Here is a 72,089-nt window from a genome sequence, read left to right as displayed (position 1 = left end):
ATAAGTGCTATATTGCCAATTCAAAGGCACCACATCATAAACTAAGTCCTAAGTAATTAACAAATATTTATATTTGGACTATCTTATGATTGATTTTCATATCATAGATTTCTTAAATTGCTAACACACTATAATTAATGAAAATTATTTGCAAATATTTACAACATGAGACTCTTTGGTTTTGATGTGAAATGTGGAATAATAGAATCGACATTGACCGGGCAGCCAGCCAATGCCATTCTGGACCTGCTTCTCCCACTAAATTGCATAAACTTTCACACGTGACTTGGTTTCTGGGCTTTTCTAGTCTAGAAAATGGGTCAGTGGACTAGATCATGTTGTTTGTTCTTTCCTTCTCTAAAAACTATGATTTCTATGTGTTCCAAAATGGTAGCAAGGTATCATGTGTATTTCTGGTCTCCTCACATATGCAAGCCATTGCAGCCTGGGTAAGAATTCTTCCTGCAAATATAACATTATATTCCTACTTCTAGATGTGAACAATGACAGACTTAGAGCTGTCACACTGTCACTGAAGTAGGCCCAGCTTTCACTTTCAACTGGGACCTAGTGTCAGACTTCTACCAAGTAATGAACAAAGCAACAAAACCAACAGTAATTCTAACTCTGCCATGTATGACCATCATCATCCTTAAGACATAGGCACAGAGCTTGAAAAAAGGGTTTGGACACGAACGCCTTCCATATACTAGATAAAGTTAATTTCCAATTTTGGTATCTTCAACTTGGGTAGAATAAGCGAAAAAAAAAAGAAAAACAGACAAATAAGTATCGAATTTATCCAGGATTCAAATCTGATTTTAAAATCTAATACTTAAGTTTCATCAAGAAGATACATTTTTAAAGTATCAGGACCAGGGAATAGTCTGAAAGCACCATAGATCACAAAGACAGTAACAAATAAATGACAAAATAATTAGAGCCGACATTGCATTACACATATTGTGTCTGGCCCTGTTATAAGCATTTCACGTATGTTAGCTCATTTAATTCATTTAATCTTCCCAATGAAACTATGAGGAAGGTACTATTATTATCCATATTTTACAGATGATGAAATAAGTAACAGAGTTTCAGTAACACGCTCAGGATCATACAGCTGATAAGAAGCAAAAAATCGGTTTTCAAATTCAAACAGCCTGGGTCTGAAATCTGGACACTTAATCATTTACTACACTGCTCCTGCATGACTATTGAGAAGAAAGAAAAGAACAACAATACAACAAACAACCTGGGTAGGCAGATTTAAAGAGACATTGCTGTGCATACCACTCTAGTCAGTGTACAACTCTTGCTCCAAACTGCTCCCATTTCCCCCAGCTCCTTGCCAACAAATGTTCAAGGAATCATAAACTGTTCCAAAGAAGTATAAAAGGGGATCCCTGCTGTCAAGTGGTGCCGATAACAGAGACATAGGAGGGCAAGCTCTTGCCGGGGAGCAGTAGATACAGGCCTGCACGGAAGAGGAAGGAATGCATAAAGTGCAGAAAAGTGAGGGAAGAGTACAAACGTCCTCCTTACTGTCCCTGAGATGGTGCTTGAAAACCTCAAATTTGTCACTTCTTTGAGTCAAGGCACTATATAAAAATACAAATATTATACAGGGATGCTATTACATTAAATTATCATTGGGGATTTATCAGCTTATTTATGTTGATTGTTTTCCTCACCTGTCATATTAGCAGACCTGCTGCTTCCATGGAAGACCAACACAGATGAGGCTTCATAGACAGAGGCCCACATAAACACATGCATACCTGGCAGGAATGTGAAAGGAAGAGAGGCAAAATGGGCTAAAAGTGATTATGGCTTTTATGATTTCATACAGTATGCTTCTTCATTAATAATCAGGGAAAGACTCTGGGAATGAAATGATTGTGCAGTGCTACATTAGATTTGCTGATTCGAAAGAAAACAAAACAGTTAACATTTCTCTCCATTATTTCTTCTCCCTAAAGGGAAAATAAAATTTCCCAATTCACGGAAGAGCAAAATCTTCGCCGTTTCTTTTTTCTCCTCCTTCAGTAAAACACATTTTGGATATCTAGGACCCTTTATGACATATTCCAAAAAGCATCACTGATCTTCTTGGCTACACTGTCACCGCAATTTCTGGGACTTAATGCCTTGTAGAGGCTCCCTGGATGCCTAATGAACTGTTTTAGAAATCTGTCCTGCTTTGTTTTCCATTTGCTGGTTTCTTCTACCATGTCCAAAGTTACTTAGTCTGACTTCCAGAAAGCAGATGGATGAAGTCTCTGAGAACAAAGGCTCCTTGGCTAAGTAAATAACTTGGGAGGTTATTGTGCTTTGCATCAACAAACTGCTTTGCCCACAAACTGCTTTTGTGGGGTCATTTCTACATTTCCCATGTGTATTACTAAATGTGTGAATTTTAGGAAGAGTAGGAACTGAAATAGTGCCTGTAGAAATAATTATTTGGAAAAAAACATGTTTCTAGGTTTCAAATGCAACTCTTCTGGTTAGAACTTCAGTTTTAACAAAATTAAAAAGAATTCTGTACATAGACATGTCTCTATATATGTATGTGTGTATACGTGTGTATATATACATATACACACGTATACACACATATATATATTATATTGGCTTTTACATTATTTGTTACATTGCATTTTATTTGTCCCTTAATTTTATTTAAGATAAATATTATTATAAATGCTAATTGTTTTCTTTCTTTTATTTTAATATTGACAAGTAAGTATTTTGTTTAAAATTAGGGCTACAATTTGAATATCTTTCCCCTTATCTAAAGGATGGACAAGAGAATGTTACTCCTGAGTAGAATACATGTAGAAAGGTAATACTGGTAAGCTTTTTAAAAAAAGTTATTTTCTTGGAAGCAGAATAAAATGATATCTGAGTCTACTATTCAAATTCTATATTTTCTTCCTTTTTAGTTCATAAGTGAAATATTCTTTCTCAAGGACCTTCAAATTAATGAACATATCTTTTGCCATTGATATAATAGATCATTAGCCATCTGTGGAAGAAATTGAAGGAGTTGCCTGCAAATGTGTGACTGAAAAATCAGTTATGGGTGAGGTTATATGATAAAATAGTTCTACTTAGATTTGTGATGCTGACCATATGCCCGTTCTCCATATCAGAGTACTGAACTATGGAAGGAGTCCCAGAGAGCTAGGAACCAGCTTACCAAGTGAATCAGACAACTATCTATATAGCCTAAAGTGCATGACTCATTTATAAAGCTTGATGTGAGAACATGTCTTAGACTAGACTTTTCTAAAATTTTTGCTAAAACTGTGAGAAGAATTATGTCTGAAAAACAGATTTTTTTCACCCTCCAGCCGGTTCTTTGGAGAATCAGAGACCTGCCTCACACCTCTATCAGAAACAGACCAATATGACGGAAATCAGTTCAAAAATAATTTTGTCAAATGAGTAATTCACCGAAAATAAATTGACAATTTTTTGGTAGTGTTTTACCATGATCTTGTTAAAGCCAATCAAGAGCAAGCCCCTTAGAGGGCAAACTCTTGCCTTTAACCCACCACACAATCACTGCTACATTATGCTTGAAGAAGAATCCAGAAATGTACTGTCAGAGAATGACACAGTGTGTGCTTTTCCCCCACAATTATTTCACTAAAATCCTATTCTGCAGAGCATCTAGGAAAACTATTATGATGAGGAACACACTTAGGGAGAAGATAACCTAGCACATGGGAAAAAGAAACCCCCAAAGGCAGAAATTAGCAGAGCACTTCAAATACTACCTAAGGAAATGGTGAACTGGCACTCAAACTCCGCACACTACACTTTTGGGAAGATAGTCCTTTTTGAGTCATTCGATTATCTCCTATGATTCTGACTCTCTGCTTACAGAGCAGTCATCTATTATAGTTTGGCTTCTAGTGCAGATTTGCCTGCAAGGAGAGAACACACTGGCTCGGCCAACAAACCACTACAACCCTGTGCTTTGACTTCACTGGAACTTCCAGTTCTTCCAATCCCTCAATCTTTTTCTTTCTTTGCTTTGCTCATCATCCAACTTAGATTCCACGAATGGTTCCAGAATTTTGGTTTGCTACTTGCCAGCATTCTAAACTCCCTTGTTTTATTTCTTGTTATTCATAGGATGAAATCATAGCTCTGTATGAATTTTAACTATGTTTCTATGATTGCACCCAAACTGCTGAATTCTGGTGGAGAATGTCTCAAAATAATTGCTTATTTATGGTTACTAACCTCATATAGGACTTCAATACTGCCTAGAAAACACTATATTTTCTCATTGCAATCAGTCTCCAATACTCCACAGTGACTTTTTCAAATCTTCTCTATTGCTGTCAGATCTCCAAAGCCCTTACCTCCTCTTGCTTTCTCTCCAAAGAGAAAACGGAGGCATCCAGAGGAAAGGTTCTCATCTTCCCACCAGGATGCATACAAGTCTACCTATAATTTGTATGAATCTTTTCTTTCTTCCCTTTTATTACAATGAAGAATGGAACTGGCTCCCACTTGAGGCCAACCCAATAGCCATGCCTTGGATCACTATCCTCACCTTTTCAGACAACTTATACTACTAATTGTCATTGCCCTTTACATGCACATTTACCTTTCCACGACCGCCTTCTCATTAGCTTAAAAAAAGCTCACATTGCTTCAATAAAACACACACACATGCACTGCACTCATTCCAGAAACCTCTGCTTGCTCCACAGCAGTCATTCTATCTATCTCCTCTTCTCCTCATCCAAACTTTTCTAAAAATTTCTCTGTATTCAGTGTGGTTTTTCTTTAATTGTCTTTAGTTGTATCTGGTGCTTCTTTGATCAGGGTTAATTAAAACTAGATTTTTAATTTCTTCTTTTCTTTTAAATGTCTTCTTGAGTCACCTTTGATAATTTGTATTTTCTTAGAGTTATCAATTTAACCTCAGATGTCCAAATAGATCTATATAAATCTGTAGAATTGATTTCTTGTAACTTTTTTGTATCTTATCAATAGCTTTAGCTAAGACTCCTTTCTCTTTCATAATATTGTTTATCCTTTTTTTTCTTTATTGTTTGATTATTGATTCAAAGATTTGTCTAATTCACTGATGTTTTCAAAGAACTACTTTTTGATTTATTAATAAGTTTAAAATTTTTTTAATCTAGGTTTAGTTGATTTACACCCTTGTGCTAGTTTGTATCTGTTAATTCCATAAGGATTCATTAATAAGTTCTTATGTTCATATTTGTATTGATTAATTTCTGCTACCATCTTTACTAATTATTTTATTCTACCAACTTGAATTTTACTTTGCTGTTTATTCTTTGGCTTCATTGCTTCATTTTATCTTTTCTTTTTAAGCAAATGTATTTAGAGCTATAAATGTCCCACTTTGTACCATCTTATCCACTTTCCATTGGTTTCATAGTATTACATTTTCATTGTCATTTATTTATAAATAATCTCTAATTTTGGTTTTGACTTTTGCTTTAAACAAAAGTTATGTAAGAGTGTATGTTTAGCTCTCCGTATACAAAAATCTATATTTTTATAAAAATATAATTCTTGTTTCTAAAACGTATTCTGAGAGAGGTTCATGTATATCTGTGTTTTTTGTTGGTACCCATTTTCTAAAAGGTCTACCTAAAAGTGTTCACTAAAGCCAACTAAACCAAAGTATCAATAAATACACATTACTTAATGAAGACTCATATGATACTTCTTCACATGAGTTTTTCTCATAATTGTGTCTACAATATTTTTAACTGAGCTGTTTCACTTATTTCAAACTTTCTATATTTGATTGTTTTAATTTACTTAACAAATGAGTACTTTTTAAGCAAATGAAATATTACACAAAAAAGAAAACCTGATCATATTAGTTCCCTTCCATTATTCCCACCTCCTAACTTAATAAATGTTAAATTTATGGTGTGTGTATTTCCACAGTTTTGTCCTGGATTATCATAAGCAACTATTTATCTACCTTAAAGTAAGGAGAAGGTGGCTATATATTTCTGGAAGAGAGGATTTTGTATGTAATAATAAGTCATTATAAAGATAGGTCTCTGTTAATTTATAGGATCTATGAGGTAACTGCAAAATTCACCTCCTAAGTCTTTTCTCTTTAAATATATATATATATATATATATATATATATATATTTAATGAAGAAAGAAGCAAAAAGTTTCCTAGACATTTTTCTTAGGTCCTAGATTTAAAACGCACCCATGTCATGTCCCTGGGAAATGATATCTTGGAAACATTTTTTAAGTGTATGCTATGAACTAAATGTTTTTGTCTCCCCTCCAAATTCATATGTTCAGATCCTAATACCCAACGTGATGGTATTTGAAGGTGGAGCCTTTGGGAGGTAATTAAGTCACAAGAGTGAAGCCCTCATGAATGGGATTAGTGCTCATACAAGAAAATACACTGGAGATAATCTCTTTCTTGGCCATGTGAAGTTACAGTAAGGAAGTAGTCATCTGCTAACCAAGAAGAGGGCTTATGGGATCTTCTGACCTCTTGATCTTGGACTCCCCAGCCTCTAGAACTGTGGGAAATAAATGTTTGTTTTTTAAGCCACCCTCTATGATATGATATTTTATTATAGGAGCCCAAACTGGCTAACAGTGTACCATTCAGTTCTCTCTCTCTCTCTCCAATTCACATATATAAATAATCTGGAGATTATATTACACAGCTATAATAATCCAGACAGTGTGGTATTGGCTAAAGAATAGATAAATATATCAGTGGAACAGAATAGAGAGCCCAGAAATAGATCCACATAAATATAAACTCATCTTTGACAAAGGAGCAAAGGCAATACAATGGAACAAAGATAGTCTTTTCAACAAATAGTGCTGCTAAACTAGACAACTACATGCAAAACCAAAATGAATCTAGACACATACCTTACACCCTTTACAAAATTAGCTCAAATTTGATCATAAACCTAAATGTAAAACACAAGTATATCAGACTCTTAAAAGATAACATAGGAAAAAACATAGATGACCTTGGATATGGCAATGACTTTTTAGACTTTAGATACCAAAGGCATAATGTAAGAAAGAAGTAACTGATAAGCTGGACTTCATTTAAATTAAAAACTGCTCTGTGAAAAACAATCTCAAAACAATGAGAAGAAAAGGCACAGATGGGAGAAAATATTTACTAAAGACACCTAAGATAAAGGATTAGTATCCAAAGAATTTTTTTAAATTCAGCAATAAGTAAACAAGCAATCCAAATAAAAAATGGGCCAGAGACCTGAACAGACATTTCACCAAAATATACTTCATATCACATGTCATCAGGAAAATGCAAATCAAAACAATGAGATACCACTACATCCCTACTAGAATGGCCAAAATCTGGAACACTGACAGCTCCAAATACTAGTGAGAATGTGGAGCAATAGGAACTTTCATTCATTGCTGATGGGAATGCAAAATAGTACAGCCACTTTGGAAGACTGTTTGACCACTTTCACAGACTAAACATACTCTTACCATATAATCCAGCAATGTGCTTTTGGTATTTACCCAAATGAGTTGAAAACTTATGTCCACAAAAAAACCTGCACATGGATGTGTATAACAGCTTTATTCATAATTGTCAAAATTGAGAGCAACCAAGATGACCTTCAGTAGGTGAATGGATATATAAACTCTGTTACATTCAGACAATGTAATACTATTCATTTCTAAAAAGAAATGAGCTACCAAGCCATGAAAATACATGGAGGAATCTTAAGAGCATACCTAAAAATACAGTACTGTGTGATTCCAATTATATGACATTCTGGAAAAGGCAAAAATATGGAGACAGTAAAAAAGGGCAGTGGTTGCCTGGGGTTGGGGTTAGGGGGAGAGATGAATAAGAAGAGCACAGAGGATTTTCAGGGCAGTGAAATTACTCTATATGATATTATAGTGATAGGTATGTGTCGTTATATATTTGTCCAAACCCATAGAATATACAACATCAAAAGTCAACAGTAGGGCTTCCCTGGTGGCGCAGTGGTTGAGGGTCCGCCTGCCGATGCAGGGGACACGGGTTCGTGCCCCGGTCTGGGAGGATCCCACATGCCGTGGAGCGGCTAGGCCCGTGAGCCATGGTCCCTGAGCCTGCGCGTCCAGAGCCTGTGCTCCGCAACGGGAGAGGCCACAACAGTGAGAGGCCCGCGTACCGAAAAAATCCAAAAAAAACAAAAAAAGTCAACAGTAATGTTAACTATGGACTTTGGGTGATTATGATTTGTCAATGTAGGTTCATCAGTTGTAATTAATGTACCACTCTGTAAGTACAACGGGAGAGGCCATGCATGTGTGGGGGTAAGGGGTATGTAGGAAATCTCCGTGTCGTTCTCTCAATTTTGCTGTGACCATTGCACTGCTCCAAAAAAATGTTTTAATAAAAAAATCTGGAGATTAAAAAAGAAAGCATACCTAAATGAGTTAGTTAAATTCAACCTAGAGAGATGATGCCCATTTGTGAGATGGGGTCCTTGGATTATCATGCCCCAAACCTAAGCTCCTCTGAATGCCTTGTAGTTCTATATTTTTGAAATCAAGAGTATGAAAAGAACCTAAAAATCTGCCTATTTTTAACTGTTCTTTTCACTTTTTGGGGAGAACATCATTTAAAAATGAGAGAATAAAAAATACAAAGAGGGCTTCCCTGGTGGCGCAGTGGTTGAGAGTCCGCCTGCCGATGCAGGGGACACGGGTTCGTGCCCCGGTCCGGGAAGATCCCACATGCCGCGGAGCGGCTGGGCCCTGTGAGCCATGGCCGCTGAGCCTGCGCGTCCGGAGCCTGTGCTCCGCAACGGGAAAGGCCACAACAGTGAGAGGCCCGCATACAGCAAAAATAAAATAAAATAAATTAAAATAAAATAAATACAAAGAAAAAAAGAGAAACAATTTCAACTATTGTGCAATGACATTTATCACACTTCGATATGCTCTACTTGCATCTGGCTTACAGTTCACATTATTTAGTGTCTAAATTTCCTATTTGTGCAAACAGTTCTGTGAACCTAAATAAGTCAGTTATGCAGCTTCCTCCACCTGTCAGAAAGGTAAAACTTAGGAAGGTCAGAATTATTTTACCTCTAAATTGAGGAATGTCTACATCAAAGAAACCTTTGAGTGACCTTAGCTGTGCTCTGGTTACTAGCTAGTCCCAATTTAGCATGAGGACATGTATCATTTTCAGGAAAAAACTTCAAAGAAAATAGGGTTCTGGATGCCTATGATGGATGCTAAGTGATGAAATCCCAACTCTGATGCTAATTATTTGATTTGAAGTTATGACACACATTATACAACCTGATTTTTAAGAGGTTTTGATGAATAAAAGCAATACAGCAATAAGATCTCAATAAAAAAGCCACATTTGCAAGTGTATTATACACACTTTCTAACACCCAAGCACTGAGGTTTTTAACAGTATTTCTATTTTTCGCAATAGAAAAATAAAATAAACAACTTAAAACAATTGTGAAAGGACAATATGGGACCATATAAATAAATTTTGCAGCTAAATAACAGACTACTAGGCAGCCATGAAACTGGATATATGGATTAATATTTATGTTTATTGCCATGAGAAACTATCATGTCATATTGAGTATTAAATCAGATTACAAAATATGTGTGCATGATGATTCCATTTGGTTGTGTGATATGTGTGTATATATGTACCTACGTATGCATATATATGTATATTTAACAACATACATGCATACATATATACAAACAGGTTTGAGTCTCTCTTTTCAGATTCCTTCCTCACATTACCTTGTAGGTCAGAAGTATTTTCTTCCTCTTTCATCTAGTTTATAGATGTGTACGGCCAAAATGTTTTTACCAGGCAGAGTTTCTGATGTTTTCCTGGGGCAGGGTTTCTGACAGCTGTTTTGCCCCCTCAGTGGCTCCAATTTTCATCAGACAGGCCCAACACAATCCCATTTTTCTCTGGCTTGATTCTAGCTTCTGACACAGACTCTCACCCTTGGGACCTGCAAACTCTTTCTCTTCCCTTTGTTCCTTTAGCCTAAGATTGGTGATGACTTCATCTGCTTGCCATATTGTTTCCAGTTTGGCCTTGGGGTTCATCCATCACCAGTGGAAGCAATATTCAACTCCTCTGGTTTTATTTCCTAAGGGTTCCTATGTGGCTGTTGGGCCTTGCCTAGTGGATACACACCCTCACACACACAGACACACAGAGAAACAGTGTTGAAACATCTACTGGCTTCCAGGCAATCTTATGCCAGAACCCACTCTCTTGAGCCTCATGCTAAATTTCTCCCTTAATTGAATTTACCCTCACCTGGAATGTTTAAATAAATTTGGCTTACGTGGCTTTGTACACACTCTGGGAAGACTAGTGTGCTCCCTGAGTTTTCTGCTTATTTCTAGAATCTAATAGTCCTGTGGCTTATTCCTTCAAGCTTCTGTTTTCACTGGACTTGATCTCATTTATCTTCCTGTTATTATTTATACAGAGCTGTTTAGTTTCTTTGTCTCTTTTCTTGAGATCATGCCTTCTGGGCCTCCCCTTTCTCATTCAAAGTGGCCTATTATGGCATTTTACTAAATAAAGACAGTTCCTTTCCTAAAAAAAATCTCTTATAATGCTTATAAATAAAATATAAAACAATTATTTTCTCATAAAATAACAAAAAAAATGAATTGCTATTTTACAACAATTTCTCACTCTTCTACAGGGACTATTTCTGATTGATGAGATTATGGATGGCCTTCTTTATGGCAATTTAAAATTATTTTTATAATGAGCACAAAATACCTGTGTGATTAAAATAACTCTGCCAACCACAATAACTGTTTGCGTTTTTCCAAGAAATAAACTAGCTATGAGTTTAGAATATGTAAACTAAATCCACCACTACCTCAAACTTGAGATATATTTTTCAAGCAAATGTGTAAATGATTTAACACATAGACTTTAAGATTAAATGCTTAATAAGAGGGGGGGAGAGGGCACTTTACTCATTTTCACACAGAAAGAGATGATAATTGTTATAGAATAATTTCTTAGTTTCTGCAGAATTGCATTTTGTCACAGGCTTTGCCTTAAATTGGTGCTTAATTTTTAATAGTAGTATAAAGTGATAAGAAAAGTGAAGAACAGAAAAACTGTTGTGAATGTATTATTCAGGATATAATTCATTATTCACTCCTACAATTCTCCAAGAAACTGAGAATCCTTTGTTGCAATTATATAAACTATTACTTACAGTAAACAGACCATTGAAAGTAGCTTAAATATATATAGGGCTCAGAGATTTCATCTTAATGGGATTCATCGTAATGAGATTTGACCTGTATAGAGCTCTCTGCAAGACAAGTACTTAGAGGAACACAAAGAGAATGTAGAGAATGAATAATATTGAATCTCACCCAGTTTAGTGAGACCCATGTCAAAAGAACCTATCCTAAGTATCAAAATACTTTATCAAGAACAAAGGGGCCTCTGAAGAAAAAGGGAGAAAAGAAAAGAGAAGATATGTAGCTAGATGCTAACTTTAAATGTTCCCTTCAATTCACAGCTCTTAGTTAACAAGCATTGTTGAACATCTAGGTGACAGGCAATATACAAGATACCAGACTACCCAGAGATGAGAGTAAGAGTTCTTCCTTTCAGAGAACTCTCACACTAGAGGAAAGGAAAGGCACATACTCGTAATACAACACCCTGCGGCAAGTGGCTTATGCAGGTACTAAGTGTGTTGTAGGAGCCCTGGAAATTGCAGGGGGGAATGGAGAGCTAACCCTATCTGGGGCTTAACGACAGGACAGAGACTCTCTTTTTGACCAAACTTTAGTTAGGCTCCTCTGAGCCCCCTTCTCCATTAACCTTGACCTTGGCTCTATCTGGTTGTTGGTTTGACCAGGCCAGTCTTAGGAAAGAATCTTGCTAAGCCACAGCCCTATGCTTGATACCTGATCAAGTTCCTCATCTCCCACCTTTGATGTCTAAGTCCTTGACCCGTCTTCAGCAAGAATCCTATTAGGTCAGTTTAGCAAATGTCTCCCTGCCCTTGAAGCCCCCTTTTATTAGTAATTGTCTATCCACTGATCCCCCCTGCCCATCCCGCTCATTAGCTGTAATCTCCACTTGTCCTTGTTGGATTCAGAGTTGAGCCTAATCTCTCTCTCCTATTGCAATACCTCTCTTGCAATAGTCTTGAATAAAGCCTTACCATTTTAGCACGTGTTAGGATATTTTTTTCTTTAATAGAAGGCCTTGCGGAAGGGGTTACAATAGACCTAAACAATAAAGGACAAGGAAGATGAGAGGAGGGAAGAAAGCAGTGAAGAACACTCTTTACTCCTTCCTCTTCTTCACCGGCCGAGGAAAGGAATTTGCAAGAGCAGACTGCTTTGAGAATCGGATATGTTTGGAGCAGCATGGATTTGGCGTGATCGGAGAATAAGATGCAACTGACCTGGTGCTGTGAGATGAGGCGGGAGATGGCCTGGGACTGCGCTTGCAGGAAGAACCTTGTATAACCAACCAAGAAATTTGTATTTACACTAAATAACATTTTAATTTTACTCAGGGAAGGATTTTAAGCATAAATGTGGCACTGTTGGATTTTCATTTTAGAAAGATCATGTGGCAGCTGAGTCGAGCATGAATTGAGAGATGTGTGATTAGTGGGCTGCATGCCTAACTAAGGAAGCTCAGAGATCATTGAGTAGTGGGGCTCTCAGTGAAGATCAGAGGGCAGAGGATATGAGTGGCACTGGACTGATTTATCTAGACACCTACAAGGGATAGGATTCCATTGCCATGGGTGTTGAAGTAATGAGTAAAAAGGCTGGGGTGATTCCTCGGTTTCCCTGATTGGGGTGACTGTAAGGGTGTTGGCTCATTTCTTGAAATAGAATATACGAGAGGAGGGAGGAGGCTTGAGGAAAAGATGATGATTTCACTTTTTTCCTTAAATCACATTATGAGAAATTTAGAGAATGGAAATTGCTAAATGGCTATTCAGTCTTTGGAATTAGCTGTGTAAGACCAAATTACAGTAATTCATAACTATAATCATTCTAAATCCATTTGATTTTAATATGTTTCAAATATTTTTACTGTATAATTTACAAGAAAATTGTTCTATATTAAAATGGTCATTTTCTCTAATTGCATATTACCAAATCAGGATAGACTATGAAACAGAAATTTGTTTGAGTAAATTTGCAAGGCAGGATGAGCTACAATTGCTGAAGTAGCTTATTGCTGAGCAATTCTGTGTAGAATAGGTCAGAAGATACCAAGGATGTTTTATTTCTGATGGCTAATTTTAATTTATTTATACTGAGAAACACAGTGAAGTTAAATTATCATTAATAGAGGGTTTTTCTCTCTCTCCCTCTCTCTTTCTGTCTCTCATTGATGTATTAAGTCATTCATAGACTTGAGCTCATTCAAAAGAATGTTCTTAACTTTTGACAAAGACAATTTTAACTAGAAAGCAGAGCATTAAAGAATTTCCCAAAGGAAAATTTACTTAAATATAGGTAGAAAATACATGTTGGAATGATAAGATTTACTAAGCTATTTAGCTTTTATATGCTCCTCACAAAAAGACAATTCAAACAACACTGAATAGAACATGTGCACATTCACACTGCCATCTTATAAAGCTAGGTACACAATACCTTCTTATCCCTCAAACACACTTGGCAACACAAGGCATATACCTGTTTTATGATGAACATGTCAGATTGTAGATATGTTCAGGTGGCAAAATCATTCACTAGATAAATATACTGCTAGCGACACCAGCCTTCAGAGAAGAGGTCTATATAAATATGCAAATAGAAAACATCAGTAAATAGTAGTTGTACGAATTGTGCCAAGCATAAATGGGAAGGGACTAAATGTGTGAAGGTAAATTACCACACTCACATTATAAGTTCCTGATATTAATCTACCATTACAAGGAATGTTATGTTGGTCTTAATTTTACCCAGGAAAATGGATAACTGGGGGAAAAAGTCTTTGGGCTACTACGCAATGTCACTTTGGATAAAAGAACATATTTATTACTAAGTCAGTGGTACAGGATCATCATAATAACAGCTTGGATTTCCTAGAATGTTGCAAAACAGCAATAGGAATGATTTTTTTTCCCAGCAGTAGTGAAAAGTGTAGATGATTCTAAGAACTTAACTGTGTTCTAAAAAATAATTTCAGATGGCTTTCTTCCTTTTTTTTTTTTTTTTTTTGGCTGTAGGTTGAAGTGGTTTAGCTCCTTCCATCTGATAAAACTGAGGATATTCCTGTTCATTTTCAGATATGAAAACAAAAAAAACAAAACTTTGTGCCATAAATATGTATCATAGAATAACAGATGCTCAGGAACCTCAGAAGATATCCTAATATCCAACTAATATTGAATTTGATAGAATATACATTTCCTTTTAGTCCTTAACAAGATGACATATGATCTATTTGGGGATAAAGTTTAGCCTACTTTTCTGGGGTTTTCTCCTGGAAATCTAGTAGATTGGATTAGGTTCAATACTTTCTTTGAAAGACTACAGGATGACAGATTATTTCTAGCTTTTTCAACTAATGTAATCATGAAAAAGATATGCCGTAGCACAGGACTGAGAAGAGTCAGTTGGTACAGGAAGTAATCTCGGCATTTACTAATATGCTCAGCCAGGAACATAATTGCTCAAATAACCTTGAAAAGGGATGAAAGTATTGCAGTGGTGCTTACCCTGATTTCAATTACTCTGGTTTAAATAGAATGAAATAGGGCTCTAACTCTGTTAATTAACAAGCCTATCCACAGGTGATCTCGAAATGCTGCATGTATAACTCCCATTAATGCAGAAAATGTACATGCCTAGAAATGGCAAGTCTGTATATTAAACCCAATTATGCAGTTTATGAGAGAATTGACGTTCTTTTATTTTTCCACAAGAAAATTATAGTGGAGGGTGAAGGGAGAACGAGGAAGGAATGGGGCAGAGAGGATGTTGCATATATTAATGAATAATGATCTGGAGGCAGAACTTTTCTTTTTCTTTTTTTTTTTTCCGGTACGCGGGCCTCTCACTGTTGTGGCCTCTCCCGTTGCGGAGCACAGGCTCCGGACGCTCAGGCTCCGGACGCTCAGGCTCAGCGGACATGGCTCACGAGCCCAGCCGCTCCGCGGCATGTGGGATCTTCCCGGACCGGGGCACGAACCCGTGTCCCCTGCATTGGCAGGCGGACTCTCAACCACTGTGCCACCAGGGAAGCCCCAGAACTTTTCTTGAATTAGTTCATTTTTAAGGAGAAAAAAGTAATTGTCCTGCTGGGTACATTTTTCAGCAGGGATGCCTGACTGGCTTGTTTTTTATCTGACCATGATGTGGTTTCAGTTAGCAGTAGCACTCATTGTACCAGAGTAGCAGTCATTGTACCAGAAAATACAAATCTAAAGAAGTCGAAAGATACTTGAGCCGGATGCAGGTGTTGTCTAAGCGCGTGATGCTTTAACTTCTCCCTGGCTAACCATCCTCGTCCGCAAGTCTCTTCAGGTTTTGAGAGTTCGAGGCAAGTATCTTATCGCATCTATACTACAACCTTTAAAACTTCTTTTTTTCTCTTATTTTACTTGCCTTAACTCTGCTTTGGGTGAAGTCAAGAGAGGATTTCTACTTTATATCAATAATACAAGTGTGGATGTTTTCAGCGTTAGAGAAATTATAACACATGTAATATAACTCAAATCCACCACTGATAAATTTTAAATAAAATATTTCCAAATATGAAGGAAGACTAAGTTTGAAAGAAGAGATTTATGGGGCAACTGGTCTCCTAAGAAATGTGAAGAAATATAACAAACAAACAAAAATCCAGAAGAATGGTAGGGACTGTTTTCAGTGTTAGTGTGACCTTCCTGAGATGTTCCAAATCAATGACTAGGAAAACTCTGACATGAAAGAACCCCTAACTGAAACAGAAGCTCAGCTTGCTGGTGTCTTTCAAGATTCCTGGTGGCTTTTATTGCTTGGACTTGCAAGGGCCAGTAGCCCAGGGGTATATGATTTCCTCCTGAGTGTTCTATCGCTATTAGGATATTGTCTGCCACCAGGTATGCACTTGTAACTTGCTTATAACCTTCAGATCCAAAAGGTTTTCCAAATGTCATGTGAGATTAATTAAATCAAAGAGAAAAATCACAATTTTCTTATCAAGTTAAGCATTGAAAAGATTTTTGTTAAAACAATGAAGTATGGATTATAAAAACGTATTTCACAGTATAGAACATGATTTAAATAAATGCAAATACCTATAACAAAATTATTAACCTGTTACCATACTGTAACTCATGGGTCAGCAATCCATGGCTCATGGGCCAAATCCGGTCCTCCCTACTGGAACACAGTCATACCATGCACTTCTGTATTGTCTGTCTGCTTTCTTGCTAGAACGGCAGAGTTTAGGAGTTTTGATAACCACTGCATGGCCCACAAAGCCTAAATAATTTTATCCAGTTCTTTACGGAAAAAGTTCGTCAACACTAGTGTGATTTAATCTCCCTTTAGAGAAAAGTAGAATGCTTCCATTAATTTTTCCTGAATCATTATGCCTCTAGTTAAAAAAAAAAATTTTCTTTCAAGGATATACCTCCAACTTTCATACAGGCAGGTATGAAGCAAAGTGCCAAACGAAAGCTGAGCACAGCTATAAGCAAATAACTATTAGCAGTGCCACAGTTGATAAGAAAGCTGTAGATAATTGGAAACCAAAACAAACTATAAATCAGAGGCTTCAGAGAAACAGGAAACAAGACTTCTGGGTAATTCTCAGGGTTTTTTCTTCATCGGAAATGTGGCATTGCCTTAAAATTCCTCTTATCTGTGAATCAAGAGGTGAACCAAGATATATTCACAGGTATTTAGCAACAGATATTCATAAGCTGAGGGCTTTCAACTGAATAAATTCTTACCTTGACATGTTGTAAAGATGATAAATTTTCTTTAAAATGTCAAGCAATGGTTAAAACAAAACATAACCGTTAATGAGACCGTGCAGTTGGAACAGAAAACTATCTCTATTCAAGCGATTGACATTTAAGTAATTGTAGATATACAGACAGATATTCTGTGCATCATTACAATACAAATCAGTCTGGGACTTGCACCCAAGTATGCAAAAATAGGAGAAGAATCAGTAACAGGGAAACCAAAGGACAAGATATCAATCCAGAACGAATAAGAATAGGAAAGTGTCCTGATAGCTATTAGCAAGAAACTATAATCATTAATATGGAGTTACCAGAAAATTATACCCATATATCAGTTGTGAGTGAGAAAAAAAAGCATATGTGTGTATGTATATATATATATATATATGTATACCATTCAGAATATTGTATAGTTTATTTTCTACTGTTGACATTTTCAACTAATCTTTTTAACTTTTATAGAAATTCTCAATTAAAAATTTGGTGAAGTTATTTTAATGTTAAGGTAAGGTATAAATAAGGTAGGCTAGCTTCCATTTACAGATTATACAAGTAACAAAGCTATTATTCTGACAAAATGAATAAGAATAATTCTACTTATTACTCATACCCCTCATGGATTCAATCTTTATATTTAAGGTATTTATTGAACATCTACTGTATGTCAGGCTTTTGATGCTTTTGATTCAGCAGTGAGCAAAACAAAAATTCATGCCCTCATGGGCTGAACCATCTGGTCCAGGAGACAGACAACCAATGGCCAAACATGGCTATTCTACTTTCAAATGTATGTCCTAATCTAACCTCTTCTCACCACCTCTGCCACTACTATCCGAGTTATATCACCATCATCTCTGTCTGATTAATTTCATTAATTTCCTGATCACTCTCCCTGCTTTTGCCCTCATCCCCAAGTTTTATTCTCCACATTAGAACTAAAATAATTCTGTGAAAACCTACTTCAGGCTTCCCTGGTGGCGCAGTGGTTGAGAGTCCACCTGTCAATGCAGGGGACGTGGGTTCGTGCCCTGGTCCGGGAAGATCCCACATGCCACGGAGCAGCTGGGCCCGTGAGCCATGGCTGTTGAGACTGTGCGTCCGGAGCCTATGCTCTGCAACGGGAGAGGCCACAACAGTGAGAGGCCCGCGTACCGGAAAAAAAACAACAGCAACAACAACAAAACCCTACTTCACATAGTGCATCTTCTCTCCTGAAAGCCCTCCAATTGTCTTCCATTTCATAAGAATAAAATGAAAAGTCCTACTGTCACCTCCCAGTGTGTACCCTCGACCCTCTCTCCCATCTCATCCCCTACAGCTCTTCTCACTTACTCTACACCAGACCCATGGGCTTCTTGACTTGCTCCGTGAAAACTTCAGGCATAAGGAAACACCTGACTCAGGAACATCGAACTTGCAGCTCCCACACCACATGTTCTTTCCCAGAAATCAACATGCCTTACTTCCTCCCTTCATTCCTATTTCTGTCCAAATGCCACTATATCAGATAGAACATGCCCCATCAAAAATAATGCCTCATCCATCATGAGGATGCACTTCGTCAGCTTCATTGCTGGTCTTCATTTATACATTAATTGTTCATTTGATTAGACGTTGCAACACCTCTCCCCTACATTTGTTTGTTTTTTGTTATGTCTGCTTCTCTTATGATCCTTTGTTCTAACCATTGCTTAACATTTTAAATGAGATTTATTATTTTTACAGTTTGCTAAGGTAGGAATTTATTCAGTTGAAGCCACTTGACTTGTGATCATCTGTCTCTGTTTTGCTGGTTCTTCTTTATGTTTGTTTCTCTTATCATCTTTCTTATTGTAAAATATCTGCCCATTTTCTCTCTTTTACTTTTCCTGGATCCAGATGCTTTTTATATATCCCAAATATTAACTACATTGGTCAGTAAATGTCTTCATGACTTGGTTTTGACTTTTCTACAATGTGTTGTCTGAACTCACTGAAATAATTGAAACAATAAAGTGGAAGATCTTAAAATCTTTATAAAATAGATTTTATAATTTTTTATGTACAGTTGATTAAATAAGGAATAATTAATTTTGAAGGCTTTTTCTGATGACTCTCAGAATTATTTTTAGTAATTCACATTTTTAAATGCCTACCTATACTCTATCAAAATTATTGGAAGCTAAATATGGACATATTTTTGTTTTCTCATTTTTTAATAAACTCAGATATAATACATACCCCATATTAAGAAATACATATATAGATATAGATTTGGATGTATAAACTAAGGAAGAGGAACTACAGAATTCCTCCAAATTTATCAAATATAATGTAAGTAAATGAGCACTATTTAACATTACCATCAGATTTTTCAGGTTTGGGACTATAGGATTAACATACACAAACTTTCATCCTGTCTATATGCTTATTTTAACTTTCAGATATGAACCCTTAGTTAAAGTAAAACCAGTACAAACTCTCTTGTTTTTTGTTTTTTTTTCTACTGAATCAGTTACATTAACATTTTATTCATTACTATTTTTACATTCAGAAAATGTACGTCTTTACTCAACAATAATCCTGTAAAGTTCGTTTGCCTACTGTAAACTAAGTTTAAAATATGGGGTTATATGTATATGTATAGCTGATTCACTTTGTTATAAAGCAGAAACTAACACACCATTGTAAAGCAATTAGGCTCCAATAAAGATGTTAAAAAAAAAAAGAAGAAGAATACTTGGGACTTCCCTGGTGGCACAGTGGTTAAAAATCCACCTGCCAGGGCAGGGAACATGGGTTTGATCCCTGGTCCAGGAAGATCCCACATGCTGTGAAGCAACTAAGCCCATGCGACACAACTACTCAGCCCACACGCCACAACTACTGAGCCTGTGCGCCTAGAGCCTGTGCTCCACAACAAGAGAAGACACCGCAATGAGAAGCCCATGCACCACAACGAAGAGTAGCCCCCGCTTGCCGCAACTAGAGAAAGCCCGCACACAACAATGAAAACCCAATGCAGCCAAAAATTAAAACACGAAAGAAAGAAAACAGAATAAAACCAAGTTCACTTCTCTGACTGAGCTAGTATTGTTAAACTATCAATGAAAAACAAGCTAGATTAAAAATTACAATGATTGTAAAAATAAACAGGTTAAACATTCTGTCTCATCCCTGTTTCTGCAGCCTCTCACTTTCTATAGCAACACATACAACTCTGGGCTCACCTATTCTAAAACAAAACAAACATACAAAAAAACAAGCCAATAAACTTCCTTCTTTTTCTGAAAGGAGAAATGTGGGACTGGGAGACATTAAAAATTTTGACAATATCACAAGGATTTTTTTTGTTTTGTTTTGTTTTGTTTTGTTTTTTGCGGTACACGGGCCTGTCACTGTTGTGGCCTCTTCCGTTGCAGAGCACAGGCTCCGGACGCACAGGCTCAGCGGTCATGGCTCACGGGCCCAGCCGCTCCACGGCATGTGGGATCTTCCCGGACCAGGGCACGAACCCGCATCCCCTGCATTGGCAGGCGGACTCTCAACCACTGGGCCACCAGGGAAACACCACAAGGATTTTTGATTGGGGCAAAGTCGGGGCCAGAATCCTCTCTCTGATGTTGACTTCAGGCAAAGGCCTTCAGAGGCTGTACCCTCCAGGTCAAGAGTGCAAACTCAGGAAGCATAATAATCTAGGTTTAATCCTGGCTATTCTCTACTAGGTATTAATTTACTTAATCTCTTTAAACTATGTAGCCTCATCTGGAAGTGAATATTGTAAAAATTGAACTTACTACCCAGGGTTATCACACAGACTAATGAATGTAAAGCACTTGCCAGTAGTACCTGGCATTTGATAAATGTTCAATAAATATTAAGTATCGCTATTAGTCCCCATTCTATATTGTTACTTTGCCCTCTTGTTTGAATCTTTAAGGAGTGCACAGTTCTTCCTTTTGTTTCCCTTGCAAAGAAAACCTATGTGTACCCTGAAATCTTTTTACACTCACTGTAATGGGGAGACTTCATCCTCTCCCTGCAATAATGCTAGCTGGTATCAGGACTCTGCCTGTCTTCTACATTTTTGCTCAATCAATATTCTTTAAATACTGTCTCTACCATGCTGGTCCTCTGGTCTCAAATCTTCGGTGGTACCATCTGTATCACCACAATAAAACTAAATTTCTCAGCCTGGCTTTCAAACTGCCCATACTCAGAACTAATCACTTCTTGGTTTGCAGCATTCAAGCTCTCATCACTGACCTTGTCCCTAACCCGTTCCCTCATAGCTCATGATGGCAGCGTGGTTAGTGGTTTAGCATGCCATCTCTGGAATCAGGTTGTTGAGTTCAAATCTTGGTTTGCCCAATGTCTTCAATACAGAGATTCCTCAATCTCACTAAACCTGAGATTCCTTCTGTGTAAAATGAAGCTAGTAATAGTAAAAATATGTTCCACTGGGACTAGATAAGATAAAGTGTGGGACCTGAACCATAGTAAGCATTCAGTGAACACTAGCACATCTGATGGGTGGTGCATCTTACCTTCTCTTTGATGGATGAGGAGTTGCTTCTTATGGATGAGTAAAGAAAGTGGTTTCTTGAGATGTAAGCTACTCCTGATGAAGACGCTGTGAAGATTGTTGAAATGACAACAGAAGATTTAGAATATTGCATAAATTTAGTTGACAAAGTAGAGGCAGGGTATGAAAGGACTGACTCCAATTTTGAAAAGTTTTGTGGATAAAATGTTACAAACAGCACTGCATGTTACAGAGAAATCATTCATAAAAGGAAGAGTCAATCAATGCAGCAAACTTCTTTGTCCCCTTGTTTTAAGAAATTGCCATGCCCCCCCAACCTGCATCAATCACCACCTTGATTAGTCAGTATCCATCAACATTGAGGCAAGACCCTCCACTAGCATAAAGATTGTGACTTGCTGAAGGCTCAGATGATGGTTAGCATTTTTAAGCAATAAAGTATCATTAATTAAGGCTTATACATTATTTTTTATAGATATGGTTGTATTACACACTTAATAGATTACAGAATAGTGTAGACATAACTTTTACATTCACTGGGAAACCAAAAAAATAATGTGACTCGCTTAATTGTGATATTTGCTTTATTGTGGTGGTCTGGAACTGAACCTGCAAAAATATGTCTGAGGAATGCCTATAGTAAAAAAATATATACGCTATTGCCCAAAAACCATTGCAAAAATATCCAATGTAAAATCAGATATGAACCATCCATATGTATATGTGTGGCAACTTTTAGCCTGGGAGATAGATATATATGTAATAAATACACATGTGTATACAATATACAACATGTATGTTACATATATTTTATTAAATACGTGCAATATATTTGTAAAAGATAGTTGTTTAAGTAAATTTAAAATAAAATTTTAAGAACCCGTACAGGAAACTATTGTAAAAAAAGGTCATATTTATTTGGGGCTTAGATTGATTTTCTTATTGTCTGCACTTAAATTGAGGTTTCTTAACATTTACCTTGCAGTGGAACCTATTCATCTGAGATAGATCACTTGATATGAGGAACAGAAGTTTATCAGATATTAGTAGTATTAAATTATCTTTCTTAGTAAAGGGAATAAATCAGTTTCAGGAAAATTTGGGGGAGGAATATGGTGTTTGTAACTCAGTTTCCTCCACCCCACCCCACCCCACACACACATACCTGTGTATCAACCAGCCATTGAATATGGACTGCTCCCAGGGAGGAAGCATGGCCTAGGACAAGGAGCTCTCGTCAACTGAGGGAAAGAGCACTCATCTGAGAGAAGTCAGCCTCCAAAATCCCCAGCACGTGAAGTGATAAGAGCCTAGGTCCTGAGGGGTGGAGTGTATCTGGGAGACACACCACAGCATCCACTGCTGGCCTTGCCAGGTGACTTTCTGAGAGGTAGACCTCTAAATTCTCTATCTTCTTCCATACTTTCATCAACATTCTGTTGTATGCTTCTCCTTCCACGACTCAGCTACCATTGCCCCTACCTTCCCTCCACAAACTTCTCAATATCCTTGAGACTCCCCACAGAAAATTCTGCCTCTTTCCTTGGTTTAACCAAAACCTAACCCAACTCTTAGATGTGGCTTTTTTTCTCTACCAACAACCACTTATTTTCCTTCATCCAGCCAGAACGTGTTAATTCAGATGGATTAACATTCTCCTCCATCCTCACTGCCAAAACTTTTCTTCTGTATCCCTTTGAAACTCATAATAACTGGATATTTTATCTTCTACTTTTCCTCCTTTCTACCAACTAATTATGTCCTTGTCATTGTCTCACATTTTTCAAAGATGCTGGCCCTGCTTCACAGTATAATTTTATACCCTGCATCTTGGCACCATCTAGGGTGACATCACACTCACATGAACAACTTGTGAAACACCCTAGTATCATTATACTCAGAAAGCATGGTCCACAGTCCAGCAACACTGCCATGACCTGAGAGCTTTGTAGAAATTCAGAAATTCAGACCACTGCAGAATTGATTTTAAAGAGCAAGAAGGCATATGAAGAAAAGGGTATTTTAGTCAGTGAGAAAAAATATGACAGTTTCTCCAACAGGAAAATAGAATGAAAGTCTTAAGCTGTAAGTTGGGGCTGAGAAATCAGAGGAAAAGGAGGTCAGAGTGGATGATGGTTCAGTAAAGGTAGGTTGAGGTCAAATCATGGTCACACAATTCATGAGAAAGAGTGTGGATATTCATATGTTGATTTTTCAGGTAGTAGTGGTATGACTAAATCCGATAAAAATTAGAATAAATTAATATAAGAAGCAACAAAGATTTAGAAAATAACTTAGGAGACCATTATGGCAGAGAGAAACCAAAAGTCTACATTCTCTGGATAAATGGGAGAATCTAGTTCACACTGCTACACTGTGAGCTACAGAATCACTGTGGCAAGTACTCCAAAATATAAATTCCAGAGCCCAGTTTCCAAGATTGTTATTCAGGATATCTGGGATGATGCCAGAATGTTCTTTTTATTTTGGGGGGCATTTCCGCAGTGAATACTTCCTGGTTCAACCCCTGCATGTAGGCGTAGTAGTTGGCAGGTCTTGCTGTTAACACTAATGTTCTCCATCGAAGGACACCTCTTTTTCCAGTTTTATAGAGAGGAGGTGTACTACCTTTATTTCAACCTAGAATGGTCCTAAAGAAACAGAAGCAATTTTAGAGAGTTAGTCTGCCATCTAATATACAAAATATAGGTATATGTTCTTTATTCAGTTTTAATCAGGTTACTACCTGGAATCCCTAAAAACTGGCTGACCAAATTGGCTACAAAAGACTTCAGACATCTCTAGGATGAAGTCTCCATAATTAAAATTAAAAGATAAGCAAAAGTCTGGGAGAAACTTTACTACACTGCATAAAAGAAGCAAAGGCTCTCATTATAAAGAATTTCTAGGGGACTTCCCTGGTGGTTCAGTGTTTAAGAATTCACCTGCCAATGCAGGGGACACGGGTTCAAGCCCTGGTCTGGGAAGATCCCACATGTCACGGAGCAACTAAGCCCGCGAGCCACAACTACTGATCCAACGTACCACAGCTACTGAAGTCTGCATGCCTAGAGCCCTTGCTCCGCAACAAGAGAAGGCACCACAATGAGAAGCCCGTGCACCACAGCAAAGAGTAGCCACCGTTAGCCCCATCTAGAGATAGCCCACGCGCAGCAACAAGGACCCAACACAGCCTAAATAAATAAATTTATTTAAAAAAATAAAATAAAGAATTTCTGGGAATCATAAAGAAAAAGATCCAAACAGGGATGGCAAAGGATCTGAACAGACAAGTCACAGGAAACAATACAAATGGCCAATGTAGGTAAGACTTGTTCTATCTCAGGAATAATCAAAAAAGGCAAACGAGGAATCAATGTGACATTTTTGTTTAGGTTCTTGGCAAAACTTCTTTTTTTTAATGATGATAAACGGTGATTGAGAGTGTGTGAAAATGGTACTCTAGTGGTATCCAACTTGTGGGAATATAAATTGTTTTTTATCCTTTTAAGAATAATATGGTAACATCTATAAATTTAAAATTCTCATACCTTTTGGCTTGGCAATTCCAATGTAATCTAGCCTGCAAAAGTACTAGTATTATGACCAAAGATTTCTGAGAATGTCAGTTTTAGTATTATTTATAATACTAAAAAAATTGGAAATAACCTAATTATATATCAATAGAATAATAACAAAATACAGTAAACCATGAAATGTTTTCCAGTATTTCAAAGGATGAGGTGAACGTATAGGTCCTAATAAAGAACGATCTCTTTGGTATATTAAATGAAAAAAAAATCAGTTCACACAATAATACATATAGTATGATTGAACTTACTATTTTTAAAAATTTATATGGTTGCTTGTATGCATATATGCATGAAAAAATATTTTACAAAGTCTGGATGGATATAATACAACTGTGACTACTTCTGGGGAAGGGAATAATTTGCCGAAGTGGGAGTTTGTGGAAAATTTCATAATTTAATCTGTATAGCACTGCATTATATAATTTTTTTTACAATATAAACATATCCTTGTATAATTGAAAAAAATAAACAATATATATTAAATTCTTCCTAATATTGGAGAAAAACTATCAAGTTAAAGAACTCTCAAAGGAAAAACAAAGCTCACCTTGACTATCACTGAACTGCCCTGCTATGCTTATCTTTGATTGAATCCTTAATACTACATTAAAAAAATTAAAATATAACTATGATTAAATAAAGGGTTTAGAATGGGGCTATTTCAAAATGTAAATTTGGGTAAAAGTTAGTTTGCTTGTTCAATTTCCCCCTCTCTCAAAGCCTTAGCTGATAAAAGCTGTTACAATTTTGAGTGTGTGTGTAACTGATTCTGAGGCAAGATAAAATCATTATCACATAAGAAGGTATTTCCCATTTCATGCTAGCTCCTCAGCTTCGTTGCATCTCTGTATAGATCATATTTCTCTAACTGAAGAGAGTGCACTTTATAGACTGGGCTGACGCCTACCATTCTCATCCTTGCTGTGAGATCCATAGCCGCGTTAACGCTGATAAAGCATCTGTGGTCCTTTCCACTTTAGAAACCCCCTGCAATCCTTCCCTAAACTGCTGGGGGTCGTCATTTTTACAACAGGAGACCGCTTGCATCAGTGAAGTTCATTTTAACACTTTGCCCTGTTATCCATGGAAAGGGAAGTTCTACCCAAATCCCAGGAGTGCTTTAAACTTTATTTCCGAGGTTAATTAGACTCACACAAAGTTCGCTACCTTCCCCAAAGGGGGGCGTCTCCGAGTAAAAATGCCTTCCAATGGAGAATCCATCGTGTGATAATACAAGACAGAGGTAGCAACGTTTGGAAAGAGAGGATGGAATTTCCTTTTTTTATGTGTGTGTGGTGGGGAGAGGCAGGAGAGAGAGAGGTGGGCAGAGGGAGAGAGAGAGAGGGAGAGAGAGACAGAGATGGATGTGTATTTTGTCTATGGGAAGGAATGGATCTCGTAGTGGACAGCATTCTTACAAAAAGAAGAAAAAAATATATAAATATATATACACATTTTTTTCCTCCTGAATAACGGAGGTGAAGCCCATCTCTCTCTATTTTGATCCTAATCCCTTCTCTCCCGCCTCGAGTGGCCCGGGAGCACCCTCTCTTTTTAATAAATGGCTGGCAGAGCAAGCTATTCACGCTCTCTCCTTTGATCACCTCCGAGCTGTCAGCCCGTGCCGCAGTTTTCCTCCCAGCTCTTGTTCCTGCCTAAAAGTGGAAGTAATACCCCCTGAAAGAAATACCCTAGGTGTCCTGCAGAGCATCAATCTATTTCTTCTTTTTCCCTGAGGCCCACCCTCCCAGCTTGAACAAATCCCCCTCTTCCTCCCTCCTCCCCTCTCTGCAGAACCCCGGTTCCTCAGGAGACACCCTCCGCTGTGCGGGTGTGACCCCTCCTGGGCCCAGCTGTCTGAGACGCTACCACCCGGCCAGACAGGGGACGCTCCGCCCCTCCCCTCCCCCAACGTTCCTCCCCCTCCCGCGGGGAGCGGCTCCCGCAGGCAACTGTGTTCGCGTGTGCTGCCTTTTGCTTTCTGGAAGGCACGCATTGTTTTCCGATGGATGCGGCCTTTCTCTGACCCCCCATTCTTCCCTTTCCCTTCCCCCGTCGGGGACTTGGGTTGGCCCGCGGCCTCCCCCGGATCGCCGTTTGGGTCTCAGCACTGGGGAGGCGGCGACCCAGCTCCCACTCAGCTGTGAGCCTTTGCAGAGGCGGCTTCTTCCAGACAGGGCATTGAACACATTTTCCAGCGCGTGTTCCCCGTCTCTTGTTTACAGCTGAGATTATAAGCAGTCTGTGTCCCCTCTTATCATCGTGTCAGGCAGTGATAGATAGTTTGTAAATATTATTCAAAGGAAATAATTTGCGAAGGCAAACAATTACAAGCAGAGTATATGGATCATGAGGTTTGTCCTTAATGTGTTTACCAGAAGGAAGGAAAAGGGGGCTGGGAAGTGGGGAAATGATTGGGGCGGGGGGAGCAGGACTCCAAAGGATTCTGATTCTGTGACAGTGACATAACTAATTAAATTTAATGTTGCTTAAAAGCCTTTGCTCTTTTCCTGAAATTGCTCGAAAGTATGCATTATTTAAAAAAAAAAAAAAAGATGTAGAAAGGGGAGGACTTAGAATGACTGAATACAACTCATTGTGCTGGCTGAAAAATGTCAAACTGCAGTGGAAAGAAATACAGCATTGCAGGCTGGTGTGCTGAGGCCCTAGCTAGGGAAGCTGGATCTGCTAAGTGGAAAATTCCTGCGGAGGACGTGTTTCCATTTCCAATGGGAAGAAAGAGGGTGTTGTTGGAAGCTGGCAATTCTTTGGAAAATACAGAAAATACAAGGGAGATGACAAAATGACCTCACTGAACTCTGAGAAATTAAGCAAACAAATCGTTTCAGCCAACATACCACATTCTTATAGTGCCTGTCCCTGAATAACAAGGCTGAACCACACGTTCTATTAGAGGCCGAAATCTCAACACTCTCTCCCTGGTCCCCCAGGTCTCCTGAGAGGAAAGAAATGATATTTTAGACACTGGCAGGGCTAGAGGAACAGGACTGTAGGAGCGTGTATGTGAGGACACGTGTGCTTAGGGACATGTTGACTTTGCATCCTGAATACTAAAATGATGGTGGCACTTTCGTTTATTAGCAGAGGATTTCAATTTAGGTTGCTTTTTTTTTTTTTTCTTCTGATGGAAAGAACCTCAGCTCCTAAGGGGAGTCCACCGAATTTTACTAGCCAGGGCTAGTCTCTGTAAGAAGTTAGTGGGGTTTCTTCAAAGGATAGCTTGGATTATGTCAGGAAAGGCTAGTAGTTAAGAAAGCAGAGGCAAGAGGGTGGACATTTCGGAGGCGATGTGAAGGCATCTTCCTATACCTGTCACTAGAATTAAATTTTATGTCATCTAAACATATCCTGGTAGAGAAAAACAGAGGCTAATCAGAAGCTATGATTTTTATTGTTCTGCAAAGCTTCTGTCAGAAAGAAAGGGAAAAAAAAATGCATCGAAAGTTCTATGCACACACACAATGCAGTCCAAATGATCTTCATTTGCTATGCTGGTCCTTTTTCTACCAGACCTACAACATACTGAGAAGCTGAAAAAACTTGTTTTGCTTTTATGGCAGTGAGGTGTGTGTGTGTGTGTTGGGGTGTGTTGCGTGGCCCTTTTAATAAAATCCCTGTCCATAACAGTCTGAGAATTAAGTGACTGTTGAATTGTATTGAAAAATCTTTACGACAGCTATTTGCCATTTTTAAGTTATTTTAATTAAAAACCACAGATGACTGAATTTATGTGGTCAAACTCCCACCTGCTAACAAACCCAAAGCATAAATCAGTATTTCTTGTATCATTCAAGTATCTCCTTGCATTCCAAGTTTACCTGCGTATGTAAATTCAGTACTATGATGGAAAATTTTCAGGGACATTTATTAAACTAAGTCAGATTGTCAAGGTAATGCTGATAATTGATTGAGAAAATGGTATATTGTTAGTTATTATATATTTAAAATATAGATGTTCTTGTCCTTACAAACAGCCCACTTAGTCATTAAAAAGTTCAAAGAGTTCTCTTGAGATATAATACATGGACCATAAAATTCACTCTTTTTAAGTGTTCAATTCAATGGTTCTTAGTATATTTACAGAGTTGTACAACCATTGCTACAATTTTATTTTAAAAACCCTTAAAAAGAAATGTTGCAATCATTTACAATCACTGTCCATTCCCACTTCTGCCCTAAGTGAATGCTAATCTAGTTTCTGTCTTTCTACATGTGCCATTTGGGGACATTTTATATAAATGGAATTGTACAATGTGCGTGCGTGTGTGTGTGTGTGCGTGTGTGTGTGTGTGTTTGGTTGCTTTCACAGAGCATAATGTTTTTGAGGTCCACCATGTTGTTCCTTTTTATTGACAGATAGTATTTCACTGTACAGTTATAACACACTTTGTTTATCCATCAGTTATTGGACATTTGGGTTGATTCCACTTCTGGGCTACTGTGAATAGTGCTACCATGAACATTCATGTACAAGTCTCTGTGTGTACATATGTTTCCTTTTTGGTAGATACCTAAGTGTGGGATTACCGGGTCATCTAGTAAATATATGCTTAACTTTTTAAGGAAGCACCAAACAGTTGTTTAAAGCGGCTGTGTCATTTTTCTTTCTTACCAATAATGTTTGAGGGTTTCAATTGCTCCACATCTTCACCAAAACTTTTTATTGTCTATCTTTTATATTGTAGCCATTCTGATGGGTGAGAAACAGAATTTTATCATGGTTTTGATTAGTATTTCCCAACGACCAAGGAGGTTTACATCTTTACATCTGCTTATTAGCCATTTGTGCATCCCTTTGGAAGAAATGTCCATTCAAATCCTTTGTCTATTTTTCAGTAGGGTTATTTGCTTTTTATTATTGACTTGTAAGAGTCCTTTTTATATTCTGGATGAGTCCCTTATTAGAAATATGAGCTGACAATATTTCTCCCTGTCTGTGTGTTGTCTTGTCACTTTCTTGATGGTGTCTTTTGAAGCACAAACATTTTTTTAAAATTTTGATTAAATTCAATTTATCAAGTGCTTTTCTTTTATCACTTGTGTTTTTGTTGTCATATCTAAAGTTCTTATAGAGTTTTAAATTATTTTATTATTTCCTTTTTAGGAAAGAAAGACCTGAGATGGACAACATTTTAGATTCAATCAAAAGAACATAGAAAATGAATTTGAGGTGGCAAGTTTTAAAGACTACCTGATTGCTCGACCTTGATAAGCCTCACTATGCATTTCTTTAGTCAATATTAAGTAGGGTCATAGCTGAATTTTTTAGAGTCCAAGACAAAAGAAACTAGATCCAAATTGAGGGGAAAAAAAACCCTTTTTAAAAAATTTCAGAAATGCACCCATTTTTACTCTTCCCTTTACTTCTCTGTATTTGCAAGTGGACTTCTTGGATTTAATAGGAACAGAGAAGTAAATTTTAAGCCACTCTTTAATACCTTCTTAAAGGTAAAAATGGATATTTGTAATTTATTAGACTGACAAATGTAGTTATTTTAAATTTAATATTATTCTTATTTTCAATTCACATTTGCAAATTAGAATGAAAAAATGCCTTTTTATGTATTTAAAATGTACTCTTCAGAGACTTCCCTGGTGGTCCAGTGGTTAGGACTCCCCGCTTCCACTGCAAGGGGCACGGTTCGATTCTTGGATCCCTGGTTTGGGAACTAAGATCCTTCATGCCACATGGTGAGGCAAAAAGAAAGAAACTCACTCTTCAGTGTTGTTCCAGACAAATCCTCTATGGAAGAAAATGGACCTAACGTATTATTTATCCCATATGTATTATTTTAGTAACTTGCTACATGGCTATCACTGTATCAAAATAGATAACTGCAACAGTCCTGATGATTTATCCTTTAAAACATTTTACAAAGTCAAGTATAAGAGGTTTGGATTTGAGAACAAAACCACTGATCCACCTTTATAATCTGAAGATTCCTATTGATAGGGCCTCTCTGGGTTCCAGAAGCCCTGAGTCATTTCCAGTGTTTGAGGTTCCAAGTATATTTTAAAAGTGACAGAGTTGTGAAATTGTAGTATATCTAAAATATACATTAATACTTTTTAACATGTATAGTGCAATATGCGTATTCACTCATAAGATAAATTTAAGGATTATGAAAACTATCAACTTATGGTGTGCCATATTTATGGTGTGTCACGTTTAGTGTATTTTAGCTTTAGAGACAGAAGTTTAAAGGTGATGATGAACATCTTTCAATCTGGTTCCTGTATGTCTGGGACTAGGTACAATTTTATTTGAAGATGACATCAATAATCTAAATTTGAAGTCATTTATCACCTGCTTTCCCCGTGAAAGTATGCTGTGTCAGAAGATTGTCCTTATCTTTTCCATCAAATACTGCCGCTTGTGTGGGTGCCCATGTTCTGATATGACTCTGTTGGAGAGGCTGACCTTTCCTCCACCTGGAATGAGCGCTAAAACACTGATAGTAGAAGATATCACACACCAGAATCAATGTCAACTGTAGTATTCAATGGAGATGCTATTGCTATAATACTAACCTGATGCATTTTTATTTCTCCTTTAAATCCCTGAACGCCTATATCCTTCTGCTTCCCAGAGAGACTCTTACGGATTATCACCTGAAAGTCTGAAAATGTGGATAAGAGACTTAGCAGGAAAATGGGTTCACGGGGCAGGTTTGGATGAAAGATGAGGTCAGAGAGAGCTAACTAGACCATGAAATTTACTTAAGGGAGTTCCTTACAGGAAGAACAACAGAAGGAAGGTCATTCTTTCCAGCCCCTGGGGATTGGGAGAAAGAAGGAAAACGATGAAAGAAGCAGAAGGGTCTCCCACTCCACCCCTGGCCCACCCTCTGCTTGATAAGGACAAATCCAAAGAAGATAGTGACTTTAGTAAAAGCCAGACAAGTTGGGGGCAGGTTTGTGGGGGTATTCTAAGGTCATTATGGTCTTTCTTCTTTCCATGGTTTGAGCTCTGGAAGGCAATTATCTTGAGAGCTGCCCCATACCTATTTGGGGCACTGCTTTATTAAAGTAACCTGGTCAGGGAAGCATGGTTAGAAGAAGGAGGCCTTGATGTTTAGCAAGCTCTAGCTGCTGTCAGTTCCTGTTTGGATTGGACAGGGGCCCCCAAATAGCTCAAAGCCTGGCCAGGTTGCCTGCTAGCATCTTCCACCATAGTCTGGAGTAAAGGTACAGCAGCTGTATAGTGGATACCTGGGCTTGGATAGATAAAGCCATTAGTGCTTCCAGAAACAAAAATCACAAAAATCACATTGCAAGTTGAAAAAGAAAAAAAAAAAAACACACTCAACTTTTTTTTTTTTTTAATAGAGGTAGAGGGAGAAGGAGAATCTAGATTGATTCTGAGCAATGCCAGTGGAAGCTTAGTATCTTAAAAGCCAGTTTAAATGATTGAATTTTACTATAAATTCCAGATGGGGAATGTATTAGGTCATGGCTAGATCAGAGAAACAAAACTAGCAGGTTTTATGTACATTAAGGGATATATTGCAAAGAAATGGCTTACACAATTGCAAGGGCTGCCTGGGCAAGTCTAAAGTCTGTAGGACAGGCCATCAAAAAGGATGGGCTGGAAATCTCAGGCATGGGCTGAAGCTCCAGTCCATAGGCAGAATTTCTTCCACTTCAGAGAAGCCTCTGCTCTGCTTAAAGTCCTTTGAAGTGTTTGGATCATGCCCACCAGATAGTGTAGGATGATCTTCCTCGCTTAAGTCAACTGATTATGGACCTTAATCACCTCTACAAAATACTTTCACAGCAACACCTAGATTAGTGTTTGATTGAATAACTGGGCATTTTACCCTAACCAAACACATAGAAACTACCATCCCTGGGAACTAGGTTCATTCTTCCACCAAGCCTTTATCTCTCAGTGGGCTGCCAACAGGAAGACTAGATACATTTCATGAAGAAGTCACTCCTTCTTTTCACAATTGAATTGTCCCATGAGTATATTTGTAAATGCAATTCTGCAAGAGAAAGCCAAAGAGATGCTTAAACATGGTCTGTAGGATCAAGGAGGTGATCTTCCCAGTATTTTCCACCTGGGACAGAACCAAAGTATAAAGGCAGGATCTGCTCTGCTAATGAGTTATAAGAGAACCACCTTTATTTCAGACTTTTGGTCTTCAGAACTGTGAGAGGATAAATTTCTGTTGTTTTAAGCCACGAGGTTTGTTGTGATTTTTACGGCAGCCCTAGGAAACTAATAGAGGCATATTGTAAATTTTGCTTTATTTAAACAACTTGAAGGGCGTATTGGAACTATTGCTACTTCAAGACATCCTTTGGGCTTTTTTTTTTTTCAGAGAATTAATTTTCCTTCTTCTCCCTAAATAAGGAAACAGACATAACTAAAAAGTGCTTATAAGGAGAGTTTGAAAAATATCACACTTCAAGTAGCCTCTAGGATTTCCACTTTGCTGTATTCAGATGGCTTTTAAAATTTTCTCTGATCACTGATGAAGCACATTCTTCATCTCAGTAAATAGTCCCACCAAGCATGAGCCAAGGAAGCCATCCACGTGAAGTCTGCTTTTTGCCCTCTCTCTCCAAGACCATGTTTCAGCAAAACACAACATACTTCCAATATGCCTGTCTTTCCATCTTTACAGCTAGCATCCCTGCTCTCCCCTGCTCTCCCTGCTTTAGTTATTTCTTCCCTAATATGTCACTCTGTGTATAAAAGCCAGGATAATATTTTTTAAATTTCAGTCAGATCTTGGTATTCCACCTCTCTGCCCCCAGCTTAAAAAATCATCAAAGGTTTTTCATTGCAACTAGAATAACATCAAATTCCCTGACCATGCCCAGTATGGTGTGAGCCCTGCCAACATAGTCAACCTCATCTCATACCTTCTCATTCTTGCTCACTGTGTCGCAACAACTCTGGCCTAACTCCTCTTTGTGAAATGTAGGAAGGATTTGCTGACCTCTGGGCCTTTGCATTGGCCGTTTTCTCTTCCAGAAAATTCTTCCCTTGGAGTTTTATCTGGCTGGAACTTTCTTGGCATTCAAGTCTCCCTTCAGATGTCACATTTTCAGAGAAGCTTTCCCTAACACTTCCCAAGTTGCAAACTCTTATATTAACCCTATTATTTTTGTCATTGCACTTATCACAAATTATACATACTTGGTTGTTTACTCAGTTATTGTCTGTCTAAATTCATTAGAAGGTAAACTTGAGAAGCAAAGCTTTGCCATTTATATGTATTTTTCTATCCTCCACACTTAGAACAATGCCTGGCACATAGTTGATATCCAATAAATACTTAATAAATATTTGTTAAAAGGGTGAATATGTAAATATTAAAACAAGGTGATGTGCTATATCTATATAAACTATGAACTACATAGAGCTTCATATATAGGCTATATATTAAGATCTGTTAACTTGCATCATTCTGACTTTTAATACCTCCATTATCTTCTACCTACAACTCTCTTGACAATCTACAAAACGTAATAAATTTAGTAATGTTTAATGATATGCCCAATTTTACCAACTCTAAGACCATTCCTCAGCTGAGGAATCAAAAGCTGTAAGAATAGTACCATTTTTCCCTGTGCCTTATAATTCATCTGCCATTTGTTCACGTTTGAATTATTCTCCAATAGCCTAAGGCAGCAACTCCTATCTGGGCATGGCTGACACCATGGCCATAGTGTGGGAGTAATTTACAATAGGATTTGCTGGTTTGAGATGCCCAGGGTAACATAAATAGGAGTTAAGTTTCCAGTTAATTTGAGTTGTTTGGGTTGAGAAGAAAGCAGCTAGCTATGAGAACAAAACACAGAGAGTAACTTTTGTTCTGTGGAAAGACCCCAACTTGAAAATATTTCTGAGAATGCTTCCTTTGGGTATATAATACAACAGAGTCCCTTGTAAGATATGTTGACCAAGTTTCTGGTTGGCAGCACCATAACTTATGGTATAAAAATGTCTGATTATTTTTAAAAAGGGCTGTATTTAGAGGTACTGCATGCAATGACTCAAAACACAGACCCCCATAACTTCCCAAATTTGTCTTCATATTTTAGACTACCAACATAGTACTGGATCTGTGTCCAGAAGGGTTCTGCTCTCTTCTATTTTTTTTGTTTGTTTTGTTTTGTTTTTGTTTTTGTTTTGTTTTGGGCTGTGCCACACGGCATGTGGGATCTAAGTTTCCTGACCAGGGATCGAACCTGTACTCCCTGCCGTGGAAGCAGGGAGTCCTAACCACTGGACCACCAGGGAATTCCCGGCTCTCTTCTATTAGATATTAAAACTTATACAATTCACTAGAAGACTGAACTGCTTTTATATGACATTTAAAACAGGAAACAATTGTATGAATTCATATTAAAATTCTTAAGAGTCTCAACGGTGTCAGAAGTTTATTTATTTGGGCAAAACAGCTAAAATTTCAGTGTAATAACAAATGCCAAACTGTTTTGTAAATAAAATTAGATCATATTTTACATGACACACAAAGCAATGGATGTGATTATAGCATAGGTCAAAGTATGACTGTGACCCTGGCATACATAACATCTTAAGATTCTTCTTTGATGGATGAACAAGTACTTCCTCAATGTGTGATACCAGGAACTGCTTTTCTAGGTGAATTCAATTGTAAAATTATTTTTATTACATATTCTCTCCTCTATGACATAATCAATTCTTCTCACAACCTTTACAGATGTTTTCACTGAACTAGGGTAAATCAATCATAGGCTTTGTGCTAGAATGTTAATTACAGTTGTCCTCTATAGTTTTTCTTTACGGCTCCTGGAGATCATGCCTTAAGTTGTTTATGAAAAATCCCATCCTGGCCAAAGGGAAATTTGGTGTCACTGTGTAGATGAGACTTCTACAAGTAAAACAAAATCCTTAATCGCATATATCAGACACCAAATCCTCATTAAGAACCTTTGGGGTGGGTTGAAACATGGGGAAAGGTCTTCTCTGGTTCCTGTGAAAAGTTCCCAAAAGCTTAAGACCAAATCCTCACTCCTCAGAGTTGATGTCAGCATCAATCTCTCCACCAAAGTACTTTGGGAAAATTATAGCTACCATTAAAAAACAAAAAACAAAACTTGGCATTTGGGAAAATGAGAAGAAATAAATCCCATTATTCTTTATATAAGTTTAAAACCATCTGTGTAGCAAGCACTCAGCTGCTTGTATGTTTTGCCCCTGCATTTGAAGGTGGCAAGAAGTCATCAGAATCCCTCAGTACAATATCATACCCGCAGCGCACTGCCACTCCAGTCTGTGAGTCCTGAGGTGGAGACTTCCTAGACATATGACTGGTGGTGAATTAAATGCACCAAAGTTTTCTTCACAGCAAAAGTCTGCTTTAGTGAAAATACTTCACTTTCCAGCATTCGATTTTATGTGCTGTAACTAACAGAAATGATAGTAAATCTCCCCAGATTGAATCTGATTGTGAAGGGCTAGAGGGAAGAAGAATTAAAGCTACTTTATCATGAATTTAGATTCTTAATGTAAATAAGTATAATTATCAACCATGTCTTAAATTGTAAGGAAATTTCTATTTCACCAATAAGAGGGTTTGTCAAAGTGAAAAACACTTGTAGTGTTATTAATGTGTTAAAATTATTTTAAATGTATGTATATTATAGACATATGTTATATTTGTATTTTATATAATTTACATATAATATATAAAATATATTAATATATATCTTCTATTTTATATAAGATATTATATAAATCATATATATGTATAGATAGATATAAGAGCTTGGTATATTTCATGATTTAGTGCTTGCTTGAAATTTTGATTAAAAGTGGTTTGGTTATTTATAACAACAACAACAAAAAAGAGAATGACACTACATGTCTGTGTTTGAAAGTAAAAATTATATAAATTAAATGCTTTAAAACCAATACTGGCATCCTTGTATTATTGTACTTTGCTTTTTGTGTTTCACAGATACTGCATTTTTTACAAATTGAAGGTTTGGGGCAACCCTGCATCAAGTAAGACTACTGGTACCATTTTTTCAACAGTACTTGCTCACTTTGTGTTTCTGTGTCACATTTTGGTAATTCTCCCAGTATTTCAAACTTTTTCGTTATTATTATATTTATTACAGTGATCTATGATCTTTGATGTTACAACTAAGATTTGCTGAACACTCAGATGGTGGTTAGCATATTTTAGCAATAAAGTATTTTTTAATTAAGGTATTTAAATTTTTTAGATATAATGCTATTGCACACAATAGACTACAGTGTAGTGTAAACATAAATTTTACATGTACTGGGCAACCAAAAAATTCATGTGACTCACTTTATTGTAAAATTTGCTTCACTGTGGTGGTTTGGAACTGAATTTGTGATATCTCCAAGGTATGCCTGTACTGTTTGTTTGGTTTTTTTTTTTTAGCATTTTGTATTCTCAAGAAAAGTTTAACTTTGGGATACAGGTTTCCCTTGCTATCCGAAAGTAGAGTGGTGCTATGGAACATTTCATAAAGCAAAATGGCTTAAATCAATCAATTATGGATGCTGAATGTTATTTTCGCTTTTTGCCTTTTTTTGTAAAAGTGAAACTCCTCTTTAGATTTCTTTCAGGTGGCAAAAACAGATACTAATGTAGGTCTTCCATAAAAATGAAGTGGCATAAAGCAAACTTTCAAGAAGTGGGGTACACTTGTAGTAAGAAAAAGTCACAGGCTAAGGAATCTTTAAGGAATGTAGAACTAAGGAAAAGAAAGGTTCCTAAAGTACAGCTTAATAGCAAGGGCCCAGGGAGAAAATGATCTCTTTTTCAGTAAAAGATTCATTTTTCAATCTAACTATCTAGATATAACAAGTTTAGGAATTTTGTGATAAATTCTTCTTAAATTTCAAAAAGTGATTAAAAATCAAGACTGAAAATTATTGCTAACTTTAAGTATATAAGTTTCTCTTTAATGGATTTAGGAAAGTCAAATTTCCTAGACATTAAATAATAAGAGGCAAAAATCATATATATGACCCAATTATCTCTTAATTCATTGTAGTTAAAGGAATATTGGTGTAATGAAACCATTTTAGAGAATTTTGAAACTGAGCCTTCTAAGCTTTATCCATAAACTTCAGGTAGAGCAGAATCCCCACCCCTCTCCTTTTTATTACCAGCAATTGAAAGACTTCCAAAAACTTAGATCTTGGCGCTGTGAGAATGCCTGTGCTCTCAAATTAAAAGTCAACTGAAATCAAACTCACCCATTAGATGAGAGAGTACAAATGTCCGTAGAACAGCATGATTTGAGTGCAAGCTCTGGTAGAATGCAGTTGTAACTGACACTACAGTTGCTCTGCCTCTTTACTCTTAGCCTCTTTTGATCTCAGCTGTAGCTGGCCGAGACATTGGCCACCAATTCAGACACTTGTGCTCACAGCCTCTCACAGCAGTATCATTTTGGTTTTCTGCCCAGGAGCTCTTGGAAGCTGCAAAAGCCCATTGGCCCTCTGCAGAACCTGCAGCCTGGGAATGCAGAGGAGAAAATAACCTTAGGACAGCCCACCCTCAATCAAGGGAGCCTGACAGGTGGTGGAGAAAGTCTCTTGCTTCCCATTTTTCTGCAGACAATTCTTGCAAGCTTCCCTGGAGAATTAAATCATTTTGCCCACAACAGTGACCTCTAGAGCACACCCTTACATTGGCTTCCTCCTTCTCTCATTTTCCCTGCTTCCTCGCTTCATCTTTCTAGGATCAGCTGCCAAATGAACTATCTTCATCCAAGTTCTAGTTTCAGGGTTTGCTTTCTGGGGAACCCAAACCAAGAGACATAGCTCTTCATTGCATCTCAGTTCAGTGATTTCATAAAAGTGGGGAAAGGACAGATGTGATGGTTCTTAGCTTTCGGCTTGGGGCCAATTTGTCTCACTTCAATCTGCATGATAATTGTTCTAGGAAAAGGCAAAAAGATATTTCAAAAACCTCCAAAACTTCTTGCTTATCTCCTTAACATTGATTATTTTAGTATGTTCATCATTATTTGCATTCAGTGTACAGGTTTTGCATCTTGTTTCATTGCTTAGTTACAACTGGTTCAAACATTGCAATGCATTTATGTCAAAGAGTGTTTTTCCTGTGCTTTCCTCTAAGAGTTTTATAGTGTCCAGTCTTATAGTCTTATATTTAGGTCTTTAATCCATTTTGAGTTTACTTTTGTGTATGGTGTTAGGGAGTGTTCTAATTTCATTCTTTTACGTGTAGCTGTCCAGTTTTCCCAGCACCACTTATTGAAGAGGCTGTCTTTTCTCCATTGTATATTCTTGCCTTCTTTAATCAAAGATAAGGTGACCATATGTGCGTGGGTTTATCTCTGGGCTTTCTATCCTGTTCCATTGATCTATATTTCTGTTTTTTGTGCCAGTACCATACTATAGCTTTGTAGTATAGTTTGAAGTCAGGGAGCCTGATTCCTTCAGCTCTGTTTTACTTTCTCAAAATTCCTTTGGCTATTTGGTATCTTTTGTGTTTCCATACAAATTGTAAAATCTTTTGTTCAAATTCTGTGAAAAAAGCCATTGGTAATTTGATAGAGATTACATTGAATCTGTAGATTGCTTTGGGTAGTATAGTCATTTTCACAATATTTATTCTTCCAATCCAAGAAAATTGTATGTCTCTCCATCTATTTGTGTCATCTTTGATTTCTTTCATCAGTGTCTTACAAGTTTCTGAGGACAGGTCTTTTGCCTCCTTAGGTAGGTTTGCTCCTAGGTATTTTATTCTTTTTGTTGCAATGGTAAATGGGATTGTTTCCTTAATTTCTCTTTCTGATCTTTCATTGTTAGTGTATAGGAATGCAAGAGGTTTCTGTGCATTAATTTTGTAGTTAACTTTACCTGCAACTTTACCAAATTCATTGATTAGCTCTAGTAGTTTTCTGGTGGTATCTTTAGGATTATCTATGTGTAGTATCATGTCATATGCAAACAGTGACAGTTTTACGTCTTCTTCTCCAATTTGTATTCCTTTTATTTCTTCTTCTTCTTGATTACCGTGGCTAGGACTTCCAAAACTATGTTGAATAATAGGGGCAAGAGTGGACATCCTCATCTTCTTCCTGATCTTAGAAGAAATGCTTTCAGTTTTTCAGCATTTAGAATGATGTTTGCTGTGGGTTTGCCATGTATGGCCTTTATTATGTTGAGGTAGGTTCCCTCTATGCCCACTTTCTTTTTTTTTTTTTTTTAACATCTTTATTGGGGTATAATTGCTTTACAATGGTGTGTTAGTTTCTGCTTTATAACAAAGTGAATCAGTTATACATATACATATGTTCCCATATCTCTTCCCTCTTGCGTCTCCCTCCCTCCCACCCTCCCTATCCCACCCCTCCAGGCGGTCACAAAGCACCAAGCTGATATCCCTGTGCTATGCGGCTGCTTCCCACTAGCTATCTACCTTATGTTTTGTAGTGTATATATGTCCATACCTCTCTCTCGCTTTGTCACAGCTCACCCTTCCCCCTCCCCATATCCTCAAGTCCGTTCTCCAGTAGGTCTGTGTCTTTATTCCTGTCTTACCCCTAGTTTCTTCATGACATTTTTTTTCTTAAATTCCATATATATATGTGTTAGCATACAGTATTTGTCTTTCTCTTTCTGACTTACTTCACTCTGTATGACCGAATCTAGGTCTATCCACCTCATTACAAATAGTTCAATTTCATTTCCTTTTATGGCTGAGTAATATTCCATTGTATATATGTGCCACATCTTCCTATGCCCACTTTCTGGAGAGCTTTTATCACAAGGGATTAATCTCCAAAATATACAAACAGCTCATGCAGCTCAATATCAAAAAAGCAAACAACCCAATCAAAAAATGGGTAGAAAATCTAAGTAGACATTTCTGCAAAGAAGACATACAGATGGCCAAGAGGCACATGAAAAGAAGCTCAACATCACTAATTATTAGAGAAATGCAGATCAAACTACAATGAGGTATCACCTCACACCAGTCAGAATGACCATCATCAAAAAATCTACAAACAATAAATGCTGGAGAGGGTGTGGAGAAAAGGGAACCCTCTGGCACTATTGGTGGGAATGTAAATTGATAGAGTCACTATGGAGAACAGTATGGAGTTCCTTAAAAAACTAAAACTAAAACTACCGTATGACCCAGCAACCCCACTACAGAGCATATACCCAGAGAAAACCACAATTCAAAGAGACACGTGCACCCCAATGTTCATTGCAGCACTATTTATAATAGCCGGGACATGGAAACAACCTAAATGTACATCGACAGATGAATGGATAAAGAAGATGTGGCACATATATGCAATGGAATATTACTCAGCCATAAAAAGGAATGAAATTGGGTCATTTGCAGAGACATGGATGAACCTAGAGTCTGTCACACAGAGTGAAGTAAGTCAGAAAGAGAAAAACAAATATCGTATATTAACGCATACATGTGGAATCTAGAAAAATGGTACAGATGAACCTATTTGCAGAACAGGAATAGAGACACAGAAGTAGAGAACAGATGTGTGGACATGGCTGGGGGGAAGGGGGTTGGGATGAACTGGGACATTGGGATTGACATATATACACTACCATGTGTAAAACAGATAGCTAGTGGGAACCTGCTGTATAGTACAGGGAGTTCAACTTGGTGCTCTGTGGTGACCTAGATGGGTGGGATGTGGGGGTGGGATGGAGGGCCAAGAGGGAGGGGATCTAAGTATACATATAGCTGATTCATTTTGTTGTATAGCAGAAACTCACACAACATTGTAAAGTAACTCTATCCCAATTGAAAAAAAAAGAAAACACATTGCAGTGTGGAGGAAATATAATTAGAATCATGTGCTGCCCACTATCACAGTGTACTGCATACAAAAGTACGTACTGAGTTATTGTGTTAAATAATAGGAAAGTTGACACTTAAGTAGGTATCTTCAGTGCATAGTTTGTATATGTGTTTGAGTGTTTAGTGAAATTCATCAGAGATTCTAGGTGGGCTAAGAGCAAATCATTATTTTTCCAATTAAAAATAATGGAAAACAAGCTGTAGCTCTCTGAAAAGTTTCTATCCAACACATTTTAGGAACAGATTAGATATGAATACAAGAGATTCCCGTAGTGCTTACTACTTCTTATTACTGGAGATTACCAATGTTTACCCAAAACAAACTTGTAACAATATTTCACCCACAGTGATTTAGATAAATACACAACAAATACCTGGTTAAATTCAACACTTTTGTGTTTCTTCAGCAATTTTTATCAGACCTTGAAGAAAGAAAAATATAGGAAATGGTAAACCAAACTTATTAGATAGAAATTAAATGAGAAATTAAATGAGAGAAAAAGTAATTGTGCAGTTATATATTTAAAATGTATCCTACACATTGTAGCATATATACATTAATATGTAATTATAGAATAAACGATATTAAAATACAATAGGATAAAATATATAATTGTAGTTATAAATATAGAATTACATACTATCATACTTCTTTTTCAGAATAGAGAGGGTTATGCGTTATTTTTAATTTACCTTACTATCTTTGCAAATATTTAATAATGATAGAAGTATGTGTGTGATATCACTTGGTTAATTGATTTTGGTATCCAAATAAAAATACAAGTATTCACCTGCCTGTTTATATTTGTATAATTTTAAATGTGTTGAATATATATATTAAAAAGAACTATCATACACATATACATATGCATGCTAGTATGCGTTCTGAGAAGCAGAGAGAACAAAGTGAGAGAGAGAGAGATTTTTTTCCTATAAATTTTGAATGAAATTGATTCAAATTTCCTTTGGCTTCATGTCATTTGAGTAAACATTTTGAGAGGATGTATTAACTATTTTGTAGAATTTAACTGTAAAAATATTTTAAGTCAAGTTCAATCAAATTACTACTTTGGGGTATTATTTTCAGATTGTTCATGATTTCATTTTACTTGGATATATAAAATTTCCCCCAAAAATGCAATGACCATGAAAATTGTTTACAGTCACTTAAAGCAGAGGAAATCACAGAACGTTAAGTCCCTCCCATCTCCCCCGCCCCTTAAAAAACCTCTTAAAACAGCATGATCTGATCTATCACATACATTCAGTCTTCTAATGGTCTCCACATTTCAAATTCATTTATTATGAATTTTTGATAAAATATTCAGATGGTCTGCTAATGTGCATGCTGGAGAAAAATAATGTATAATTGGGCATTTTTTAAAATTAAAGTAACTTAAAAAAATATAAAACCATAGCTCTATTTGAATTTGAATTGCCCTTAACCTCTTCAGGAGGAAGACATAAAACTGAGCTCAGCCAGAGCATAGTGAGCTTGTGAGCCAGCACCTTTGGCAGCCATGGGATTTCTGCCCTGCAGGAAGCCCTACCGCAGAGCAGCTATGGCAAGAATTAAGAGGACATCAAAACCTCAAACAAGCTACACTCCAGTGGGTTTGGGGAGAAACAAGACACTTAAACATTCCTGGTATGGTTTCCTTGGAAACATCCATAACAACAACTCTGTAATACTATGGGTTTCTGTTTTCTTAACCCTTCAGGGCATCAATTGAATGAAAACTTCCTTGAGGAAATATTTCAAGTGACTAGGTGGACTGGAATAAATTAGTCTCAATAATGTGTGGCCTCTGACCCCTTCCCATAGCCCAAGGTGCGGGGGCCAGCGTAAGGGGGGCAGTAAAGCAGGGAGAGGGAGGAATGTACACATTCCAACTTATGAGAGTTTACTTCATAAAAGAATTGCATTGGCACTGTTTAGAGGTGACTTGTGTGGAAAAATAACAAACACAACAAGCAAATAAAAAGTTAACTACCTGTGGAAGTCCCCATCAAATATATTTAGTAAAGGGGAAAATCCCAAACCCAAAGGGATGTATAATCACATTATCTAAAATGACAGAAAACAGCTAACAGGCCTTGAATCATGTGGATTCAAAATGAAATAAAGGTTTATGAAAATTTTATTGGGCCAACATTATCTAACTTATAACTCAAAGGAAATAATTCAGAGCAATCATCTCATTCAATTAGCTGAGAAAATTATGCACTTAGGAAAGGTAGGGATGGGAAAAAATGTATAGGGATATTGCAGTCTTTAAACTTTTGAGGTGTACTATAAGAAACACAGTTACTAAGAGGTTTAATTATTTGGCATGTACTAAACAAAATAATTAGATTATGATAACTAATAATGACTGTAATAACTATAAGAATAATAATAGTAAGAAAACAAGGAAGAAATAGAAGAAACAGAATGTCTTCTACTAATTTAAGATATTTAAAATTATCAGTGATATACCATCTGTGAGAATTTTTCTTAATTGGAATTATTCATTAAAAATGTGACCAGATCTATAAACACAGATTATGTTTTTCTTAAGTTATTACCAAACAGGAATACTGTGGAGATGGAGTAAATTAAAAACCATACTACTCAAAAATATACTTGTTAATTCCTCCATCTAAGACTAATATCTTTATCAATCATTATATAATCTATTTAGTTAAATATATTTTTATTCATAAATTTAATTTTAAAAGACTTCTCTATATTGAATAGCTGATATTGATGATCAACAGGGTCAAGGAATTCTATCAAATAGAATCTTCATTTAAGGAAGTTTTGACGTAACTGAGCTCAAATTATTTGAGTTTAAAATACATGATTTATAACTGATTACTTGGGAGTAGTTACAAAGTCATAACACTTGTGATTTCCATGAGATCAGACTGCTAATAATATTATTAATAATAATAATTAATGATTCTTAATAACAGTAAATCTTTCCACATCTCTACTCAAAAAGGAACTTACATTTTCAAAGAAATTTTTTAGATTATTAAAAAAATATTTACATGATAAATGATCTATGTTATTAGAACACACAAATATTGTACTATTTTAACTATGAATGCACCATAAATTGAAATATATAGACACTATATAAATTATCCTCTTCTACTTCCTGTTTTATGCCTCTAGGCCTAGTCAGGCTTGTGACCACAAGGAATGTGGCCTTTGTTCAGACATAAAAGGTGGCTGCCAGTGGCTCCTCCGTCTTATCCATTCAGACAAGTAGACCTCATTTCCTCATCCAGTGAGGTCCCAAATGTTTTCATTAATGTCATGCTCAGGCTGCTGAATTAGTAAGAATGCTGTCTTAAAGAAAGGCAAATAAGAGGGGAACACTTTTGGAGAGAGGAGTTGTCTACATTTTGCCCAAAAGCTACTAGTTCATGAAAAGTAAGTAATTTATCACTTATTTGATGAATATAACAAATTTATTGACTCATTTACAGGTAAAAATGGGTAAATCATCCAGTTTCTGAGCATTTCTTATAATTTCTGATAAAGGATCTGATAAGGTCTAAGAAAGTATCATGGTTTCCATTTAACACCTGTTTCCTACCACAGGGACTTCAAGTTCTTCCTAGTATATCTGCCTTTTCCCTTCCTACTTGACATGAGAATTAAGATACTGGAACAGAGTGAGCAAGTAAGGCATGAAACATAGAATTCTTTGTCCACTTAGGATACAGTACAATTTCATGGCAGTTCACTCTTTGAAACCCTTCAATGAATTCTCACTGTATGAAGGAGAGAGATTTCCAGGCAGTTGTCCAAGTGTTACACTCTATAGGCCAAAAAACAATTTGAAAGGGAAAGAACAAGTAAGAAGGAATAATGAATGACATTGATAAAATAATGCTTTTCATGAAAATCAAGTTTGATCAGGAAGGTAACAGCATGCTCCTCTAGAAATCATGGAGATATCTATGTTACAACTGGCTACAGAAAATCTAGATTAGAGAAGACACAAGTTTTTCTTCTGGATCTTCCAAGCAGATATATTCCCTAGGAAGCATCTGAATATGTGACAAGATCTTCAAATAATGCAAGTGTGGTGTTTTATCCAAATGATAAGCAATGTGTCAGAGTCCAGGAGAAGGAGATGGGAAAACATAGCAAAAGAAATAAGGCTGAGGATCCAACACTTAACTTGAAGCAGGTCTAACCCATCAACAAATAAGAAGCCCTACATTAATTACAGCTCCCATGGGAAACAATTTAGCATCTACTTATGCTTGTTTGTTGTTATCCTCTTTTAAAATTTTTATTGTCCTCTTTATCACTACCCATGAACACATTCTCATTAAAGATCCTAAAGATCATGTCCGTTCTCTAGTCCAGATCTGCCTGATTCCAGACAGAATCTGAGCATCCTGCTTTTTTAAAAAAATATTTATTTATTTGTTTAAATTATTTATTTATTTTGGCTGCTCCAAATCTTAGCTGCAGCATGCGGGATATTTAGTTGCAGCATGAGGACTCTTAGTTGCAGCATGCAAACTCTTAGTTGTGGCATGCATGTGGGATCTAGTTCCCCAACCAGGGATCAAACCGGGGCCCCCCGCATTGGGAGCGTGGAGTCCTACCCATTGGACCACCAGGGAAGTCCCTGAGTATCCTGCTTTTGGATCCATCAACCCTTTCCATCTCTGGCCAGGACAGTAGTACCTTTATCCCAACACAGTCATCAGTAAGCCCAAACCCCAGCACCTATCCACATAGCCTCTGTCACAGAATTCCAGCCTTTAAACACGAAGGCTCACACAGAGGACAGGGCACCCATGTGGCGCATCAGTTCATAAAGAAATCTGAAACACATAGAGGAGAAATGGAATATGATGGTGAAAATATATGGTAGAAGGTGGGACAATCTCAGGCAGAGCTCAGTTGATAAAGGAGATAATAATCAATGATTAAGCATATTATTGTTTCCAAGAGAAGTAAAAACATGGACCAACAGTCCTAAACCTAGAGCCATAAGAATAGGAGCAAAGCAGGGGGTGTTATAGTGAGTGGAAGAGAGACAGTATCAAAAGTACAGCAGCAGAAGAGAGTTCTACAAAAAAAAGCCCTCAGAATGCAATTCCTACAACAGAGGATAAAAAACAAAGGAGAGAGGGAAAAAAAGGGAACAGAAATGAATGTGTAAACTGCCATTAGACAAAAGACTAGCAGTCTGAGCAGTGTCAGGTTTCACTTAGTATAAGTTATATAATTCTCCCACTAACAGGGCCTCTCCCCAGAGAGAAGGCCATCATCTATGTCTTAATTTAATAAATATGGCCAAAAGAATGAGCACATTTCTCATAATAATTGGTTCATAATATTTGGTTCAGGAATGGGCCTCGGGGGTCTCTACACACTGCAAGTCTTCCTGCCCCAGTCGGCCAGAGCCATCTTCTACAAACACAGTCCTGATTATGACCTTTTTCTGTTTAAAATCTTCCCTCATTCACTCCCGCTAAGACAAGTTCATACTCCTATTCCTGGAATTCAGAGTTCTCTGGTATCTGGCCTACAACTCTTTCCAACATTTATTTTCTCTCCTAATTCTACTTTCCACATTTTCTACTCCAGCCAAGTTGAACTGCCAATCATTCCCTATGCATACATTTCTACAAGTTCCTCAGCCTTCACAGCTTTTCCATACTATTTCCTACTCAGTCTTAGGTATCATTCATGACATGTTTCAAATGCCAATTTTTCTATGAAGAAAATTTCAAGTAGGTCCTGGCTTCCCCTAATTCCCACAGAATTTCATGTGTATCTTATGAATTTTTCTCTCTCTGCCCTGTATTAATTGTATGTGTATGTAAGTGGATGGATGGATGGGTAAATTCATACATCCTAAGATATTTCTACTACTATTGTAAATGAGAGCTAAAGACTATCTATGTGAAGTGCCTCTGAAGTCAGAGAAATCTGTGCTTGAAGCCAGTTTCCATTAGTTTTCTAGTTGTGACGTTAAGTAAGGTTTACTTAACCTCTTTTAATTTATCTTATCTGTTAAAGAAGGAGGAGAAGGAGGATAAGGAAAGTAAAGAAAAAAAAGATGAAAGATACTAATAACATATTTAGCATAGTTCTTGGGAAAATATATTCAATTAACATTAGTTATTAACAATACCAATATTATCAATTAGCATTATTGTAATTATTAGCGGTAAACCCTTTCAGGTTGAGTTTTATACACTCCATGATGCCAGGTACTATACAAGATACTCAAACTTATATTTGCTGAATGGGGGTTTATCTGTTCTGTTTCATTTATAAAAATCAATAGGACAAGAGTATGCTCAGAATTAAAGGAATTTTGGGTAACATAACAGAAATGGAACTTGAAAATGAAAGGGGTTGCATAACTGGGATGCTTCAGACAGGTTCAGACATTTTTTAATAGAAACATTATTGGCTGGAGGGGCATTCTTAAAACAAGGATGTGATAAAGAAGGTAGCAGAGTGGAGCATAAAGATCGGTAACAAAAAATGAATAATTCTAGAAAAACTGTCCACAATGCAATAACCATAAAATAGAGAAATTGATAAATTAGAGCAGGTGTTCATAATATTTGGTTCATGAATGGGCCTTGGGGGTCCATGAACCTCCTGAAATTGTGTGCAGTATTTGTAAATGAGAAAGAAGCCTTGCTTTCATCAGATTCTCAAAAGGATTTATGACTCAAAAAAGGAACACTTTCTTGAGAATGAGCATATCAGAAAGGTCAATCAGAGATCACACAGAATAAGATGATAAAATTCTGCTTAATGTAGGCGTGTTGTTTGGAATGCTTAACGTCCACTCTGAGTGATTGCTAACGTGAAGCTCTTAAATAGAAAACAAAGGGAATTGTGGTCTTAAGGATGAAAAACATCTGCCTTTTACCTCCCTTCTGGGAGAGCAAAAATTATTAATTCGGGAGTGTGGAAAGTTGTCAGGAGATGAATTAGCTAAAAGGGTGAAGCTCACTGGAAGAAGAGGAAAAAGAAAAATATGGGAAAAAACAAAAATGAAAAATTGCCATGTACGGGAGAAACTAACATGCAGTTGATAGAGAATAGAAAATACAGCTTGAAAAAAGATGTTAAAAATTTGTACACAATAACAAACAAACAAAAAGCAAATAAGCGCCTTACTGGGATAAAATAAAACATTGACTCAAAATTACCATAGAGTACATTCTTATAAAGCATTACTCATATCACTTCCTTTCCATGTTAGCTTGGAATGTGTTTTACTGCAAGGATCTGTGAATACATGTAGTCATTTATAATAACTGACATTACCTTAACTGCTTTTCAGATCAATCACTACCGAAACTTATAACTCCTTCGAAACTAAATTGTGTGAATCCTTTAGAATTCTTTAGAAATATTGGGAACTCAAAGTCACTGTGGGATTACAAAGTATTAGTGATATTGACTTATACCACATATTTCGCAAGAAACAAATCTATCTCACTCAGGAACCAGTTGAGAGAAAATAGAACTTTGCAATTGATCTCAATATCTAACAATCATATATTAGCTTTCTGTACATAAAAAAGATATCATTTTCAGCATTTCAGCCATTCTCATCTTTCAAATACTGTGTCCCACTTAAGGTAATCCAATAATACATAAACTTATAAGATCCAAATTCAATACAAGTTTTCACAATGTATTTTTAGTCTGAATCAGAGATTTAATTAAATCACATGAAAATTTTTCTATTATCTCTTTTGAAACACTGATTATAATGCTATATGTTAAGATCTGAGTAAGATTTGAGTTACAGTTAATCATAGCTCTTAAATGTGTAGAAGAAAGAAGAGAAATATGGTTTATATAGATTAGGAGAGTCCATTTATAAACTAAAGCGTTTCTACAAATGTAGTAGTTTTAAGTGATATGAAGTTGCACAAAACTTTATTTTTATTTATTTTTACTGCAACAGGCAAAGTCAATTGTAAAACACTGGCATAAATCCAAAACCCTAGGGACTTCTTTGCTAATGTAATACTGGATTCCTGAAATCAAGAGGAAAGTCCATTGGGAAACACTGCTGCCGAAGACTTTGCCTCTGGAAAATCAACTTATACCAGGAATCACAGTTCCAACTGAATAGAAGTCAAATGCCGAGCCCAGAACCAACTACATAATTTGTAGGGCCTAGTGCATAATGAGAATGCTGAACCCCTTGTTCAAAAATTATTAAGAATTCCAAATTGGTGACAGCAGAACATTAACAAAACCAATGCAGGGCCCTGTGTGACTGTTTAGGTTACGTGACCATGAAGTGGATCCTGCTGTGGACCATCTTCATGAGCCTAGTCAGAGTTCTCTAGAATCAGATACTATGATCTTTTATATGGTACCTTAGGCACCAATGAAAAGTTCAAATTTCCATTATAAAAGAACTTAAGTACTACATTGATAAGAGATTTAATAACTGAGTTATAATCTTTGTGTGTGTGTATGTGTTACAGAAGAATCAAGCAGCTTCATACATACCTTTAGGTGGCCTAAAGGTGAAACAGAAGACATTATGAGAACTTTCTTGAACTCTTGGCAGTGATGTGTAATCTTTTCCAACTAAAGACAACAGTTTCCTAGGGAGATATCAAGTCGATGATAAAGGCGGTACTTAGGAAGAGGGAGCTGATAAAGGCCGTACTTAGGAAGAGGGAGCTCTGTAGAAGCAAGTCTTTAAAAGCTTTTGACCCCAAGATGATATAACATATAAAATCTTGGACCCAAAGTCTCTATGGTAGAACTCGAGGGGGAATTTGAAATCAAAGATTCAAGGAAAATTTTTAAAAAACATGACAGAAATTGTCAAATCTGACTGTGAAGAGTTAATAAAAGTCACTGTCTTCCCTGGTGTTTAAGTCCCTTTTTTCATAAAGTGTTAAGTTTTAATAGACAAGTGATCTCATTTCAAACTAAGATTCCATAAGCATATACTCATAGATGCACATGCATACACATGCATATATTTTAATCTAAGTGGCCACAATCAAGGGAGTTACCAGCTGTTGAGGTGTACTTTTGTTGGAAGGTGAAAGTTGTAGTTATAAATAAAGCTTTGGAACATCACATCTGCAATCATAAAAGTAAATATAAAAATGACAAAATCCCCTTGAATCAGAATGAATACAAATAACAACCCACAATTTTTTTTAACTAAAGATATGAACCCCTTTCATCTGAATAACCAACTCTTGTTATACAGAATTATCTAACGTGGATCTGGCTGACTTCAAAGCTTATTACCTACATATATCTTCATTTCTTCCATATTTTAGAAATCAGAGTTTATCAAGGAAAACTGTAGGATAGCTGTAGGGAATTCTTAAGATAACGTACTACCCTCAGTCACAGCCTATATTTTCCTGATTTAGAGTCTAAGTTAGATTTAAGAAATTCTCATATTTATATGAATATAAGTAATGATAACTTACATTTATTCATCACTGACTTACCACAGTATACCAGGAACTGTACTATTCTCTATGCACGACACTTTTAATCTTCAAAATATTTTTGAGATGGTGCTGGTAAGATCTCTATTTTACAAATAAGGAAACTGAGGTCTAGAGGGATTACTGAACCTGTCCAAAATCCCATAGCTAGTACATAATGTAGGAATCAAATTTGGCTGTAATAGAGACCTAAAAACACTGACTTAAACAAATGAAGGTTTACAATTTTTCCCCTGTAGAAAGAAGTCTAGAAGCAAGTGTTTGCAGCTCAGGAAGAAGCTCATGAAACTGGATGTTAACTTGAATGTTTTCATCAGCAAAAGGACAAAAAGGGAAGTAAGACAGGCATCCTCATAGATGATTCAAAGTAGGCAGCTGAGAAACAATGAGAATATCAGATGTACAGGGTATTACTCATATCAAAAATATAAGGTGACCCATATTGTGATGGCCAGAAGAAATTATTTTTTTTCCTCTTTCAAAAAATTCTTGGGAAGTTAGTGGAGTGCTGCAAGTTTACTCTCCATCCAGCTTTTGCCCCTCATCCCAAGACATAAGCTTCAATGAAGCCATGCAGAGAGCTTGAGATGGATTCCAGGAGTTAGGAAGTATACAGCGGACATGTGCCTGCCAAGAGCTTGAGGACTTTAAAGGTAAGAATTCTCCTGGAAAATGACCACCTGGCTACCCTCAGGGTTGACAGTCCAGTGGAGAGCTCTGTTGAGCGAAGCTGAATCATTCAGGACTCCTACCTGAGCTAGAAAACACAGGCCCAATGAGCTTCTTTGCACCTTACCCCTAAACCCACGCACCCATATTTGACATTACTACTCTGATGCCAGGAATGCATGGTCCAGAAGAATGATCACAATCAATGACATGAAAACTATGGCAAAAGTGCACTAAGGTTTAGAACACTTTCTTTGGCTCCCAAGTTTGCAACCAATTGAGAAATTGAAATCGGTTTTAAGCACATGGAAAGCACAAGGTCAGTAATAAAGCTGATTGGAGAATGTGGCTTTAGATGAGTCTGTTTTTTTTTTGTTTTTTGTTGTTGTTGTTGTTGTTGGTACGCAGGCCTCTCACTGCTGTGGCCTCTCCCGTTGCGGAGCACAGGATCCGGATGCGCAGGCTCAACGGCCATAGCTCATGGGCGCAGCCGCTCCGCGGCATGCAGGATCTTCCCGGACCGGGGCAGGAACCCGCGTCTCCTGCATCGGCAGGCGGACTCCCAACCACTGCGCCACCAGGGAAGCCCCGAGCCTGTTTTTTTTTTTTTTCGTTGTTTTTTTTTTTTTAATCTCACATCAATCACCAGCATGAACGCTGGACAACCCAAGGCCTCCTTCATAGAAGCCGAGCTGACCCCAAGGAGAGGCAGAGAAGGAAAAGGCCCGGTGGAGAGGCTAGTTCTGAGAATGAATGAGCCCGGAGGGGCTGAACTCAGGGCACTGAGTTCGTGCTGCCTGGCTCACTGCCTGACTCCAGTCATTCCTCCAGCCCTGGGCAAGGTGAGTGAAGACACAGATAAGTTGCAGGCGCTTCTCCCAAACCTTTCCTTTATGGAAACACAGAGCATGGAGAATAAGTCTTTCCCCCAGCATCAATGTTTGAAGTTTTCAGAAGAGGAATTTGGAGCTACAGTAGTTAATAGTATGGACTCTGAGCTGTGCTGCTTGAGTTTAAATTCTGACTACTCTCTCACCTCCTAGCAGAGTACAATGTCCACAATGTCTTTTCTTTAATATGGGGCTAATCAAGTCTCTCTCATAGGCTTGTCATAAAAACTAAATTAGTTAAGAAATATAAAGCATTTAGTGCCTAGAAAATATTGTACTCAATATGGGTTAATCGTAATTCATTTATCTTTTTCAAATGCTGTTATTTCTCTCTATATATATATTTCAGCTGTGAATCATCTTTAAAACATTTTATAAATGCCAGCAAACCATCACATTTTCATTATTTAAGATTATCTAAAACATCATCACCTGCCTTCTTTTATTTTATTTTCATCTGAGCATAAGGAAGGAAATCAATTGAATAGAGATAGTATGCTATAGCTTGTAGGTATGGATTTTTCAGGTGTTTTCTTTTTGCTATTGCACTTATGGAGATTTGAACTTGCAGATCTCTGGGTGATGAATTGTGAGCAAAACTAAAAATTAAAACCATATAAAACAATGCAAATTTTGAAGTTGGATAATAGTGTCCAAATTCTTTATTTACAGTTTTATTTGACTGCTCATGGAGCCCTAAATAATTTGCCCACTGGGACAGAACTTTCCACCAAAGTTTGTGTTTAATCCGCAACTACAGACACATCAGGTGGCCTGTGCAAGTGCATGGTGAAATCGGCAACTTTGCTTGCTTCAAGCAAGCAAAATCATCAAGACAATGTTGAAAGGTTTGTTGTGCCTGACTCTGGACAGTGAAAGATTGGATATACTTTGGCATTCTTAAACTGCTGTTTATTGGACTTCTTGGTGTTTGTAAGAGGTAACTTTCCAAGATCACATAGCCCTCCCAACCTCATGCACATGCATGTACACACACACAAACACACAAACACACATTCATACACACTGACAGTTCTGACAACTGATTGTATCAATGAGGAGAAAACAGACTGGTGTTTTTCAAAAGGATGTTTTTATTGGATTTCAGTAGGAAAAGGACACTAAGAACCAAATCAAATCCATTAGAGAATCTGAAATTCAAACCCATGGAAATCGTGAATCAATAATATCCAAGGGTCAGCAGCAAAACTGAGGCTGTACAGTGAAGGAGCTAAGAGCAGGGACTCGGGGAACAGAATGCCTGGGTTCAAATCCTACTTTTGTCACTTACCAGCCTGTGTGACATTTGTGAAATTACACTCTCTGAACTAAAGTACTGTATGGTAGGCCATTCGAGATGGCTGTTCTCTTGCCTCTGTACATCCTCTGCTGAATCAATCCCTGCTTCACTTACATGATTATCCAATCCTCTTAATTATAGGGCTTAACCAGTACTTCCTATGTGCTTGCCTCCTGCCCCGGCCGCTGGTTTCCCTGGTAAGTGGTGAGCCAACCTGATGTCAATTCCCCATATAATCTGTAACCTCTTTCTCCCCCAGGTGGCAAAGATTGTTGCCATGTTCCGCCTGCCATATGCCATGCATGGTGGGGTGTTGCTCCAAGACATTTTCCTTCCGACTTGCAAGACCTTAAATGTAAATGGATTAAATGCTCCAACCAAAAGACACAGACTAGCTGAATGGATACAGAACCAAGACCCATATGTATGCTGTCTACAAGAGATCCCTATCCAATAAATCACTGATACCTGTCGCTGTCTCTGGGCTCTTTCTTTGGTCTCACATCTGGGCTATTACAAGACTTGCAGGACTGCCCAACAAGTACACTAATCTGTAAAATGGAGACACTAATAGTACCTACATCTGTATATTGGAGATAATAATATAATTTACCTTAGAAGATTGCTCACCTTCAAAAGGGTGAAAATGGTAGGACCCACCTCATAAGGTTACCATGAAGATTAGAAGTTGATACATATACAGAACTTAGGAGACTGGCCTATAGTGAGCATTAAGTAAGCATTCATTCTGATTGCTATTAATATTATCAAAGAATCAAAAATGAGATTGGCATAAGAGCTATTCAGACATAAGCATAGCAGGGCTAGGGAAACCAGGTAATTGACATGGTAACTGGGGAGTAGAGGGGACTTTGGACTCACCTTTATGGACCGTTGAGTGCCTGGCATGTGCCTGGGTCAGGCAGACATAAAGTGCCATCAGCAAGGTGGACAGAATAATTCTGTTTTGTTTTTCTAAAAGTCCAAAGTGTAGCTCCTGGGGAGATTTGGCCTGCAATTTATTCAATGCTGAACCACATGACTTAAAGGTTAGCAGGGATGAATGTCTTTGGTTGAGTCTGTCTTAATATAAAGACCTATTTATTTGCTCCAAGAATAAAGTTTTCATTTAAAGTTAGCCGTTTGAATTACCATAGACCAAAGTGATCTGGGCACTATGCTTATATTAGCAATTAGTACTTCAGTTATGTCACTGCCCTCCGTGGCAAAACTCTGTGGTACAAACTATAAATCTTCAACATCCCTAAGTTTCTGTATTGGTTATCTGTCTCACAGGTGTTGATATTACACACACACACACACACACACACACACACACACACGCGCGTAGCCGTACTTTTCCCAATAATAAAATCAAAGCTATTAGCTACTCATTAAATTGTAAAAATGTATATCCACATCAATGCTAGGACATGATATATTTTCAGCTGAGGGTAGTTCCACTGATTCTCAAGGACTTTTGTATGAGAAGGCAGGATATTTCCTCTTATCGTATTATGTCTATGTTTCGACAATTTTAGTTGTTCCATGTATACAGTGTTTGGTTAATTTATCCCATATGACAATTAATGAGAGTTAGAAGTTGGAAGAGAGTATCACCAACTTTTAAAATATATGTTTTAAATATCTTGTCCTAACTTGGAAATCCATTTGAAGTACCTCTGCAATGCCTTATGCTCTAGCCTTACAAATAACAACTTTTAAAAATGTCAGTGATTAAACACGTACATAGCATTTTGTAAGCATTCTAAAAAATGCTTTCTAAATTAGTCTTTTCGATAAAAGCTGTTTTTCTCCTCATCAAATGTTTAAAAGTGGATTATTAACGCCATAAGTACGGGGCAAGGAACAGAGAAAGAACTGCTATTCTTTGGCCTAATTAGCTCATTGTCAACTAGTTAGTAGGGTTTCTTATTTAGTACATCTTAGGTTAAGTTATTGTTGTTTCTTTTTGATGAAAAATGGAAAGACAAACCATGTGAGGGGATAACCTCTAGCTCTATATCGTATTTATTATCCTCACTGGTGCAGTAAGTAAGTGAGTGTAGAGGTGTGAAATTCCAGTTGAGAAAAGCATGATGTTTGAAGAGGAAGTGCTGACACAGAGACTACAATTTACAAAAAAATGATTGCTGAAATTTAAAGATTATTTATTTTAAAAAACTAGATATATAATTATGTCATCATCTACATAGTTCACAATTTCCACTAATATAAATAAAGTATATATTTTAAAATATAATTCAATTAGCTACCACAACAATCTGAGTGATCAGTTGTAGAAATCAAGATAATAACTCAACAGGAAATGAACACATTTTTACACTCTCATTTTTGACTACATAGTGATTATGATTTTCCTGTAAACTTACAAATTCACTAATTTAGGTTAGTTAGTAGTTTTATGTGTGGTATGAGAGTTTCCATGTCCCTGATGGATTTATAGCACAGATATATTTAACAAAAATCTGAAAATTTTAAAATTCAAAGGAAATATGCATCACCTTGAGATATCCTGATGCTTTGATATAATTAAAATATTTTACTGGTTTTGACTGACAAAAATGCACTCCAAGGACAATAGGATCTTCTTTATGAGATTGTCACTTTACAGTAAATTAAGAACAAAATAATTATTGTTAACAGGAAATTAACATGATTTAAAGGGCTTTGTGAGAGAATGAAAGCAGCAAGTATGAGTAAGAAATCATTAACAAAAGCCAGTGGAAAGCCAGGCTGAGTTTCTAAGTGTGAGCATTAAAAATAAATATTTCAGGTACCTCCAGTTTCTGGCCCAGCATGTAAGGAGCTTGGAGGTTGTCCGTCCAATCGTCACAATAAGGAAAAAGTCTGAACAACCTGAAAATCAACAACTCTTCTCAGATCTGTCAGAGAATTAAGGTCACTTGGCAAGCTACTGCCCTGAAAATTGGAGAATCAGGTGAATACAGAGAGCCATAACTTACCTGAGCAGAAACCCAGAACCAGAAACCTTTGTGGGAACAAGTATTGGGGTAGGAAAACCTAAACTGCAATTGACAAATTGCTGGAAGTTCAGGGTGGACAAGTCTGAGAGTTAAAATTGTCATGGAGGCCCAGTCCTAAGTGGCCCATGCTTTTGCGAGTATTAATTGCAGGAGCCCTACTAGGTTCTCACAGTGAAGATCAGAAAAAAATCCCTTTACTTCCAGCAGGGGGAAGGGAAAGAGGACGTTTTGAAAAATGCCCAGAGTATTCCAGTCTGCTTTAAAAGGGCATTTCCTTAAGAGGAACTATTTTACAAGAGCCTAATCTACTGTGGTTTTATTCGTTTAACAGGCCTGGCAGGGTAGAAGGACCCAAATCCAGCCCCCTCTAGCCATCCTGTCTCACCTAAGGAAGGGTAGAGAAGGAGGAATAAAAAACACCTTTGAGGTAATGGCCCAGGGGTAGTCTGGCCCACTAAAAGTTGGACCTAATCATAGGACTGTATAATCCTTCTCCCTCCCCCCATCCAAACACACACCTTATCACCATGTCACTAAAGGCCTATATCACAGATCTCAACAAGACAACAACCCAGTTCAAAAGTAGGCAAAAGACCTGAATAAACACCTCACCAAAGTAGCAAATAGGTATGTGAAAAGATGCTCAACACTATAAGTCATCAGGGAATTGCAAAGTAAAACAACGAGATACCATCGCATGCCTATTAGGATGGCCACAATCCAAAACACCAGCAGTGTTAGCGTCAAGAGGAGCGAGTATGTGAGAACTCTGGGAAAAGGAAAAAAAGCAATAGTTATCCTAGAATAAAAAATAAATAGTGCTTCCCTGGTGGCGCAGTGGTTGAGAGTCCGCCTGACGATGCAGGGGACACGGGTTTGTGCCCGGGTCCGGGTAGATCCCACATGCCGTGGAGTGGCTGGGCCCGTGAGCCATGGCCGCTGAGCCTGCGTGTCCAGAGCCTGTGCTCTGCAACGGGAGAGGCCACAACAGTGAGAGGCCCGCGTACCAAAAAAAAAATAAAAATAAAAAAATATTAGCATAAGTAATACTGGAACTCTTTTCCTTGCATAAGTTATAGTATTTTAAATCTACATCTGTTTTTAAAATAAGTGTATTAGGGTCTTCTAATGCTTACTAATAAAAAGTAATTGATTCATTTCTCTATTGTTTTTAGATAGTCTGGGCTAGATTTAATATTTGATCATTATTATTTAGTCTGTCTCTATTTGAAACAAATCCTACTACTATAATTTCTGCAGCCAGGAGAATGTGTTTGGCTTATTCCTCTTAATATTTTAAATAATGAAATTGTTCATTAGTAATATCTGACAATGAGAAATGTAGTAAAATATGACGCATTTAAAAGGTGCTAATTAAAGCTACAAATGACAACAGCAGACTCTGAAGTGCATGAGTCATTAGCAATTCCAGTTGGTGTACTTTTTGGTCAGCCTTCAGTTGCGCAGTCATCCTAAAGGGAGTAGCACCTCAATGCTCTGGAATTGCCTAGGTGTGGTTTTGCCCAGAGCAGAGGGATGGACTGATTGATCTCTGGGAGGTTCTTCCCACCCCAGAGTCTCAGATGGTTAAAATTTGCAATTTAAATAAGCTTATTGCAATCCCTCTGCCCTTGATCCCTCCTCTCCCATCCATGATTAAGTGATACCTTGACTCCTTTGCACTTTCCCAACATCTCTCAAGTTGATGCCTGTCAGGATTCTGGATCCTCCCTTAGTCTTCCTTTCACAATAATTTAAGTGTTGATTCAGTGGGACGGAGAAGAGGCAAAAGAGGGTACACAGTTTGAACACACGGAAGAACGTTAAATTCCAGCCAGTGAACCCATTTTTCTTTAACATAATTCGAAAGGATTGAGACAGGGAAAGTTCTCCGCTTAGAACATACTTTAAAGAAATAAATCTAATTAACATGTCTCATGGAAATGTCATACAGATTATATATATTACATATATATGTATATACACACACATATATATATACTTCATATATATATAAAAGAATATTTATATAGACCTGCCCTAACCTGGAATCTCAATGCCATTTACAGAATCTGGTGAATGAGAATAATGGCCTGGGACTCATGGTTGAAGCAAGAAAGAAAATTGGCAGTGACTCAAGAAGGCAGTCAATGAGAAGAGGCCATGCTTTTACAATGGCATAGAAAATGCTATTATTTACATATATCTCCATAATTCCACACCACCTTCTACGCACCTACCTCTTTTCAAGGCTGAATGACTTGAATTCAGCTGAATCATTATGTTCATATTCACATATTGATCAATTTTCATGCCACTCAATAACTATGGTTATTTATTGTTATTAGCAATATTCTTATATTCTATTATAATTATCCTTCAAGGATGGTTTTCATACTTGTATTGATCTGTATTTAAAGTTATAAATATGATGAGGAGGTGGGAGGAGGAGGAAGAGAGAACACATCAAGATTTTCTCTACTTCTCATGTCCCCTAAGTACAGCCCTCATATAACCAGTTCTTTTGGTCTATTCCACCATGCCACATTACTCTAACATGACATGTCACAGTCATCTCTGCAGCTGTTTCCTCCTGGAGGGAAATACGGTCCTTTAGTGAATCCTGGACTCCCTTCACCCAGTTTTCCATCCGTAACATCGGCCCGAGGATCTCAGTCTGTAACATGTGTCTACTTGGTGGCAGGAGATGCTCACCAAGACCAAGGCATCCTGTGACTTAGGATCAGCCTGTACTTCTAAAAGTCAACTTAGTCAAGTTTAGACTTCCAGAACAATTTGGGAGATGGAGCCAGAGAAAGGGAGCAGCTCTATGCAGGGGAACGTGTTCTGGGCTTTTATTTGGAAGCCATAGCGTTTATGAGAATTGCTGTCACTTTCAGCTGAGCCATAACTAGCAGGCCTCACACACTGTGAATGCAGAGCAGCCACTTGTGCTTTGGGACTTTCCGGCTTAACAGCTTCCCACTTCATCATGTACTGGGAGGCAGAGCTATTTAAGCAGATGACAACAGAAGTGATAAAGATGGTAAAGAAAACTGATAAAGAATCATGTAAAGAAACATGTTCTCCCCCAGCACTTTCCCTTCCTTTCTTCCTTTTCTGTTTTTCCTGATTTCCTTCCTTCCTTCTTCCTTTTAGATCAAAACTACTCTTTATTTTCAAAGTTCAGTAGCATAAAACAGATAGAAGCATATTTTCAAAAGCAGAGCTCTGTCCATCTATTGAAACCTCTGTCTGGTCTGTGCTATCATTTTGAAAGGTGGGTTACCTAATTCAGATTTGCAGTGGAATAAATCATGAGAGAAGGTTTTCCAGAAGTGTGAATATATTCTCTGAGTTTTTTAAAATGCCTTGTTATTTAGCAAGTCATTGAAGTGTGTGAGCTTTAGAGACAGAAAAGCAACCTATGCAAAGGCACAGAGCAGTATTAACATGGTTAGGACTGTATCAGTCAAGACAGGCCAGGTTATGCTGTGGCAACAAATGGTCCTCAAACATCAGTGAGTTATGACCACAAAGCTTTATTTCTCAGGCACAATACACACTATCAGTGGTTGGCAAGGGGGCTCTGCCTACTGTTAGATCGTAAGAACTCAGGTTAATGGAGGGACCATTGTCTTGAATGTTATTGATTCTTGTGCCAGAGGAATAAGAAAAGGGTCTTTGGTAGGTCATTAAGATGTTAGCCCCAAAGCGACATGTATAACTTCCATTTACAACCCATCCCTTAGACGTGGTCATATAATGCTCATCCAAACTCAAGATTGCTAGAAAGTGCATTCTTATCTGATGCCCATGAGATGGAGAAACCAGAAATAGTTTCCTATCCAGAGAATGTACAGAAAAATCCAAAAAGTCTGTTACAAAAAATGTGTTTAAACAATGGCAATATCCATTGTAATAAGTGTATAATATTCCAACAACATAGCTCTGAATATGTAAACCCCACTTGTAAACAAGTCAATCACATTGCTTTACAGTAAAATTTAAAAATTGAAAACTTTATGCTATGTACATATAAATTAAACTCTACATAAAATAAATTTAATTTAAAGTCACAACACTGTAATTTTAAAGGCATTTAATGCTAAAATATTTTTCTACTTAAATCCTACTGGGATTAACGACTACTAAATAAGCCTATCAGCAATGTTTAGAAATGTTTAGCTACCACAAAATGTCTATACAAAAGAATTTTACAATAAATTGGATTGATGGGGATAAATACAAAGACTATTATCTCTTTTTTTTAATGAAGTATACTTGATGTACAATATTATGTAATTTACAGGTGTACAATACAGAGATTCAAAATATTTAAAGATTATACTCCATTTATAGTTGTTATAAAATATTGACTATATTCCCTGAATTGTACTATGTATCCTTGTAGCTTATTTTATATGTAATACTTTATGTCTCTTAATCTCCTACACCTAATATGCCCCTGCCTCCTTCCCTCTCCTTACTGGTAAGCACTAGTTTGTCCTCTATATCTGTGAGCCAGTTTCTTTTTTGTTATATTCATTAGTTTGTTTTAATTTTTAGATTCCACATATTAGTGATATCATACAGTATTTGTCTTACTCTGTCTGACTTATTTCACTTAGCGTTATACCCTCCAAGTCTATCCATGTTGCTGCAAATGGCAAAATTTAATTCTTTCTTATGGCTGAGTAGTATTCCATTGTATGTATATATATATATATATATATATATATATATATATATTACAGTTAAAAGCATTTTATAATATGCTTATTGTAATGAAGGTAACATTCAGACTTTCAGAAAACCAAAATCTGACTCATAAAAAAGTAGGGAAACAGGAGGTAAAGGATATGAATGGATGCTGGGGTAAATATATATATATCTATATATATATTGGTATATATATATACCAAATCTTCTTTATCCATTCATCTGTTGATGGATACTTAGGTTGCTTCCATACCTTAGCAACTGTAAATAATGCTGCTATGAACACTGGGGTGCATGTATCTTTTCAAATTAGTGTTTTTGTTCAGATATATATCTAGGAGTCAAATTGCTAGGACATGTGGTAGTTCTATTTTTAGTTTTTTGAGAAACCTCCATACTGTTTTCCACAGTGGCTGCACCAACTTAGATTCCCTGCAACAGTGTACAAAGGTTCCTTTTCCTCCACATACGCACTCACATTTATTATTTGTGTTCTGTATGATGATAGCCATTCTGACAGGTATGTGAGATCTCATTGTAGTTTTGATTTGCAATCTCTAATAATTAGCAATGTTGAGCAGCTTTTCATGTGCCTGTTGGCCATCTGCATGTCCTCTTTGAAAAAATGTCTATTCAATTTTTCTTCCTAGTTTTAATCACAGTTTCTTTTGTTTGTATGTTTTTTTTTGATGTTGAGTTGTATGAGCTGTTTATATATGTTGGATTATTAATCCCTTATCAGTCATATCATTTGCAAATATATTCTCCCATTCAGTATGTTGTCTTTTCATTTTGTCAATGGTTTCCTTTGCTGTGCAAAAGCTTTTTGAGTTTAATTAGGTCCATTTGTTTATTTCTGCTCTTATTTCCTTTGCTTTAGGAGACAGATCAAAAAAATATTGCTGTGATTTATGTCAAAGAGTGTTCTGCTTATGTTTTCCTCTAGGGGTTTTATTGTTTCTCGTCTTACATTTAGGTCTTTAATCCTTTTTGATTTTTTTAACTTTTTAAAATAACTTTATTGAGATATAATTTGCATACATACTATACATTTTACCTATTTAACATGCATAATTCAATGGCTTTGGGTATTTTTTTACATTTTTTTAAATTGAAGTATAGTTGATTTACAGTGTTGTGTTAGTTTCAGGTGTACAGCAAAGTGATTGAGTTATGCATTCATATACATCTATTGTTTTCAGATTCTTTTCCCTTGTAGGTTATTACAAAATATTGAGTATACTTCCCTGTGCTATACAGTAGGTCCTTGTTGGTTACCTCTTTTATGTATAATAGTGTGTATATGTTAATCCCAAACTCCTAGTTTAGCCCTTCCCCACCTTTCCCCTTTGGTAACCACAAGTTTGCTTTCTATGTCTGTAGGTCTATTTCTGTTTTGTAAGTAAATTCATTTGTATCATTTTTTTTAGATTCCACATAAAAGTGATATCATATGATATTTATTTTATTTTTGTATGTGGTGTTAGAGAATATTCTAATTTCATTATTTTACATGTAGCTGTCCAATTTTCCCAGCACCACTTATTGAAGAGACTGTCTTTTCTCCATTGTATATTCTTGCCTCCTTTGTCATAGACCATAAATAAGTGGGTTTATTTCTGGGCTCTCTATTCTGCTCCATTGAGCTATGTGTCTGTTTTCGTGCCAGTACCATACTGTTTTGATTACTGTAGCTTTGTCGTATGGTCTGAAGTCAGGGAGTTTGATTCTTCCAGCTCTGTTTTTCTCTCTCAATACTGTTTTTGTTATTCAGAGTCTCTTGTATTTCCATACAGATTTTTAAATTATTTGTTATATTTCTGTGAAGAATGTCACTGGTATTTAGATAGAGATTGCATTGAATCTGTAGATTGCCTTGGGTAGTATAGTCATTTTAACAATATTAATTCTTTCAATCCAAGAACACAGTACATCTTTCCATCTGTGTCATCTTCAACTTCTTTCATCAGTTTCTTATAGTTTTCTGAGTACAGGTCTTTTACTGTCTTAAGTAGGCTTATTCTTAGACATTTTATTTTTTATTGTGATGGTAATGGGATTGTCTCCTTAATTTTTCTTTCTGAGAGTTCATTCTTAGTGTATAGAAATGCAACTGATTCTGTATATTAATTTTGTATCCTGCAATTTTACCAAATTCATTGACGAGCTCTAGTAGTTTTCTGGTGGCATCTTCAGGATTTTCTATGTATAGTATTGTGTCATCTACAAAGAGTAACAGTTTTACTTCCTCATTTCCAATCTGGATTCCTTTTATTTCTTTTTCTTCTCTGATTGCTGTGGCTATGACTTCCAATACTATGTTGAATAAAAGTGGTGAGAGTGGATATCCTTGTCTTGTTCCTGATCTTGGATGAAATGCTTTCAGCTTTTCAATACTTATAGTAACATGTTCTTTCTAGGATTTGAAGATTACAAGAGGTCATATTTTGAAAAATATACTGGGTTTGTAGGATTATATATATGCCGAAATCTGAGAATGATGATACCTACAGATATAATCAAATAGCCCTTTATGGCAACAGCAGAAGAAAATCATGTGTCTTTCTTACTAGGAATATTATATCATCTAATGCAAGAAACATTGGCTTTATCATCAGATGTCAGGATTTAAACTTTACTCTCATGATTTTTAGTGACATAAGTCTGTTCATTAGATATTTTTCTGAGACACAGTCTCAGATCTGTAATACAGAGATAATAAGATTCATCTCATAGGATTATAGGAATTAAATGTAATAATAGCATATAAAAGTGCCTAGTTGTCTCTACAGAATAGACAGTAAATAGCAATACCTTTTCTTTCTAGTCCCTTCTTGAAGCTGTGTATATTTTTCCTTTATACATGACGATTTTCCAAAAATGTTGTATCTACAGCTTCTTAGCAAAGCTATTTCTTTTAGATTAATGTCCTGATCAAATCCACTTCCTCTCAACTGGGTTTCAAGGAGACAACCTATGATTGGTCTCCTTATTATTGCTCAGTTATCTCTATTCCGCAGCCACCCAACTAGACACTGATTTACTGATCACCCACAATATACTGGGGAGGCACTGAGCCAGGCCAACTCTAAAGGCTGAAAATCCTGGAGATGCTGAAACTATTCCCAGAACAAATCTACACAGCAATAAGCATACAGTAACTTTAGGCTTATTCTAAAACAGAGTTTCCCAGATCACAGAACTGAAAACTTTGTCCAGGATATCTTTGAGACTATAATCTTTGTCAATGATCTCTCCTCTCCTTCTCAGTTGTGTTTCCTTAATTTTTCTGGATTTTCAGTAGAGAGAAAAGCAGCAACGGATATTTCATCATTAAAATTGTCAAAGTTATGGTGTTAGGGCAGCTACAACTTTTTTGCCTCTCACTGTTGTGGCCTCTCCCTGTTATGGCCTCTCCCGTTGTGGAGCACAGGCTTCGGACGCGCAGACGCAGCGGCCATGGTTCACGGGTCCAGCTGCTCCACAGCATGTGGGATCTTCCCAAACTGGGGCACAAACCTGTGTCCCCTGCATCAGCAGGCAGACTCTCAACCACTGCGCCACCAGGGAAGCCCAGCAGCTACAACTTTTAACTTCATATTCACCTCCCTTCCCAAACAATGATCTTCTGGTTTTTAAGGAAATGAAGGTAGCTCCTCACACAGAGGTGGTAATCCCAATGTAGAAGAGGCTGTACATTCTAATGTTCAGGGATTCATTTCATTCAGGTAACTTTCAAATGTGGATAAGGAGCTTGGGTCAAAGGTAACAAAAGTTTGTGAAATGTTGGTAGCATAACAAGATACCAAGCACTTAATAATAGTCAGAGAAAATAGTCCTCAAAATCCCAGAGAGATTTTTCAATGCAATGACAAATTCAAGAATGCATCGAGTGGGAGGGAGCTGTGAAGGAGGAAAGGTTTCCACACATTAGCAAACCCCTTCGTGGGCGGAGGCTGCGGGTGGCGGAGGGGGAAAGCTTCGGAGACACGGAGGAGACCGCAGCAACAGGGGTGCGTGGGGCAAAGCGGAGAGATTCCCGCACAGAGGATCGTTGCCGACCCGCACTCACCAGCCCGAGAGGCTTGTCCGCTAACCCGCCGGGGCGGGTGGGGCTGGAAGCTGAGGCTCGGGCTTCGGTCAGAGCGCAGGGAGAGCACTGGGGTTGGCGGCGTGAACACAGCCTGCAGGGGTCTAGTGCACCACAGCTAGCCGGGAGGGAGTCCGGGGAAAAGTCTGGACCTGCCAAAGAGGCAAGAGACTTTTTCCTCCCTCTTTGTTTCCTGGTGCGTGAGGAGAGGGGATTAAGAGAGCTGCTTAAAGGAGCTCCAGAAACGGACGCGAGCCGCGGCTAAAAGCGCAGACCCCAGAGACATGCATGAGATGCTAAGGCTGCTGCTGCTACCACCAAGAAGCCTGTGTGCAAGCACAGGTCACTATCCACACCCCCTTCCGGGGAGCCTGTGCAGCCCGCCACTGCCAGGGTCCTGGGATCCAGGGACAACTTCCCCGGGAGAACGGGAGAACGCACGGCGTGCCTCAGGCTGGTGGAACGTCACACTGGCCTCTGCCGCCGCAGGCCCGCCCCGCACTCCGTGCCCCTCCCTCCCCCCCGGCCTGAGTGAGCCAGAGACCCCGAATCAGCGGCTCCTTTAACCCCGTCCTGTCTGAGCAAAGAACAGACACCCTCAGGCGACCTACACGCACAGGCGGGGCCAAATACAAAGCTGAGCCCCTGGAGCTGTGAGAACGAAGAAGAGAAAGGGAAATCTCTCCCAGCAGCCTCAGAAGCAGCGGATTAAAGCTCCACAATCAACTTGATGTACCCTGAACCTGTGGAATACCTGAATAGACAACGAATCATCCCAAATTGAGGAGGTGGACTTTGAGAGCAAGATTTATGATTTTTTCCCCTTTTCCTCTTTTTGTGAGTGTGTACGTGTATGCTTCTGTGTGAGATTTTTGTCTGTATAGCTTTGCTTCTAGGATTCTATCCGTCCGTTTTTTATTTTTGTTTTAAATATTTTTCTTAATAATTATTTTTTATTTTAATAATTTTATTTTATCTTATTCTATTTTATTTTACTTTATCTTCTTTCTTTTTTCCTTCCTTCCTCCCTCCCTCCCTCCCTCTTTTCTTTCTTTCTTTCTACTTATACTAATTCTTTCTTTCTAGTTTTCTCCCTTTTATTCTGAGCCGTGTGGATGAAAGGCTGTTGGTGCTGCAGCCAGGAGTCAGTGCTGTGCCTCTGAGGTGGGAGAGCCAAATTCAGGACACTGGCCCACAGGAGACATCCCAGCTCCACATGATATCAAATGGCGAAAATCGCCCAGAGATCTCCATCTCAACACCAGCACCCAGCTTCACTCAACGACCAGCAAGCTACAGTGCTGGACACCCTATGCCAAACAACTAGCAACACAGGAACACAACCCCAACCATTAGCAGAGAGGCTGCCTAAAATCAAAATAAGTCCACAGACACCCCAAAACACACCACCAGACATGGACCAGCCCACCAGAAACACAAGATCCAGCCTCATCCACCAGAACACAGGCACTAGTCCCCTCCACCAGGAAGCCTACACAACCCACTGAGCCAACATTAGCCACTGGGGACAGACACAAAAAACAATGGGAACTACAAACCTGCAGCCTGCAAAAAGGAGACCCCAAACACAGTAAGATAAGCAAAATGAGAAGACAGAAAAACACACAGCAGATGAAGGAGCAAGATAAAAACCCATGAAACCTAACAAATGAAGAGGAAATAGGCAGTCTACCTGAGAAACAATTCAGAATAATGACAGTAAAGATGATACAAAATCTTGGAAATAGAGTAGACAAAATGCAAGAAACATTTAACAAGGACCTAGAAGAACTAAAGATGAAACAAGCAATGATGAACAACACAATAAATGAAATTAAAAATACTCTAGATGGGATCAATAGCAGAATAACTGAGGCAGAAGAACAGATAAGTGACCTGGAAGATAAAGTAGTGGAAATAACTACTGCAGAGCAGAATAAAGAAAAAAGAATGAAAAGAACTGAGGACAGTCTCAGAGACCTCTGGGACAACATTAAACACACCAACATTCAAATTATAGGGGTTCCAGAAGAAGAACAGAAAAATAAAGGGACTGAGAAAATATTTGAAGAGATTATAGTTGAAAACTTCCCTAATATGGGAAAGGAAATAGTTAATCAAGTCCAGGAAGCACAGAGAGTCCTATACAGGATAAATCCACAGAGAAATATGCCAAGACACATATTAATCAAACTGTCAAAAAGTAAATACAGAGAAAACATATTAAAAGCAGCAAGGGAAAAACAACAAATAACACACAAGAGAATCCCCATAAGGTTAACAGCTGATCTTTCAGCAGAAACTCTGCAAGCCAGAAGGGACTGGCAGGACATATTTAAATTGATGAAGGAGAAAAACCTGCAACCAAGATTACTCTATCCAGCAAAGATCTCATTCAGATTTGCTGGAGAAATTAAAACTTTACAGACAAGCAAAAGCTGAGAGAGTTCAGCACCACCAAACCAGCTTTACAACAAATGCTAAAGGAACTTCTCTAGGCAAGAAATACAAGAGAAGGAAAAAACCTACAATAACGAACCCAAAACAATTAAGAAAATGGTAATAGGAACATACATATCGATAATTACCTTAAATGTAAATGGACTAAATGCTCCCAACAAAAGACACAGATTGGCTGAATGGATACAAAAACAAGATCCATATATATGCTGTCTACAAGAGACCCACTTCAGACCTAGAAACACATACAGACTGAAAGTAGGGGGATGAAAAAAGATATTCCATACAAATGGAAACCAAAAGAAAGCTGGAGTAGCAATTCTCATATCAGACAAAAGAGACTTTAAAATAAAGACTATTACAAGAGACAAAGAAGGACTACATAATGATCAAGGGATCAATCCAAGAAGAAGATATAACAATTGTAAATATTTATGCACCCAACATAGGAGCACCTCAATACATAAGGCAAATACTAACAGCCATAAAACGGGAAATCAACAGTAACACAATCATATTAGGGGACTTTAACACCCCACTTTCATCAATGGACAGATCATCCAAAATGAAAATAAATAAGGACACACAAACTTTAAATGATACATTAAACAAGATGGACTTAATTGATATTTGTAGGACTTTCCATCCAAAAACAGCAGAATACACATTTTTCTCAGGTGCTCATGGAACATTCTCCAGGATAGATCTTATCTTGGGTCACAAATGAAGCCTTGGTAAATTTAAGAAAATTGAAATTGTATCAAGTATCTTTTCCGACCACAACACTATGAGACTAAATATCAATTACAGGACAAGATTTGTAAAAACTACAAACACATGGAAGCTAAACAATACACTACTTAATAACAAAGTGATCACTGAAGAAATCAAAGAGGAAATAAAAAAAATACCTAGAAACAAATGACAATGGAGACACGATGACCCAAAACCTATCAGATGCAGCAAAAGAAGTTCTAAGAGGGAAGTTTATAGCAATACAATCCTACCTTAAGAAACAGGAAACATCTCGAAAAACAACCTAACCTGGCACCTAAAGCAATTAGAGAAAGAAGAACAAAAAAACTCCAAAGTTAGCAGAAGGAAAGAAATCATAAAAATCAGATCAGAAATAAATGAAAAAGAAATGAAGGAAACGATAGAAAAGATCAATAAAACTAAAAGCTGGTTCTTTGAGAAGATAAACAAAATTGATAAACCATTAGCCAGACTCATCAAGAAAAAAAGGGAGAAGACTCAAATCAATAGAATTAGAAATGAAAAAGGAGAAGTAACACCTGACACTGCAGAAATACAAAAGATCATGAGAGATTACTACAAGCAACTCTATGCCAAAAAATGGACAATCTGGAAGAAATGGACAAATTCTTAAAACTGCACAACCTGCCAAGACTAAATCATGAAGAAATAGAAAATATGAACAGACCAATCACAAGCACTGAAATTGAAACTGTGATTAAAAATCTTCCAACAAACAAAAGCCCAAGACCAGATATCTTCACAGGCGAATTCTATCAAACATTTAGAGAAGAGCTAACACCTATACTTCTCAAACTCTTCCAAAATATAGCAGAGGGAGGAACACTCCCAAACTCATTCTACGAGGCCACCATCACCTTGATACCAAAACCAGACAAGGATGTCACAAAGAAAGAAAACTACAGGCCAACATCACTGATGAACATAGATGAAAAAATCCTCAACAAAATACTAACAAACAGAAACCAAGAGCACATTAAAAGGATCATACACTGGGGCTTCCCTGGTGGCGCAGTGGTTGGGAATCTGCCTGCCGATGCAGGGGACGCAAGTTCGTGCCCCGGTCCGGGAGGATCCCACATGCCACGGAGCAGCTGGACCCGTCGTCCATGGCCGCTGGGCCTGTGCGTCTGGATCCTGTTCTCTACAACGGGAGAGGCCACGGCAGTGAGGGGCCCGCGTACCACACACACACACATACAAAAAGGATCAAACACCATGATCAAGTGGGGTTTATCCCAGGAATGCAAGGATTCTTCAATATATGCAAATCAATCAACGTGATACACCATATTAACAAATTGAAGGAGAAAAACCTTATGGTCATCTCAATAGATGCAGAGAAAGCTTTCGACAAAATTCAACACCCATTTATGATAAAAACCCTGCAGAAAGTAGGCATAGAGAGAACTTTCCTCAACATATTAAAGGCCATATGTGACAAACCCACAGCCAACATCGTCCTCAATGGTGAAAAACTGAAAGCATTTCCACTAAGATCAGGAACAAGACAAAGTTGTCCACTCTCACCACTCTTATTCAACATAGTTTTGGAAGTTTTATCCACAGTAATCAGAGAAGAAAAGGAAACAAAAGGAATCCAAATTGGAAAAGAAGAAGCAAAGCTGTCACTGTTTGCAGATGACATGATACTATACATAGAGAATCCTAAAGATGCTACCGGAAAACTACTAGAACTAATCAATGAATTTGGTAAAGTAGCAGGATACAAAATTAATGCACAGAAATCTCTGTCATGCCTATACACTAATGATGAAAAATCTGAAAGTGAAATCAAGAAAACACTCCCATTTACCACTGCAACAAAAAGAATAAAATATCTAGGAATAAGCCTAATTAAGGAGACATAAGACCTGTTTGCAGAAAATTATAAGACACTGATGAAAGAAATTAAAGATGATACAAATAGATGGAGAGATATACCATGTTCTTGTATTGGAAGAATCAACATTGTCAAAATGACTACACTACCCAAAGTAATCTACAGATTCAATGCAATCCTTATCAAACTACCAATGGCATTTTTCACAGAACTAGTACCAAAAATTTCACAATTTGTATGGAAACACAAACGACCCCGAATAGCCAAGCCAATCTTGAGAACAAAAAGCGGAGCTGGAGGAATCTGGCTCCTTGACTTCATACTATACTACAAAGCTACAGTAATCAAGACAGTATGGTACTGACACAAAAACAGAAAGATAGATCAATGGAACAGGATAGAATGCCCAGAGATAAACCCACGAACATATGGTCACCTTATCTTTGATAAATGATGCAGGAATGTACAGTGGAGAAAGAACAGCCTCTTCAATAAGTGGTGCTGGGAAAACTGGACAGGTACATGTAAAAGTATGAATTAGATCACTCCCTAACACCATACACAAAAATAAGCTCAAAATGGATTAAAGACCTAAATGTAAGGCCAGAAACTATAGAGCAAAACATATGCAGGACACTCTATGACATAAATCACAGCAAGATCCTTTTTGACCCATCTCCTAGAGAAATGGAAATAAAAACAAAAATAAATAAATGGAACCTAATGAAACTTCAAAGCTTTTGCATAGCAAAGGAAACCATAAACAAGACCAAAAGGCGACCCTCAGAATGGGAGAAAATATTTGCAAATGAAACAACTGACAAA

The sequence above is a fragment of the Monodon monoceros genome, unplaced genomic scaffold (genome assembly GCF_005190385.1).
Source record: "Monodon monoceros isolate NGI ecotype Baffin Bay Population unplaced genomic scaffold, NGI_Narwhal_1 Super_Scaffold_16, whole genome shotgun sequence".
Lineage (NCBI taxonomy): Eukaryota > Metazoa > Chordata > Mammalia > Artiodactyla > Monodontidae > Monodon > Monodon monoceros.
The sequence above is the reverse complement of the archived record's forward strand: the minus strand, read 5'-3'. Positions refer to the sequence as shown.